Here is a 72,089-nt window from a genome sequence, read left to right on the forward strand (position 1 = left end):
CCAACCCTAAACCAGACCCCAATTTTAAACCGAACATATGTGTGTCCTGAACTCTAACCCTAACCCTAACCCTTACCATATGGGCCCATTCATTCTAATGAATCTCTTAGGCTATAATGGAGAATGGAAAAACATACAAAAAATTTTCCCATCAAGAGTATACCGTTGAGTGTAATGTTAAAAATACATCTTACCCAACCCTAAACCCATCCCCAATATTCACCCAAACATAAGTGTGTCCTGAACTCTAACCCTAACCCTAACCCTTACCATATGGGCCCATTCATTCTAATGAATCTCATAGGCTATAATGCAGAATGGAAAAACATCCAAAATTTTTCCCCATCAAGAGTGTACCATTCAGTGTGATATTAAAAATACATCTTACCCAACCCAAAACCAGACCCCAATTTTAAAACGAACATGTGTGTGTCCTGAACTCTAACCCTAACCCTAACCCTTACCATATGGGCCCATTCATTCTAATGAATCTCATAGGCTATAATGGAGAATGGAAAAACATCCAAAATTTTTCCCCATCAAGAGTGTCCCATTCAGTGTGATATTAAAACTACACCTTACCCAACCCTAAACCAGACCCCAATTTTAAAACGAACATATGTGTGTCCTGAACTCTAACCCTAACCCTAACCCTTACCATATGGGCCCATTCATTCTAATGAGTCTCATAGGCTATAATGGAGAATGGAAAAACATCCAAAATTTTTCCCCATCAAGAGTGTACCATTCAGTGTGATATTAAAAATACATCTTACCCAACCCCAATATTCACCCAAACATAAGTGTGTCCTGAACTCTAACCCTAACCCTAACCCTTACCATATGGGCCCATTCATTCTAATGAATCTCATAGGCTATAATGGAGAATGGAAAAACATCCAAAATTTTTCCCTATCAATAGTGTACCATTCAGTGTCATATTAAAAATACATCTTACACAACCCTAAACCAGACCCCAATTTTAAACCGAACATATGTGTGTCCTGAACTCTAACCCTAACCCTAACCCTTACCATATGGGCCCATTCATTCTAATGAATCTCATAGGCTATAATGGAGAATGGAAAAACATCCAAAATTTTTCCCCATCAAGAGTGTCCCATTCAGTGTGATATTAAAAATACACCTTACCCAACCGTAAACCAGACCCCAATTTTAAAACGAACATATGTGTGTCCTGAACTCTAACCCTAATCCTAACCCTTACCATATGGGCCCATTCATTCTAATGAGTCTCATAGGCTATAATGGAGAATGGAAAAACATCCAAAATTTTTCCCCATCAAGAGTGTACCATTCAGTGTGATATTAAAAATACATCTTACCCAACCCCAATATTCACCCAAACATAAGTGTGTCCTGAACTCTAACCCTTACCCTAACCCTTACCATATGGGCCCCTTTCATTCTAATGAATCTCATAGGCTATAATGCAGAATGGAAAAACATCCAAAATTTTTCTCCATCAATAGTGTACCATTCTGTGTGATATTAAAAATACATCTTACCGATCCCTAAACCAGACCCCAATTTTAAAACGAACATATGTGTGTCCTGAACTCTAACCCTAACCCTAACCCTTACCATATGGGCCCATTCATTCTAATGAATCTCATAGGCTATAATGGAGAATGGAAAAACATCCAAAATTTTTCCCTATCAATAGTGTACCATTCAGTGTCATATTAAAAATACATCTTACCCAACCCTAAACCAGACCCCAATTTTAAACCAAACATATGTGTGTCCTGAACTCTAACCCTAACCCTAACCCTTACCATATGGGCCCATTCATTCTAATGAATCTCATAGGCTATAATGGAGAATGGAAAAACATACAAAAAATTTTCCCATCAAGAGTATACCGTTGAGTGTAATGTTAAAAATACATCTTACCCAACCCTAAACCCATCCCCAATATTCACCCAAACATAAGTGTGTCCTGAACTCTAACCCTAACCCTAACCCTTACCATATGGGCCCATTCATTCTAATGAATCTCATAGGCTATAATGCAGAATGGAAAAACATCCAAAATTTTTCCCCATCAAGAGTGTACCTTTCAGTGTGATATTAAAAATACATCTTACCCAACCCAAAACCAGACCCCAATTTTAAAACGAACATGTGTGTGTCCTGAACTCTAACCCTAACCCTAACCCTTACCATATGGGCCCATTCATTCTAATGAATCCTATAGGCTATAATGGAGAATGGAAAAACATCCAAAATTTTTCCCGATCAAGAGTGTACCATTCAGTGTCATATTAAAAATACATCTTACCCAACCCTAAAACAGACCCCAATTTTAAAACGAACATATGTGTTTCCTGAACTCTAACCCTAACCCTAACCCTTACCATATGGGCCCATTCATTTTAATGAATCTCATAGGCTATAATGGAGAATGGAAAAACATCCAAAATTTTTCCCCATCAAGAATGTACCATTCAGTGTGATATTAAAAATACATCTTACCCAACCCAAAACCAGACCCCAATTTTAAAACGAACATGTGTGTGTCCTGAACTCTAACCCTAACCCTAACCCTTACCATATGGGCCCATTCATTCTAATGAATCTCATAGGCTATAATGGAGAATGGAAAAACATCCAAAATTTTTCCCCATCAAGAGTTTACCATTCAGTGTGATATTAAAAATACATCTTACCCAACCCTAAAACAGACCCCAATTTTAAAACGAACATATGTGTGTCCTGAACACTAAACCTAACCCTAACCCTTACCATATGGGCCCATTCATTCTAATGAATCTCATAGGCTATAATGCAGAATGGAAAAACATCCAAATATTTTCCCCATCAATAGTGTACCATTCAGTGTCATATTAAAAATACATCTTACCCAACCCTAAACAAGACCCCAATTTTAAAACGAACATATGTGTGTCCTGAACTCTAACCCTAACCCTAACCCTTACCATATGGGCCCATTCATTTTAATGAATCTCATAGGCTATAATGGAGAATGGAAAAACATCCAAAATTTTTCCCCATCAAGAGTGTACCATTCAGTGTGATATTAAAAATACATCTTACCCAACCCAAAACCAGACCCCAATTTTAAAACGAACATGTGTGTGTCCTGAACTCTAACCCTAACCCTAACCCTTACCATATGGGCCCATTCATTCTAATGAATCTCATAGGCTATAATGGAGAATGGAAAAACATCCAAAATTTTTCCCCATCAAGAGTGTACCATTCAGTGTCATATTAAAAATACATCTTACCCAACCCTAAACCAGACCCCAATTTTAAAACGAACATATGTGTGTCCTGAACTCTAACCCTAACCCTAACCCTTACCATATGGGCCCATTCATTTTAATGAATCTCATAGGCTATAATGGAGAATGGAAAAACATCCAAAAAATTTTCCCATCAAGAGTGTACCATTCAGTGTGATATTAAAAATACATCTTACCCAACCCAAAACCAGACCCCAATTTTAAAACGAACATGTGTGTGTCCTGAACTCTAACCCTAACCCTAACCCTTACCATATGGGCCCATTCATTCTAATGAATCTCATTGGCTATAATGGAGAATGGAAAAACATCCAAAATTTTTCCCCATCAAGAGTGTCCCATTCAGTGTGATATTAAAAATACACCTTACCCAACCCTAAACCAGACCCCAATTTTAAAACGAACATATGTGTGTCCTGAACTCTAACCCTAACCCTAACCCTTACCATATGGGCCCATTCATTCTAATGAGTCTCATAGGCTATAATGGAGAATGGAAAAACATCCAAAATTTTTCCCCATCAAGAGTGTACCATTCAGTGTGATATGAAAAATACATCTTACGCAACCCCAATATTCACCCAAACATAAGTGTGTCCTGAACTCTAACCCTAACCCTAAACCTTACCATATGGGCCCATTCATTCTAATGAATCTCATAGGCTATAATGGAGAATGGAAAAACATCCAAAATTTTTCTCCATTAATAGTGAACCATTCAGTGACATATTAAAAATACATCTTACCCAACCCTAAACCAGACCCCAATTTTAAACCGAACATATGTGTGTCCTGAACTCTAACCCTAACCCTAACCCTTACCATATGGGCCCATTCATTCTAATGAATCTCATAGGCTATAATGGAGAATGGAAAAACATACAAAAAATTTTCCCATCAAGAGTATACCGTTGAGTGTAATGTTAAAAATACATCTTACCCAACCCTAAACCCATCCCCAATATTCACCCAAACATAAGTGTGTCCTGAACTCTAACCCTAACCCTAACCCTTACCATATGGGCCCATTCATTCTAATGAATCTCATAGGCTATAATGGAGAATGGAAAAACATCCAAAATTTTTCTCCATCAATAGTGTACCATTCAGTGTCATATTAAAAATACATCTTACCCAACCCTGAACCAGACCCCAATTTTAAAACGAACATGTGTGTGTCCTGAACTCTAACCCTAACCCTAACCCTTACCATATGGGCCCATTCATTCTAATGAATCTCATAGGCTATAATGGAGAATGGAAAAACATCCAAAATTTTTCCCCATCAAGAGTGTACCATTCAGTGTGATATTAAAAATACATCTTACCCAACCCTAAACCAGACCCCAATTTTAAAACGAACATATGTGTGTCCTGAACTCTAACCCTAACCCTAACCCTTACCATATGGGCCCATTCATTCTAATGAATCTCATAGGCTATAATGCAGAATGGAAAAACATCCAAAATTTTTCCCCATCAATAGTGTACCATTCAGTGTCATATTAAAAATACATCTTACCCAACCCTAAACCAGACCCCAATTTTAAAACGAACATATGTGTGTCCTGAACTCTAACACTAACCCTAACCCTTACCATATGGGCCCATTCATTCTAATGAATCTCATAGGCTATAATGCAGAATGGAAAAACATCCAAAATTTTTCCCCATCAAGAGTGTACCATTCAGTGTGATATTAAAAATACATCTTACCCAACCCAAAACCAGACCCCAATTTTAAAACGAACATGTGTGTGTCCTGAACTCTAACCCTAACCCTAACCCTTACCATATGGGCCCATTCATTCTAATGAATCTCATAGGCTATAATGGAGAATGGAAAAACATCCAAAATTTTTCCCCATCAAGAGTGTCCCATTCAGTGTGATATTAAAAATACACCTTACCCAACCCTAAACCAGACCCCAATTTTAAAACAAACATATGTGTGTCCTGAACTCTAACCCTAACCCTAACCCTTACCATATGGGCCCATTCATTCTAATGAGTCTCATAGGCTATAATGGAGAATGGAAAAACATCCAAAATTTTTCCCCATCAAGAGTGTACCATTCAGTGTGATATTAAAAATACATCTTACCCAACCCAAAACCAGACCCCAATTTTAAAACGAACATGTGTGTGTCCTGAACTCTAACCCTAACCCTAACCCTTACCATATGGGCCCATTCATTCTAATGAATCTCATAGGCTATAATGGAGAATGGAAAAACATCCAAAATTTTTCCCCATCAAGAGTGTACCATTCAGTGTGATATTAAAAATACACCTTACCCAACCCTAAACCAGACCCCAATTTTAAAACGAACATATGTGTGTCCTGAACTCTAACCCTAACCCTAACCCTTACCATATGGGCCCATTCATTCTAATGAGTCTCATAGGCTATAATGGAGAATGGAAAAACGTCCAAAATTTTTCCCCATCAAGAGTGTACCATTCAGTGTGATATTAAAAATACATCTTACCCAACCCCAATATTGACCCAAACATAAGTGTGTCCTGAACTCTAACCCTCACCCTAAACCTTACCATATGGGCCCCTTTCATTCTAATGAATCTCATAGGCTATAATGGAGAATGGAAAAACATCCAAAATTTTTCTCCATCAATAGTGAACCATTCAGTGACATATTAAAAATACATCTTACCCAACCCTAAACCAGACCCCAATTTTAAACCGAACATATGTGTGTCCTGAACTCTAACCCTAACCCTAACCCTTACCATATGGGCCCATTCATTCTAATGAATCTCTTAGGCTATAATGGAGAATGGAAAAACATACAAAAAATTTTCCCATCAAGAGTATACCGTTGAGTGTAATGTTAAAAATACATCTTACCCAACCCTAAACCCATCCCCAATATTCACCCAAACATAAGTGTGTCCTGAACTCTAACCCTAACCCTAACCCTTACCATATGGGCCCATTCATTCTAATGAATCTCATAGGCTATAATGGAGAATGGAAAAACATCCAAAATTTTTCTCCATCAATAGTGTACCATTCAGTGTCATATTAAAAATACATCTTACCCAACCCTGAACCAGACCCCAATTTTAAAACGAACATATGTGTGTCCTGAACTCTAACCCTAACCCTAACCCTTACCATATGGGCCCATTCATTCTAATGAATCTCATAGGCTATAATGCAGAATGGAAAAACATCCAAAATTTTTCCCCATCAAGAGTGTACCATTCAGTGTGATATTAAAAATACATCTTACCCAACCCAAAACCAGACCCCAATTTTAAAACGAACATGTGTGTGTCCTGAACTCTAACCCTAACCCTAACCCTTACCATATGGGCCCATTCATTCTAATGAATCTCATAGGCTATAATGGAGAATGAAAAAACATCCAAAATTTTTCCCCATCAAGAGTGTCCCATTCAGTGTGATATTAAAAATACACCTTACCCAACCCTAAACCAGACCCCAATTTTAAAACGAACATATGTGTGTCCTGAACTCTAACCCTAACCCTAACCCTTACCATATGGGCCCATTCATTCTAATGAGTCTCATAGGCTATAATGGAGAATGGAAAAACATCCAAAATTTTTCCCCATCAAGAGTGTACCATTCAGTGTGATATTAAAAATACATCTTACCCAACCCCAATATTCACCCAAACATAAGTGTGTCCTGAACTCTAACCCTTACCCTAACCCTTACCATATGGGCCCCTTTCATTCTAATGAATCTCATAGGCTATAATGCAGAATGGAAAAACATCCAAAATTTTTCTCCATCAATAGTGTACCATTCTGTGTGATATTAAAAATACATCTTACCGATCCCTAAACCAGACCCCAATTTTAAAACGAACATATGTGTGTCCTGAACTCTAACCCTAACCCTAACCCTTACCATATGGGCCCATTCATTCTAATGAATCTCATAGGCTATAATGGAGAATGGAAAAACATCCAAAATTTTTCCCTATCAATAGTGTACCATTCAGTGTCATATTAAAAATACATCTTACCCAACCCTAAACCAGACCCCAATTTTAAACCGAACATATGTGTGTCCTGAACTCTAACCCTAACCCTAACCCTTACCATATGGGCCCATTCATTCTAATGAATCTCATAGGCTATAATGGAGAATGGAAAAACATACAAAAAATTTTCCCATCAAGAGTATACCGTTGAGTGTAATGTTAAAAATACATCTTACCCAACCCTAAACCCATCCCCAATATTCACCCAAACATAAGTGTGTCCTGAACTCTAACCCTAACCCTAACCCTTACCATATGGGCCCATTCATTCTAATGAATCTCATAGGCTATAATGCAGAATGGAAAAACATCCAAAATTTTTCCCCATCAATAGTGTACCATTCAGTGTCATATTAAAAATACATCTTACCCAACCCTAAACCAGACCCCAATTTTAAAACGAACATATGTGTGTCCTGAACTCTAACCCTAACCCTAACCCTTACCATATGGGCCCATTCATTTTAATGAATCTCATAGGCTATAATGGAGAATGGAAAAACATCCAAAATTTTTCCCCATCAAGAGTGTACCTTTCAGTGTGATATTAAAAATACATCTTACCCAACCCAAAACCAGACCCCAATTTTAAAACGAACATGTGTGTGTCCTGAACTCTAACCCTAACCCTAACCCTTACCATAGGGGGCCCATTCATTCTAATGAATCCTATAGGCTATAATGGAGAATGGAAAAACATCCAAAATTTTTCCCCATCAAGAGTGTACCATTCAGTGTCATATTAAAAATACATCTTACCCAACCCTAAAACAGACCCCAATTTTAAAACGAACATATGTGTTTCCTGAACTCTAACCCTAACCCTAACCCTTACCATATGGGCCCATTCATTTTAATGAATCTCATAGGCTATAATGGAGAATGGAAAAACATCCAAAATTTTTCCCCATCAAGAATGTACCATTCAGTGTGATATTAAAAATACATCTTACCCAACCCAAAACCAGACCCCAATTTTAAAACGAACATGTGTGTGTCCTGAACTCTAACCCTAACCCTAACCCTTACCATATGGGCCCATTCATTCTAATGAATCTCATAGGCTATAATGGAGAATGGAAAAACATCCAAAATTTTTCCCCATCAAGAGTTTACCATTCAGTGTGATATTAAAAATACATCTTACCCAACCCTAAAACAGACCCCAATTTTAAAACGAACATATGTGTGTCCTGAACACTAAACCTAACCCTAACCCTTACCATATGGGCCCATTCATTCTAATGAATCTCATAGGCTATAATGCAGAATGGAAAAACATCCAAATTTTTTCCCCATCAATAGTGTACCATTCAGTGTCATATTAAAAATACATCTTACCCAACCCTAAACCAGACCCCAATTTTAAAACGAACATATGTGTGTCCTGAACTCTAACCCTAACCCTAACCCTTACCATATGGGCCCATTCATTTTAATGAATCTCATAGGCTATAATGGAGAATGGAAAAACATCCAAAATTTTTCCCCATCAAGAGTGTACCATTCAGTGTGATATTAAAAATACATCTTACCCAACCCAAAACCAGACCCCAATTTTAAAACGAACATGTGTGTGTCCTGAACTCTAACCCTAACCCTAACCCTTACCATATGGGCCCATTCATTCTAATGAATCTCATAGGCTATAATGGAGAATGGAAAAACATCCAAAATTTTTCCCCATCAAGAGTGTACCATTCAGTGTCATATTAAAAATACATCTTACCCAACCCTAAACCAGACCCCAATTTTAAAACGAACATATGTGTGTCCTGAACTCTAACCCTAACCCTAACCCTTACCATATGGGCCCATTCATTTTAATGAATCTCATAGGCTATAATGGAGAATGGAAAAACATCCAAAATTTTTTCCCATCAAGAGTGTACCATTCAGTGTGATATTAAAAATACATCTTACCCAACCCAAAACCAGACCCCAATTTTAAAACCAACATGTGTGTGTCCTGAACTCTAACCCTAACCCTAACCCTTACCATATGGGCCCATTCATTCTAATGAATCTCATTGGCTATAATGGAGAATGGAAAAACATCCAAAATTTTTCCCCATCAAGAGGGTCCCATTCAGTGTGATATTAAAAATACACCTTACCCAACCCTAAACCAGACCCCAATTTTAAAACGAACATATGTGTGTCCTGAACTCTAACCCTAACCCTAACCCTTACCATATGGGCCCATTCATTCTAATGAGTCTCATAGGCTATAATGGAGAATGGAAAAACATCCAAAATTTTTCCCCATCAAGAGTGTACCATTCAGTGTGATATTAAAAATACATCTTACCCAACCCCAATATTCACCCAAACATAAGTGTGTCCTGAACTCTAACCCTAACCCTAAACCTTACCATATGGGCCCATTCATTCTAATGAATCTCATAGGCTATAATGGAGAATGGAAAAACATCCAAAATTTTTCTCCATCAATACTGAACCATTCAGTGACATATTAAAAATACATCTTACCCAACCCTAAACCAGACCCCAATTTTAAACCGAACATATGTGTGTCCTGAACTCTAACCCTAACCCTAACCCTTACCATATGGGCCCATTCATTCTAATGAATCTCATAGGCTATAATGGAGAATGGAAAAACATACAAAAAATTTTCCCATCAAGAGTATACCGTTGAGTGTAATGTTAAAAATACATCTTACCCAACCCTAAACCCATCCCCAATATTCACCCAAACATAAGTGTCTCCTGAACTATAACCCTAACCCTAACCCTTACCATATGGGCCCATTCATTCTAATGAATCTCATAGGCTATAATGGAGAATGGAAAAACATCCAAAATTTTTCTCCATCAATAGTGTACCATTCAGTGTCATATTAAAAATACATCTTACCCAACCCTGAACCAGACCCCAAGTTTAAAACGAACATATGTGTGTCCTGAACTCTAACCCTAACCCTAACCCTTACCATATGGGCCCATTCATTCTAATGAATCTCATAGGCTATAATGCAGAATGGAAAAACATCCAAAATTTTTCCCCATCAATAGTGTACCATTCAGTGTCATATTAAAAATACATCTTACCCAACCCTAAACCAGACCCCAATTTTAAAACGAACATATGTGTGTCCTGAACTCTAACCCTAACCCTAACCCTTACCATATGGGCCCATTCATTTTAATGAATCTCATAGGCTATAATGGAGAATGGAAAAACATCCAAAATTTTTCCCCATCAAGAGTGTACCATTCAGTGTGATATTAAAAATACATCTTACCCAACCCAAAACCAGACCCCAATTTTAAAACGAACATGTGTGTGTCCTGAACTCTAACCCTAACCCTAACCCTTACCATATGGGCCCATTCATTCTAATGAATCTCATAGGCTATAATGGAGAATGGAAAAACATCCAAAATTTTTCCCCATCAAGAGTGTACCATTCAGTGTGATATTAAAAATACATCTTACCCAACCCTAAAACAGACCCCAATTTTAAAACGAACATATGTGTGTCCTGAACTCTAACCCTAACCCTTTCCATATGGGCCCATTCATTTTAATGAATCTCATAGGCTATAATGGAGAATGGAAAAACATCCAAAATTTTTCCCCATCAAGAATGTACCATTCAGTGTGATATTAAAAATACATCTTACCCAACCCAAAACCAGACCCCAATTTTAAAACGAACATGTGTGTGTCCTGAACTCTAACCCTAACCCTAACCCTTACCATATGGGCCCATTCATTCTAATGAATCTCATAGGCTATAATGGAGAATGGAAAAACATCCAAAATTTTTCCCCATCAAGAGTGTACCATTCAGTGTGATATTAAAAATACATCTTACCCAACCCTAAACCAGACCCCAATTTTAAAACGAACATATGTGTGTCCTGAACTCTAACCCAAACCCTAACCCTTACCATATGGGCCCATTCATTCTAATGAATCTCATAGGCTATAATGCAGAATGGAAAAACATCCAAAATTTTTCCCCATCAATAGTGTACCATTCAGTGTCATATTAAAAATACATCTTACCCAACCCTAAACCAGACCCCAATTTTAAAACGAACATATGTGTGTCCTGAACTCTAACCCTAACCCTAACCCTTACCATATGGGCCCATTCATTTTAATGAATCTCATAGGCTATAATGGAGAATGGAAAAACATCCAAAATTTTTCCCCATCAAGAGTGTACCATTCAGTGTGATATTAAAAATACATCTTACCCAACCCAAAACCAGACCCCAATTTTAAAACGAACATGTGTGTGTCCTGAACTCTAACCCTAACCCTAACCCTAACCCTTACCATATGGGCCCATTCATTCTAATGAATCTCATAGGCTATAATGGAGAAAGGAAAAACATCCAAAATTTTTCCCCATCAAGAGTGTACCATTCAGTGTCATATTAAAAATACATCTTACCCAACCCTAAACCAGACCCCAATTTTAAAACGAACATATGTGTGTCCTGAACTCTAACCCTAACCCTAACCCTTACCATATGGGCCCATTCATTTTAATGAATCTCATAGGCTATAATGGAGAATGGAAAAACATCCAAAATTTTTCCCCATCAAGAGTGTACCATTCAGTGTGATATTAAAAATACATCTTACCCAACCCAAAACCAGACCCCAATTTTAAAACGAACATGTGTGTGTCCTGAACTCTAACCCTAACCCTAACCCTTACCATATGGGCCCATTCATTCTAATGAATCTCATAGGCTATAATGGAGAATGGAAAAACATCCAAAAATTTTCCCCATCAAGAGTGTACCATTCAGTGTGATATTAAAAATACACCTTACCCAACCCTAAACCAGACCCCAATTTTAAAACGAACATATGTGTGTCCTGAACTCTAACCCTAACCCTAACCCTTACCATATGGGCCCATTCATTCTAATGAGTCTCATAGGCTATAATGGAGAATGGAAAAACGTCCAAAATTTTTCCCCATCAAGAGTGTACCATTCAGTGTGATATTAAAAATACATCTTACCCAACCCCAATATTCACCCAAACATAAGTGTGTCCTGAACTCTAACCCTAACCCTAAACCTTACCATATGGGCCCATTCATTCTAATGAATCTCATAGGCTATAATGGAGAATGGAAAAACATCCAAAATTTTTCTCCATCAATAGTGAACCATTCAGTGACATATTAAAAATACATCTTACCCAACCCTAAACCAGACCCCAATTTTAAACCGAACATATGTGTGTCCTGAACTCTAACCCTAACCCTAACCCTTACCATATGGGCCCATTCATTCTAATGAATCTCATAGGCTATAATGGAGAATGGAAAAACATACAAAAAATTTTCCCATCAAGAGTATACCGTTGAGTGTAATGTTAAAAATACATCTTACCCAACCCTAAACCCATCCCCAATATTCACCCAAACATAAGTGTGTCCTGAACTCTAACCCTAACCCTAACCCTTACCATATGGGCCCATTCATTCTAATGAATCTCATAGGCTATAATGGAGAATGGAAAAACATCCAAAATTTTTCTCCATCAATAGTGTACCATTCAGTGTCATATTAAAAATACATCTTACCCAACCCTGAACCAGACCCCAATTTTAAAACGAACATATGTGTGTCCTGAACTCTAACCCGAACCCGAACCCTTACCATATGGGCCCATTCATTCTAATGAATCTCATAGGCTATAATGCAGAATGGAAAAACATCCAAAATTTTTCCCCATCAAGAGTGTACCATTCAGTGTGATATTAAAAATACATCTTACCCAACCCAAAACCAGACCCCAATTTTAAAACGAACATGTGTGTGTCCTGAACTCTAACCCTAACCCTAACCCTTACCATATGGGCCCATTCATTCTAATGAATCTCATAGGCTATAATGGAGAATGGAAAAACATCCAAAATTTTTCTCCATCAATAGTGAACCATTCAGTGACATATTAAAAATACATCTTACCCAACCCTAAACCAGACCCCAATTTTAAACCGAACATATGTGTGTCCTGAACTCTAACCCTAACCCTAACCCTTACCATATGGGCCCATTCATTCTAATGAATCTCATAGGCTATAATGGAGAATGGAAAAACATACAAAAAATTTTCCCATCAAGAGTATACCGTTGAGTGTAATGTTAAAAATACATCTTACCCAACCCTAAACCCATCCCCAATATTCACCCAAACATAAGTGTGTCCTGAACTCTAACCCTAACCCTAACCCTTACCATATGGGCCCATTCATTCTAATGAATCTCATAGGCTATAATGGAGAATGGAAAAACATCCAAAATTTTTCTCCATCAATAGTGTACCATTCAGTGTCATATTAAAAATACATCTTACCCAACCCTGAACCAGACCCCAATTTTAAAACGAACATATGTGTGTCCTGAACTCTAACCCGAACCCGAACCCTTACCATATGGGCCCATTCATTCTAATGAATCTCATAGGCTATAATGCAGAATGGAAAAACATCCAAAATTTTTCCCCATCAAGAGTGTACCATTCAGTGTGATATTAAAAATACATCTTACCCAACCCCAATATTCACCCAAACATAAGTGTGTCCTGAACTCTAACCCTAACCCTAACCCTTACCATATGGGCCCCTTTCATTCTAATGAATCTCATAGGCTATAATGGAGAATGGAAAAACATCCAAAATTTTTCTCCATCAATAGTGTACCATTCTGTGTGATATTAAAAATAAATCTTACCGATCCCTAAACCAGACCCCAATTTTAAAACGAACATATGTGTGTCCTGAACTCTAACCCTAACCCTAACCCTTACCATATGGGCCCATTCATTCTAATGAATCTCATAGGCTATAATGGAGAATGAAAAAACATACAAAAAATTTTCCCATCAAGAGTATACCGTTGAGTGTAATGTTAAAAATACATCTTACCCAACCCTAAACCCATCCCCAATATTCACCCAAACATAAGTGTGTCCTGAACTCTAACCCTAACCCTAACCCTTACCATATGGGCCCATTCATTCTAATGAATCTCATAGGCTATAATGGAGAATGGAAAAACATCCAAAATTTTTCTCCATCAATAGTGTACCATTCAGTGTCATATTAAAAATACATCTTACCCAACCCTAAACCAGACCCCAATTTTAAAACGAACATATGTGTGTCCAGAACTCTAACCCTAACCCTAACCCTTACCATATGGGCCCATTCATTTTAATGAATCTCATAGGCTATAATGGAGAATGGAAAAACATCCAAAATTTTTCCCCATCAAGAGTGTACCATTCAGTGTGATATTAAAAATATATCTTACCCCACCCAAAACCAGACCCCAATTTTAAAACGAACATGTGTGTGTCCTGAACTCTAACCCTAACCCTAACCCTTACCATATGGGCCCATTCATTCTAATGAATCTCATAGGCTATAATGGAGAATGGAAAAACATCCAAAATTTTTCCCCATCAAGAGTGTACCATTCAGTGTCATATTAAAAATACATCTTACCCAACCCTAAACCAGACCCCAATTTTAAAACGAACATATGTGTGTCCTGAACTCTAACCCTAACCCTAACCCTTACCATATGGGCCCATTCATTTTAATGAATCTCATAGGCTATAATGGAGAATGGAAAAACATCCAAAATTTTTCCCCATCAAGAGTGTACCATTCTGTGTGATATTAAAAATACATCTTACCGATCCCTAAACCAGACCCCAATTTTAAAACGAACATATGTGTGTCCTGAACTCTAACCCTAACCCTAACCCTTACCATATGGGCCCATTCATTCTAATGAATCTCATAGGCTATAATGGAGAATGGAAAAACATCCAAAATTTTTCTCCATCAATAGTGAACCATTCAGTGACATATTAAAAATACATCTTACCCAACCCTAAACCAGACCCCAATTTTAAACCGAACATATGTGTGTCCTGAACTCTAACCCTAACCCTAACCCTTACCATATGGGCCCATTCATTCTAATGAATCTCATAGGCTATAATGGAGAATGGAAAAACATCCAAAATTTTTCTCCATCAATAGTGTACCATTCAGTGTCATATTAAAAATACATCTTACCCAACCCTAAACAAGACCCCAATTTTAAAACGAACATATGTGTGTCCAGAACTCTAACCCTAACCCTAACCCTTACCATATGGGCCCATTCATTCTAATGAATCTCATAGGCTATAATGGAGAATGGAAAAACATACAAAAAATTTTCCCATCAAGAGTATACCGTTGAGTGTAATGTTAAAAATACATCTTACCCAACCCTAAACCCATCCCCAATATTCACCCAAACATAAGTGTGTCCTGAACTCTAACCCTAACCCTAACCCTTACCATATGGGCCCATTCATTCTAATGAATCTCATAGGCTATAATGGAGAATGGAAAAACATCCAAAATTTTTCTCCATCAATAGTGTACCATTCAGTGTCATATTAAAAATACATCTTACCCAACCCTGAACCAGACCCCAATTTTAAAACGAACATATGTGTGTCCTGAACTCTAACCCGAACCCGAACCCTTACCATATGGGCCCATTCATTCTAATGAATCTCATAGGCTATAATGCAGAATGGAAAAACATCCAAAATTTTTCCCCATCAAGAGTGTACCATTCAGTGTGATATTAAAAATACATCTTACCCAACCCAAAACCAGACCCCAATTTTAAAACGAACATGTGTGTGTCCTGAACTCTAACCCTAACCCTAACCCTTACCATATGGGCCCATTCATTCTAATGAATCTCATAGGCTATAATGGAGAATGGAAAAACATCCAAAATTTTTCTCCATCAATAGTGAACCATTCAGTGACATATTAAAAATACATCTTACCCAACCCTAACCAGACCCCAATTTTAAACCGAACATATGTGTGTCCTGAACTCTAACCCTAACCCTAACCCTTACCATATGGGCCCATTCATTCTAATGAATCTCATAGGCTATAATGGAGAATGGAAAAACATACAAAAAATTTTCCCATCAAGAGTATACCGTTGAGTGTAATGTTAAAAATACATCTTACCAACCCTAAACCCATCCCCAATATTCACCCAAACATAAGTGTGTCCTGAACTCTAACCCTAACCCTAACCCTTACCATATGGGCCCATTCATTCTAATGAATCTCATAGGCTATAATGGAGAATGGAAAAACATCCAAAATTTTTCTCCATCAATAGTGTACCATTCAGTGTCATATTAAAAATACATCTTACCCAACCCTGAACCAGACCCCAATTTTAAAACGAACATATGTGTGTCCTGAACTCTAACCCGAACCCGAACCCTTACCATATGGGCCCATTCATTCTAATGAATCTCATAGGCTATAATGCAGAATGGAAAAACATCCAAAATTTTTCCCCATCAAGAGTGTACCATTCAGTGTGATATTAAAAATACATCTTACCCAACCCCAATATTCACCCAAACATAAGTGTGTCCTGAACTCTAACCCTAACCCTAACCCTTACCATATGGGCCCCTTTCATTCTAATGAATCTCATAGGCTATAATGGAGAATGGAAAAACATCCAAAATTTTTCTCCATCAATAGTGTACCATTCTGTGTGATATTAAAAATACATCTTACCGATCCCTAAACCAGACCCCAATTTTAAAACGAACATATGTGTGTCCTGAACTCTAACCCTAACCCTAACCCTTACCATATGGGCCCATTCATTCTAATGAATCTCATAGGCTATAATGGAGAATGAAAAAACATACAAAAAATTTTCCCATCAAGAGTATACCGTTGAGTGTAATGTTAAAAATACATCTTACCCAACCCTAAACCCATCCCCAATATTCACCCAAACATAAGTGTGTCCTGAACTCTAACCCTAACCCTAACCCTTACCATATGGGCCCATTCATTCTAATGAATCTCATAGGCTATAATGGAGAATGGAAAAACATCCAAAATTTTTCTCCATCAATAGTGTACCATTCAGTGTCATATTAAAAATACATCTTACCCAACCCTAAACCAGACCCCAATTTTAAAACGAACATATGTGTGTCCAGAACTCTAACCCTAACCCTAACCCTTACCATATGGGCCCATTCATTTTAATGAATCTCATAGGCTATAATGGAGAATGGAAAAACATCCAAAATTTTTCCCCATCAAGAGTGTACCATTCAGTGTGATATTAAAAATACATCTTACCCCACCCAAAACCAGACCCCAATTTTAAAACGAACATGTGTGTGTCCTGAACTCTAACCCTAACCCTAACCCTTACCATATGGGCCCATTCATTCTAATGAATCTCATAGGCTATAATGGAGAATGGAAAAACATCCAAAATTTTTCCCCATCAAGAGTGTACCATTCAGTGTCATATTAAAAATACATCTTACCCAACCCTAAACCAGACCCCAATTTTAAAACGAACATATGTGTGTCCTGAACTCTAACCCTAACCCTAACCCTTACCATATGGGCCCATTCATTTTAATGAATCTCATAAGCTATAATGGAGAATGGAAAAACATCCAAAATTTTTCCCCATCAAGAGTGTACCATTCTGTGTGATATTAAAAATACATCTTACCGATCCCTAAACCAGACCCCAATTTTAAAACGAACATATGTGTGTCCTGAACTCTAACCCTAACCCTAACCCTTACCATATGGGCCCATTCATTCTAATGAATCTCATAGGCTATAATGGAGAATGGAAAAACATCCAAAATTTTTCTCCATCAATAGTGAACCATTCAGTGACATATTAAAAATACATCTTACCCAACCCTAAACCAGACCCCAATTTTAAACCGAACATATGTGTGTCCTGAACTCTAACCCTAACCCTAACCCTTACCATATGGGCCCATTCATTCTAATGAATCTCATAGGCTATAATGGAGAATGGAAAAACATCCAAAATTTTTCTCCATCAATAGTGTACCATTCAGTGTCATATTAAAAATACATCTTACCCAACCCTAAACAAGACCCCAATTTTAAAACGAACATATGTGTGTCCAGAACTCTAACCCTAACCCTAACCCTTACCATATGGGCCCATTCATTTTAATGAATCTCATAGGCTATAATGGAGAATGGAAAAACATCCAAAATTTTTCCCCATCAAGAGTGTACCATTCAGTGTGATATTAAAAATACATCTTACCCCACCCAAAACCAGACCCCAATTTTAAAACGAACATGTGTGTGTCCTGAACTCTAACCCTAACCCTTACCATATGGGCCCATTCATTCTAATGAATCTCATAGGCTATAATGGAGAATGGAAAAACATCCAAAATTTTTCCCCATCAAGAGTGTACCATTCAGTGTCATATTAAAAATACATCTTACCCAATCCTAAACCAGACCCCAATATTAAAACGAACATATGTGTGTCCTGAACTCTAACCCTAACCCTAACCCTTACCATATGGGCCCATTCATTTTAATGAATCTCATAGGCTATAATGGAGAATGGAAAAACATCCAAAATTTTTCCCCATCAAGAGTGTACCATTCAGTGTGATATTAAAAATACATCTTACCCAACCCAAAACCAGACCCCAATTTTAAAACGAACATGTGTGTGTCCTGAACTCTAACCCTAACCCTAACCCTTACCATATGGGCCCATTCATTCTAATGAATCTCATAGGCTATAATGGAGAATGGAAAAACATCCAAAATTTTTCCCCATCAAGAGTGTACCATTCAGTGTGATATTAAAAATACACCTTACCCAACCCTAAACCAGACCCCAATTTTAAAACGAACATATGTGTGTCCTGAACTCTAACCCTAACCCTAACCCTTACCATATGGGCCCATTCATTCTAATGAGTCTCATAGGCTATAATGGAGAATGGAAAAACATCCAAAATTTTTCCCCATCAAGAGTGTACCATTCAGTGTGATATTAAAAATACATCTTACCCAACCCAAAACCAGACCCCAATTTTAAAACGAACATGTGTGTTTCCTGAACTCTAACCCTAACCCTAACCCTTACCATATGGGCCCATTCATTCTAATGAATCTCATAGGCTATAATGGAGAATGGAAAAACATCCAAAATTTTTCCCCATCAAGAGTGTACCATTCAGTGTGATATTAAAAATACACCTTACCCAACCCTAAACCAGACCCCAATTTTAAAACGAACATATGTGTGTCCTGAACTCTAACCCTAACCCTAACCCTTACCATATGGGCCCCATTCATTCTAATGAGTCTCATAGGCTATAATGGAGAATGGAAAAACATCCAAAATTTTTCCCCATCAAGAGTGTACCATTCAGTGTGATATTAAAAATACATCTTACCAACCGCAATATTCACCCAAACATAAGTGTGTCCTGAACTCTAACCCTAACCCTAAACCTTACCATATGGGCCCATTCATTCTAATGAATCTCATAGGCTATAATGGAGAATGGAAAAACATCCAAAATTTTTCTCCATCAATAGTGAACCATTCAGTGACATATTAAAAATACATCTTACCCAACCCTAAACCAGACCCCAATTTTAAACCGAACATATGTGTGTTCTGAACTCTAACCCTAACCCTAACCCTTACCATATGGGCCCATTCATTCTAATGAATCTCATAGGCTATAATGGAGAATGGAAAAACATACAAAAAATTTTCCCATCAAGAGTATACCGTTGAGTGTAATGTTAAAAATACATCTTACCCAACCCTAAACCCATCCCCAATATTCACCCAAACATAAGTGTGTCCTGAACTCTAACCCTAACCCTAACCCTTACCATATGGGCCCATTCATTCTAATGAATCTAATAAGCTATAATGGAGAATGGAAAAACATCCAAAATTTTTCCCCATAAAGAGTGTACCATTCAGTGTGATATTAAAAATACATCTTACCCAACCCCAATATTCACCCAAACATAAGTGTGTCCTGAACTCTAACCCTAACCCTAACCCTTACCATATGGGCCCCTTTCATTCTAATGAATCTCATAGGCTATAATGGAGAATGGAAAAACATCCAAAATTTTTCTCCATCAATAGTGTACCATTCTGTGTGATATTAAAAATACATCTTACCGATCCCTAAACCAGACCCCAATTTTAAAACGAACATATGTGTGTCCTGAACTCTAACCCTAACCCTAACCCTTACGATATGGGCCCATTCATTCTAATGAATCTCATAGGCTATAATGGAGAATGGAAAAACATCCAAAATTTTTCCCTATCAATAGTGTACCATTCAGTGTCATATTAAAAATACATCTTACCCAACCCTAAACCAGACCCCAATTTTAAACCGAACATATGTGTGTCCTGAACTCTAACCCTAACCCTTACCATATGGGCCCATTCATTCTAATGAATCTCATAGGCTATAATGGAGAATGGAAAAACATAAAAAATTTTCCCATCAAGAGTATACCGTTGAGTGTAATGTTAAAAATACATCTTACCCAACCCTAAACCCATCCCCAATATTCACCCAAACATAAGTGTGTCCTGAACTCTAACCCTAACCCTAACCCTTACCATATGGGCCCATTCATTCTAATGAATCTCATAGGCTATAATGGAGAATGGAAAAACATCCAAAAATTTTCCCCATCAAGAGTGTACCATTCAGTGTCATATTAAAAATACATCTTACCCAACCTTAAAACAGACCCCAATTTTAAAACGAACATATGTGTGTCCTGAACTCTAACCCTAACCCTAACCCTTACCATATCGGCCCATTCATTTTAATGAATCTCATAGGCTATAATGGAGAATGGAAAAACATCCAAAATTTTTCCCCATCAAGAATGTACCATTCAGTGTGATATTAAAAATACATCTTACCCAACCCAAAACCAGACCCCAATTTAAAACGAACATGTGTGTGTCCTGAACTCTAACCCTAACCCTAACCCTTACCATATGGGCCCATTCATTCTAATGAATCTCATAGGCTATAATGGAGAATGGAAAAACATCCAAAATTTTTCCCCATCAAGAGTGTACCATTCAGTGTGATATTAAAAATACATCTTACCCAACCCCAATATTCACCCAAACATAAGTGTGTCCTGAACTCTAACCCTAACCCTAACCCTTACCATATGGGCCCATTCATTCTAATGAATCTCATAGGCTATAATGTAGAATGGAAAAACATCCAAAATTTTTCCCCATCAAGAGTGTACCATTCAGTGTGATATTAAAAATACATCTTACCCAACCCTAAACCAGACCCCAATTTTAAAACGAACATATGTGTGTCCTGAACTCTAACCCTAACCCTAACCCTTACCATATGGGCCCATTCATTCTAATGAGTCTCATAGGCTATAATGGAGAATGGAAAAACATCCAAAATTTTTCCCCATCAAGAGTGTACCATTCAGTGTGATATTAAAAATACATCTTACCCAACCGCAATATTCGCCCAAACATAAGTGTGTCCTGAACTCTAACCCTAACCCTAGACCTTACCATATGGGCCCATTCATTCTAATGAATCTCATAGGCTTTAATGGAGAATGGAAAAACATCCAAAATTTTTCTCCATCAATAGTGAACCATTCAGTGACATATTAAAAATACATCTTACCCAACCCTAAACCAGACCCCAATTTTAAACCGAACATATGTGTGTCCTGAACTCTAACCCTAACCCTAACCCTTACCATATGGGCCCATTCATTCTAATGAATCTCATAGGCTATAATGGAGAATGAAAAAACATACAAAAAATTTTCCCATCAAGAGTATACCGTTGAGTGTAATGTTAAAAATACATCTTACCCAACCCTAAACCCATCCCCAATATTCACCCAAACATAAGTGTGTCCTGAACTCTAACCCTAACCCTAACCCTTACCATATGGGCCCATTCATTCTAATGAATCTCATAGGCTATAATGGAGAATGGAAAAACATCCAAAATTTTTCTCCATCAATAGTGTACCATTCAGTGTCATATTAAAAATACATCTTACCCAACCCTAAACCAGACCCCAATTTTAAAACGAACATATGTGTGTCCAGAACTCTAACCCTAACCCTAACCCTTACCATATGGGCCCATTCATTTTAATGAATCTCATAGGCTATAATGGAGAATGGAAAAACATCCAAAATTTTTCCCCATCAAGAGTGTACCATTCAGTGTGATATTAAAAATACATCTTACCCCACCCAAAACCAGACCCCAATTTTAAAACGAACATGTGTGTGTCCTGAACTCTAACCCTAACCCTAACCCTTACCATATGGGCCCATTCATTCTAATGAATCACATAGGCTATAATGGAGAATGGAAAAACATCCAAAATTTTTCCCCATCAAGAGTGTACCATTCAGTGTCATATTAAAAATACATCTTACCCAACCCTAAACCAGACCCCAATTTTAAAACGAACATATGTGTGTCCTGAACTCTAACCCTAACCCTAACCCTTACCATATGGGCCCATTCATTTTAATGAATCTCATAGGCTATAATGGAGAATGGAAAAACATCCAAAATTTTTCCCCATCAAGAGTGTACCATTCAGTGTGATATTAAAAAATACATCTTACCCAACCCAAAACCAGACCCCAATTTTAAAACGAACATGTGTGTGTCCTGAACTCTAACCCTAACCCTAACCCTTACCATATGGGCCCATTCATTCTAATGAATCTCATAGGCTATAATGGAGAATGGAAAAACATCCAAAATTTTTCCCCATCAAGAGTGTACCATTCAGTGTGATATTAAAAATACACCTTACCCAACCCTAAACCAGACCCCAATTTTAAAACGAACATATGTGTGTCCTGAACTCTAACCCTAACCCTAACCCTTACCATATGGGCCCATTCATTCTAATGAGTCTCATAGGCTATAATGGAGAATGGAAAAACATCCAAAATTTTTCCCCATCAAGAGTGTACCATTCAGTGTGATATTAAAAATACATCTTACCAACCGCAATATTCACCCAAACATAAGTGTGTCCTGAACTCTAACCCTAACCCTAAACCTTACCATATGGGCCCATTCATTCTAATGAATCTCATAGGCTATAATGGAGAATGGAAAAACATCCAAAATTTTTCTCCATCAATAGTGAACCATTCAGTGACATATTAAAAATACATCTTACCCAACCCTAAACCAGACCCCAATTTTAAACCGAACATATGTGTGTTCTGAACTCTAACCCTAACCCTAACCCTTACCATATGGGCCCATTCATTCTAATGAATCTCATAGGCTATAATGGAGAATGGAAAAACATACAAAAAATTTTCCCATCAAGAGTATACCGTTGAGTGTAATGTTAAAAATACATCTTACCCAACCCTAAACCCATCCCCAATATTCACCCAAACATAAGTGTGTCCTGAACTCTAACCCTAACCCTAACCCTTACCATATGGGCCCATTCATTCTAATGAATCTCATAGGCTATAATGGAGAATGGAAAAACATCCAAAATTTTTCTCCATCGATAGTGAACCATTCAGTGACATATTAAAAATACATCTTACCCAACCCTAAACCAGACCCCAATTTTAAACCGAACATATGTGTGTCCTGAACTCTAACCCTAACCCTAACCCTTACCATATGGTCCCATTCATTCTAATGAATCTCATAGGCTATAATGGAGAATGGAAAAACATCCAAAATTTTTCCCCATCAAGAGTGTACCATTCAGTGTGATATTAAAAATACATCTTACCCAACCCCAATATTCACCCAAACATAAGTGTGTCCTGAACTCTAACCCTAACCCTAGACCTTACCATATGGGCCCATTCATTCTAATGAATCTCATAGGCTATAATGGAGAATGGAAAAACATCCAAAATTTTTCTCCATCAATAGTGAACCGTTCAGTGACATATTAAAAATACATCTTACCCAACCCTAAACCAGACCCCAAATTTTAAACCGAACATATGTGTGTCCTGAACTCTAACCCTAACCCTAACCCTTACCATATGGTCCCATTCATTCTAATGAATCTCATAGGCTATAATGGAGAATGGAAAAACATCCAAAATTTTTCTCCATCAATAGTGTACCATTCAGTGTCATATTAAAAATACATATTACCCAACCCTAAACCAGACCCCAATTTTAAACCGAACATATGTGTGTCCTGAACTCTAACCCTAACCCTAACCCTTACCATATGGGCCCATTCATTCTAATGAATCTCATAGGCTATAATGGAGAATGGAAAAACATACAAAAATTTTTCCCATCAAGAGTATACCGTTGAGTGTAATGTTAAAAATACATCTTACCCAACCCTAAACCCATCCCCAATATTCACCCAAACATAAGTGTGTCATGAACTCTAACCCTAACCCTAACCCTTACCATATGGGCCCATTCATTCTAATGAATCTCATAGGCTATAATGGAGAATGGAAAAACATCCAAAATTTTTCTCCATCAATAGTGTACCATTCAGTGACATATTAAAAATACATCTTACCCAACCCTAAACCAGACCCCAATTTTAAAACGAACATATGTGTGTCCTGAACTCTAACCCTAACCCTAACCCTTACCATATGGGCCCATTCATTCTAATGAATCTCATAGGCTATAATGGAGAATGGAAAAACATCCAAAATTTTTCCCCATCAAGAGTGTACCATTCAGTGTCATATTAAAAATACATCTTACCCAACCCCATATTCACCCAAACATAAGTGTGTCCTGAACTCTAACCCAAACCCTTACCCTTACCATATTGGCCCCTTTCATTCTAATGAATCTCATAGGCTATAATGGAGAATGGAAAAACATCCAAAATTTTTCCCCATCAAGAGTGTACCATTCAGTGTGATATTAAAAATACATCTTACCCATCCTTAAACCAGACCCCAATTTTAAAACAAACATATGTGTGTCCTGAACTCTAACCCTAACCCTTACCATATGGTCCCATTCATTCTAATGAATCTCATAGGCTATAATGGAGAATGGAAAAACATCCAAAATTTTTCCCCATCAAGAGTGTACCATTCAGTGTCATATTAAAAATACATCTTACCCAACCCAAAACCAGACCCCAATTTTAAAACGAACATGTGTGTGTCCTGAACTCTAACCCTAACCCTAACCCTTACCATATGGGCCCATTCATTCTAATGAATCTCATAGGATATAATGGAGAATGGAAAAACATCCAAATTTTTTTCTCCATCAATAGTGTACCATTCAGTGACATATTAAAAATACATCTTACCCAACGCTAAACCAGACCCCAATTTTAAAACGAACATATGTGTGTCCTGAACTCTAACCCTAACCCTAACCCTTACCATATGGGCCCATTCATTTTAATGAATCTCATAGGCTATAATGGAGAATGGAAAAAACATCCAAAATTTTTCCCCCATCAAGAGTGTACCATTCAGTGTGATATTAAAAATACATCTTACCCAACCCAAAACCAGACCCCAATTTTAAAACGAACATGTGTGTGTCCTGAACTCTAACCCTAACCCTAACCCTTACCATATGGGCCCATTCATTCTAATGAATCTCATAGGATATAATGGAGAATGGAAAAACATCCAAATTTTTTCTCCATCAATAGTGTACCATTCAGTGACATATTAAAAATACATCTTACCCAACCCTAAACCAGACCCCAATTTTAAAACGAACATATGTGTGTCCTGAACTCTAACCCTAACCCTAACCCTTACCATATGGGCCCATTCATTCTAATGAATCTCATAGGCTATAATGGAGAATGGAAAAACATCCAAATTTTTTCTCCATCAATAGTGTACCATTCTGTGTGATATTAAAAATACATCTTACCGATCCCTAAACCAGACCCCAATTTTAAAACGAACATATGTGTGTCCTGAACTCTAACCCTAACCCTAACCCTTACCATATGGGCCCATTCATTCTAATGAATCTCATAGGCTATAATGGAGAATGGAAAAACATCCAAAATTTTGCCCCATGAAGAGTGTACCATTCAGTGTGATATTAAAAATACATCTTACCCAACCCCAATATTCACCCAAACATAAGTGTGTCCTGAACTCTAACCCAAACCCTAACCCTTACCATATTGGCCCCTTTCATTCTAATGAATCTCATAGGCTATAATGGAGAATGGAAAAACATCCAAAATTTTTCCCCATCAAGAGTGTACCATTCAGTGTCATATTAAAAATACATCTTACCCAACCCTAAACCAGACCCCAATTTTAAAACGAACATGTGTGTGTCCTGAACTCTAACCCTAACCCTTACCATATGGTCCCTTTCATTCTAATGAATCTCATAGGCTATAATGGAGAATGGAAAAAGATCCAAAATTTTTCCCCATCAAGAGTGTACCATTCAGTGTCATATTAAAAATACATCTTACCCAACCCTAAACCAGACCCCAATTTTAAAACGAACATATGTGTGTCCTGAACTCTAACCCTAACCCTAACCCTTACCATATGGGCCCATTCATTTTAATGAATCTCATAGGCTATAATGGAGAATGGAAAAACATCCAAAATTTTTCCCCATCAAGAGTGTACCATTCAGTGTGATATTAAAAAATACATCTTACCCAACCCAAAACCAGACCCCAATTTTAAAAACGAACATGTGTGTGTCCTGAACTCTAACCCTAACCCTAACCCTTACCATATGGGCCCATTCATTCTAATGAATCTCATAGGCTATAATGGAGAATGGAAAAACATCCAAAATTTTTCCCCATCAAGAGTGTACCATTCAGTGTGATATTAAAAATACATCTTACCCAACCCCAATATTCACCCAAACATAAGTGTGTCCTGAACTCTAACCCTAACCCTAACCCTTACCATATGGGCCCATTCATTCTAATGAATCTCATAGGCTATAATGTAGAATGGAAAAACATCCAAAATTTTTCCCCATCAAGAGTGTACCATTCAGTGTGATATTAAAAATACATCTTACCCAACCCTAAACCAGACCCCAATTTTAAAACGAACATATGTGTGTCCTGAACTCTAACCCTAACCCTAACCCTTACCATATGGGCCCATTCATTCTAATGAGTCTCATAGGCTATAATGGAGAATGGAAAAACATCCAAAATTTTTCCCCATCAAGAGTGTACCATTCAGTGTGATATTAAAAATACATCTTACCCAACCCCAATATTCGCCCAAAACATAAGTGTGTCCTGAACTCTAACCCTAACCCTAGACCTTACCATATGGGCCCATTCATTCTAATGAATCTCATAGGCTTTAATGGAGAATGGAAAAACATCCAAAATTTTTCTCCATCAATAGTGAACCATTCAGTGACATATTAAAATACATCTTACCCAACCCTAAACCAGACCCCAATTTTAAACCGAACATATGTGTGTCCTGAACTCTAACCCTAACCCTAACCCTTACCATATGGTCCCATTCATTCTAATGAATCTCATAGGCTATAATGGAGAATGGAAAAACATCCAAAATTTTTCTCCATCAATAGTGTACCATTCAGTGTCATATTAAAAATACATATTACCCAACCCTAAACCAGACCCCAATTTTAAAACGAACATATGTGTGTCCTGAACTCTAACCCTAACCCTAACCCTTACCATATGGGCCCATTCATTCTAATGAATCTCATAAGCTATAATGGAGAATGGAAAAACATCCAAAATTTTTCCCCATCAAGAGTGTACCATTCAGTGTGATATTAAAAATACATCTTACCCAACCCCAATATTCACCCAAACATAAGTGTGTCCTGAACTCTAACCCTAACCCTAACCCCTACCATATGGGCCCCTTTCATTCTAATGAATCTCATAGGCTATAATGGAGAATGGAAAAACATCCAAAATTTTTCCCCATCAAGAGTGTACCATTCAGTGTCATATTAAAAATACATCTTACCCAACCCCAATATTCACCCAAACATAAGTGTGTCCTGAACTCTAACCCAAACCCTTACCCTTACCATATTGGCCCCTTTCATTCTAATGAATCTCATAGGCTATAATGGAGAATGGAAAAACATCCAAAATTTTTTCCCCATCAAGAGTGTACCATTCAGTGTGATATTAAAAATACATCTTACCCATCCTTAAACCAGACCCCAATTTTAAAACAAACATATGTGTGTCCTGAACTCTAACCCTAACCCTTACCATATGGTCCCATTCATTCTAATGAATCTCATAGGCTATAATGGAGAATGGAAAAACATCCAAAATTTTTCCCCATCAAGAGTGTACCATTCAGTGTCATATTAAAAATACATCTTACCCAACCCTAAACCAGACCCCAATTTTAAAACGAACATATGTGTGTCCTGAACTCTAACCCTAACCCTAACCCTTACCATATGGGCCCATTCATTTTAATGAATCTCATAGGCTATAATGGAGAATGGAAAAACATCCAAAGTTTTTCCCCATCAAGAGTGTACCATTCAGTGTGATATTAAAAATACATCTTACCCAACCCAAAACCAGACCCCAATTTTAAAACGAACATGTGTGTGTCCTGAACTCTAACCCTAACCCTAACCCTTACCATATGGGCCCATTCATTCTAATGAATCTCATAGGATATAATGGAGAATGGAAAAACATCCAAATTTTTTCTCCATCAATAGTGTACCATTCAGTGACATATTAAAAATACATCTTACCCAACCCTAAACCAGACCCCAATTTTAAAACGAACATATGTGTGTCCTGAACTCTAACCCTAACCCTAACCCTTACCATATGGGCCCATTCATTTTAATGAATCTCATAGGCTATAATGGAGAATGGAAAAACATCCAAAATTTTTCCCCATCAAGAGTGTACCATTCAGTGTGATATTAAAAATACATCTTACCCAACCCAAAACCAGACCCCAATTTTAAAACGAACATGTGTGTGTCCTGAACTCTAACCCTAACCCTAACCCTTACCATATGGGCCCATTCATTCTAATGAATCTCATAGGATATAATGGAGAATGGAAAAACATCCAAATTTTTTCTCCATCAATAGTGTACCATTCAGTGACATATTAAAAATACATCTTACCCAACCCTAAACCAGACCCCAATTTTAAAACGAACATATGTGTGTCCTGAACTCTAACCCTAACCCTAACCCTTACCATATGGGCCCCATTCATTCTAATGAATCTCATAGGCTATAATGGAGAATGGAAAAACATCCAAATTTTTTCTCCATCAATAGTGTACCATTCTGTGTGATATTAAAAATACATCTTACCGATCCCTAAACCAGACCCCCAATTTTAAAACGAACATATGTGTGTCCTGAACTCTAACCCTAACCCTAACCCTTACCATATGGGCCCATTCATTCTAATGAATCTCATAGGCTATAATGGAGAATGGAAAAACATCCAAAATTTTGCCCCATGAAGAGTGTACCATTCAGTGTGATATTAAAAATACATCTTACCCAACCCCAATATTCACCCAAACATAAGTGTGTCCTGAACTCTAACCCAAACCCTAACCCTTACCATATTGGCCCCTTTCATTCTAATGAATCTCATAGGCTATAAAGGAGAATGGAAAAACATCCAAAATTTTTCCCCATCAAGAGTGTACCATTCAGTGTCATATTAAAAATACAGCTTACCCAACCCTAAACCAGACCCCAATTTTAAAACGAACATGTGTGTGTCCTGAACTCTAACCCTAACCCTTACCATATGGTCCCTTTCATTCTAATGAATCTCATAGGCTATAATGGAGAATGGAAAAAGATCCAAAATTTTTCCCCATCAAGAGTGTACCATTCAGTGTCATATTAAAAATACATCTTACCCAACCCTAAACCAGACCCCAATTTTAAAACGAACATATGTGTGTCCTGAACTCTAACCCTAACCCTAACCCTTACCATATGGGCCCATTCATTTTAATGAATCTCATAGGCTATAATGGAGAATGGAAAAAACATCCAAAATTTTTCCCCATCAAGAGTGTACCATTCAGTGTGATATTAAAAATACATCTTACCCAACCCAAAACCAGACCCCAATTTTAAAACGAACATGTGTGTGTCCTGAACTCTAACCCTAACCCTAACCCTTACCATATGGGCCCATTCATTCTAATGAATCTCATAGGATATAATGGAGAATGGAAAAACATCCAAATTTTTTCTCCATCAATAGTGTACCATTCAGTGACATATTAAAAATACATCTTACCCAACCCTAAACCAGACCCCAATTTTAAAACGAACATATGTGTGTCCTGAACTCTAACCCTAACCCTAACCCTTACCATATGGGCCCATTCATTCTAATGAATCTCATAGGCTATAATGGAGAATGGAAAAACATCCAAATTTTTTCTCCATCAATAGTGTACCATTCTGTGTGATATATTAAAAATACATCTTACCGATCCCTAAACCAGACCCCAATTTTAAACCGAACATATGTGTGTCCTGAACTCTAACCCTAACCCTAACCCTTACCATATGGGCCCATTCATTCTAATGAATCTCATAGGCTATAATGGAGAATGGAAAAACATCCAAAATTTTGCCCCATGAAGAGTGTACCATTCAGTGTGATATTAAAAATACATCTTACCCAACCCCAATATTCACCCAAACATAAGTGTGTCCTGAACTCTAACCAAACCCTAACCCTTACCATATTGGCCCCTTTCATTCTAATGAATCTCATAGGCTATAAAGGAGAATGGAAAAACATCCAAAATTTTTCCCCATCAAGAGTGTACCATTCAGTGTCATATTAAAAATACATCTTACCCAACCCTAAACCAGACCCCAATTTTAAAACGAACATGTGTGTGTCCTGAACTCTAACCCTAACCCTTACCATATGGTCCCTTTCATTCTAATGAATCTCATAGGCTATAATGGAGAATGGAAAAAGATCCAAAATTTTTCCCCATCAAGAGTGTACCATTCAGTGTCATATTAAAAATACATCTTACCCCAACCCTAAACCAGACCCCAATTTTAAAACGAACATATGTGTGTCCTGAACTCTAACCCTAACCCTAACCCTTACCATATGGGCCCATTCATTTTAATGAATCTCATAGGCTAAAATGGAGAATGGAAAAACATCCAAAATTTTTCCCCATCAAGAGTGTACCATTCAGTGTGATATTAAAAATACATCTTACCCAACCCAAAACCAGACCCCAATTTTAAAACGAACATGTGTGTGTCCTGAACTCTAACCCTAACCCTAACCCTTACCATATGGGCCCATTCATTCTAATGAATCTCATAGGATATAATGGAGAATGGAAAAACATCCAAAATTTTTCCCCATCAAGAGTGTACCATTCAGTGTGATATTAAAAATACATCTTACCCAACCCCAATATTCACCCAAACATAAGTGTGTCCTGAACTCTAACCCTAACCCTAACCCTTACCATATGGGCCCATTCATTCTAATGAATCTCATAGGCTATAATGCAGAATGGAAAAACATCCAAAATTTTTCCCCATCAAGAGTGTACCATTCAGTGTGATATTAAAAATACATCTTACCCAACCCTAAACCAGACCCCAATTTTAAAACGAACATATGTGTGTCCTGAACTCTAACCCTAACCCTAACCCTTACCATATGGGCCCATTCATTCTAATGAGTCTCATAGGCTATAATGGAGAATGGAAAAACATCCAAAATTTTTCCCCATCAAGAGTGTACCATTCAGTGTGATATTAAAAATACATCTTACCCAACCCCAATATTCGCCCAAACATAAGTGTGTCCTGAACTCTAACCCTAACCCTAGACCTTACCATATGGGCCCATTCATTCTAATGAATCTCATAGGCTTTAATGGAGAATGGAAAAACATCCAAAATTTTTCTCCATCAATAGTGAACCATTCAGTGACATATTAAAAATACATCTTACCCAACCCTAAACCAGACCCCAATTTTAAACCGAACATATGTGTGTCCTGAACTCTAACCCTAACCCTAACCCTTACCATATGGTCCCATTCATTCTAATGAATCTCATAGGCTATAATGGAGAATGGAAAAACATCCAAAATTTTTCTCCATCAATAGTGTACCATTCAGTGTCATATTAAAAATACATATTACCCAACCCTAAACCAGACCCCAATTTTAAAACGAACATATGTGTGTCCTGAACTCTAACCCTAACCCTAACCCTTACCATATGGGCCCATTCATTCTAATGAATCTCATAAGCTATAATGGAGAATGGAAAAACATCCAAAATTTTTCCCCATCAAGAGTGTACCATTCAGTGTGATATTAAAAATACATCTTACCCAACCCCAATATTCACCCAAACATAAGTGTGTCCTGAACTCTAACCCTAACCCTAACCCTTACCATATGGGCCCCTTTCATTCTAATGAATCTCATAGGCTATAATGGAGAATGGAAAAATATCCAAAATTTTTCCCCATCAAGAGTGTACCATTCAGTGTCATATTAAAAATACATCTTACCCAACCCCAATATTCACCCAAACATAAGTGTGTCCTGAACTCTAACCCAAACCCTTACCCTTACCATATTGGCCCCTTTCATTCTAATGAATCTCATAGGCTATAATGGAGAATGGAAAAACATCCAAAATTTTTCCCCATCAAGAGTGTACCATTCAGTGTGATATTAAAAATACATCTTACCCATCCTTAAACCAGACCCCAATTTTAAAACAAACATATGTGTGTCCTGAACTCTAACCCTAACCCTTACCATATGGTCCCATTCATTCTAATGAATCTCATAGGCTATAATGGAGAATGGAAAAACATCCAAAATTTTTCCCCATCAAGAGTGTACCATTCAGTGTCATATTAAAAATACATCTTACCCAACCCTAAACCAGACCCCAATTTTAAAACGAACATATGTGTGTCCTGAACTCTAACCCTAACCCTAACCCTTACCATATGGGCCCATTCATTTTAATGAATCTCATAGGCTATAATGGAGAATGGAAAAACATCCAAAATTTTTCCCCATCAAGAGTGTACCATTCAGTGTGATATTAAAAATACATCTTACCCAACCCAAAACCAGACCCCAATTTTAAAACGAACATGTGTGTGTCCTGAACTCTAACCCTAACCCTAACCCTTACCATATGGGCCCATTCATTCTAATGAATCTCATAGGCTATAATGGAGAATGGAAAAACATCCAAAATTTTTCCCCATCAAGAGTGTACCATTCAGTGTGATATTAAAAATACATCTTACCCAACCCCAATATTCACCCAAACATAAGTGTGTCCTGAACTCTAACCCTAACCCTAACCCTTACCATATGGGCCCATTCATTCTAATGAATCTCATAGGCTATAATGTAGAATGGAAAAACATCCAAAATTTTTCCCCATCAAGAGTGTACCATTCAGTGTGATATTAAAAATACATCTTACCCAACCCTAAACCAGACCCCAATTTTAAAACGAACATATGTGTGTCCTGAACTCTAACCCTAACCCTAACCCTTACCATATGGGCCCATTCATTCTAATGAGTCTCATAGGCTATAATGGAGAATGGAAAAACATCCAAAATTTTTCCCCATCAAGAGTGTACCATTCAGTGTGATATTAAAAATACATCTTACCCAACCCCAATATTCGCCCAAACATAAGTGTGTCCTGAACTCTAACCCTAACCCTAGACCTTACCATATGGGCCCATTCATTCTAATGAATCTCATAGGCTTTAATGGAGAATGGAAAAACATCCAAAATTTTTCTCCATCAATAGTGAACCATTCAGTGACATATTAAAAATACATCTTACCCAACCCTAAACCAGACCCCAATTTTAAACCGAACATATGTGTGTCTCCTGAACTCTAACCCTAACCCTAACCCTTACCATATGGTCCCATTCATTCTAATGAATCTCATAGGCTATAATGGAGAATGGAAAAACATCCAAAATTTTTCTCCATCAATAGTGTACCATTCAGTGTCATATTAAAAATACATATTACCCAACCCTAAACCAGACCCCAATTTTAAAACGAACATATGTGTGTCCTGAACTCTAACCCTAACCCTAACCCTTACCATATGGGCCCATTCATTCTAATGAATCTCATAAGCTATAATGGAGAATGGAAAAACATCCAAAATTTTTCCCCATCAAGAGTGTACCATTCAGTGTGATATTAAAAATACATCTTACCCAACCCCAATATTCACCCAAACATAAGTGTGTCCTGAACTCTAACCCTAACCCTAACCCTTACCATATGGGCCCCTTTCATTCTAATGAATCTCATAGGCTATAATGGAGAATGGAAAAACATCCAAAATTTTTCCCCATCAAGAGTGTACCATTCAGTGTCATATTAAAAATACATCTTACCCAACCCCAATATTCACCCAAACATAAGTGTGTCCTGAACTCTAACCCAAACCCTTACCCTTACCATATTGGCCCCTTTCATTCTAATGAATCTCATAGGCTATAATGGAGAATGGAAAAACATCCAAAATTTTTCCCCATCAAGAGTGTACCATTCAGTGTGATATTAAAAATACATCTTACCCATCCTTAAACCAGACCCCAATTTTAAAACAAACATATGTGTGTCCTGAACTCTAACCCTAACCCTTACCATATGGTCCCATTCATTCTAATGAATCTCATAGGCTATAATGGAGAATGGAAAAACATCCAAAATTTTTCCCCATCAAGAGTGTACCATTCAGTGTCATATTAAAAATACATCTTACCCAACCCTAAACCAGACCCCAATTTTAAAACGAACATATGTGTGTCCTGAACTCTAACCCTAACCCTAACCCTTACCATATGGGCCCATTCATTTTAATGAATCTCATAGGCTATAATGGAGAATGGAAAAACATCCAAAGTTTTTCCCCATCAAGAGTGTACCATTCAGTGTGATATTAAAAATACATCTTACCCAACCCAAAACCAGACCCCAATTTTAAAACGAACATGTGTGTGTCCTGAACTCTAACCCTAACCCTAACCCTTACCATATGGGCCCATTCATTCTAATGAATCTCATAGGATATAATGGAGAATGGAAAAACATCCAAATTTTTTCTCCATCAATAGTGTACCATTCAGTGACATATTAAAAATACATCTTACCCAACCCTAAACCAGACCCCAATTTTAAAACGAACATATGTGTGTCCTGAACTCTAACCCTAACCCTAACCCTTACCATATGGGCCCATTCATTTTAATGAATCTCATAGGCTATAATGGAGAATGGAAAAACATCCAAAATTTTTCCCCATCAAGAGTGTACCATTCAGTGTGATATTAAAAATACATCTTACCCAACCCAAAACCAGACCCCAATTTTAAAACGAACATGTGTGTGTCCTGAACTCTAACCCTAACCCTAACCCTTACCATATGGGCCCATTCATTCTAATGAATCTCATAGGATATAATGGAGAATGGAAAAACATCCAAATTTTTTCTCCATCAATAGTGTACCATTCAGTGACATATTAAAAATACATCTTACCCAACCCTAAACCAGACCCCAATTTTAAAACGAACATATGTGTGTCCTGAACTCTAACCCTAACCCTAACCCTTACCATATGGGCCCATTCATTCTAATGAATCTCATAGGCTATAATGGAGAATGGAAAAACATCCAAATTTTTTCTCCATCAATAGTGTACCATTCTGTGTGATATTAAAAATACATCTTACCGATCCCTAAACCAGACCCCAATTTTAAAACGAACATATGTGTGTCCTGAACTCTAACCCTAACCCTAACCCTTACCATATGGGCCCATTCATTCTAATGAATCTCATAGGCTATAATGGAGAATGGAAAAACATCCAAAATTTTGCCCCATGAAGAGTGTACCATTCAGTGTGATATTAAAAATACATCTTACCCAACCCCAATATTCACCCAAACATAAGTGTGTCCTGAACTCTAACCCAAACCCTAACCCTTACCATATTGGCCCCTTTCATTCTAATGAATCTCATAGGCTATAAAGGAGAATGGAAAAACATCCAAAATTTTTCCCCATCAAGAGTGTACCATTCAGTGTCATATTAAAAATACATCTTACCCAACCCTAAACCAGACCCCAATTTTAAAACGAACATGTGTGTGTCCTGAACTCTAACCCTAACCCTTACCATATGGTCCCTTTCATTCTAATGAATCTCATAGGCTATAATGGAGAATGGAAAAAGATCCAAAATTTTTCCCCATCAAGAGTGTACCATTCAGTGTCATATTAAAAATACATCTTACCCAACCCTAAACCAGACCCCAATTTTAAAACGAACATATGTGTGTCCTGAACTCTAACCCTAACCCTAACCCTTACCATATGGGCCCATTCATTTTAATGAATCTCATAGGCTATAATGGAGAATGGAAAAACATCCAAAATTTTTCCCCATCAAGAGTGTACCATTCAGTGTGATATTAAAAATACATCTTACCCAACCCAAAACCAGACCCCAATTTTAAAACGAACATGTGTGTGTCCTGAACTCTAACCCTAACCCTAACCCTTACCATATGGGCCCATTCATTCTAATGAATCTCATAGGATATAATGGAGAATGGAAAAACATCCAAATTTTTTCTCCATCAATAGTGTACCATTCAGTGACATATTAAAAATACATCTTACCCAACCCTAAACCAGACCCCAATTTTAAAACGAACATATGTGTGTCCTGAACTCTAACCCTAACCCTAACCCTTACCATATGGGCCCATTCATTCTAATGAATCTCATAGGCTATAATGGAGAATGGAAAAACATCCAAATTTTTTCTCCATCAATAGTGTACCATTCTGTGTGATATTAAAAATACATCTTACCGATCCCTAAACCAGACCCCAATTTTAAACCGAACATATGTGTGTCCTGAACTCTAACCCTAACCCTAACCCTTACCATATGGGCCCATTCATTCTAATGAATCTCATAGGCTATAATGGAGAATGGAAAAACATCCAAAATTTTGCCCCATGAAGAGTGTACCATTCAGTGTGATATTAAAAATACATCTTACCCAACCCCAATATTCACCCAAACATAAGTGTGTCCTGAACTCTAACCCAAACCCTAACCCTTACCATATTGGCCCCTTTCATTCTAATGAATCTCATAGGCTATAAAGGAGAATGGAAAAACATCCAAAATTTTTCCCCATCAAGAGTGTACCATTCAGTGTCATATTAAAAATACATCTTACCCAACCCTAAACCAGACCCCAATTTTAAAACGAACATGTGTGTGTCCTGAACTCTAACCCTAACCCTTACCATATGGTCCCTTTCATTCTAATGAATCTCATAGGCTATAATGGAGAATGGAAAAAGATCCAAAATTTTTCCCCATCAAGAGTGTACCATTCAGTGTCATATTAAAAATACATCTTACCCAACCCTAAACCAGACCCCAATTTTAAAACGAACATATGTGTGTCCTGAACTCTAACCCTAACCCTAACCCTTACCATATGGGCCCATTCATTTTAATGAATCTCATAGGCTAAAATGGAGAATGGAAAAACATCCAAAATTTTTCCCCATCAAGAGTGTACCATTCAGTGTGATATTAAAAATACATCTTACCCAACCCAAAACCAGACCCCAATTTTAAAACGAACATGTGTGTGTCCTGAACTCTAACCCTAACCCTAACCCTTACCATATGGGCCCATTCATTCTAATGAATCTCATAGGATATAATGGAGAATGGAAAAACATCCAAAATTTTTCCCCATCAAGAGTGTACCATTCAGTGTGATATTAAAAATACATCTTACCCAACCCCAATATTCACCCAAACATAAGTGTGTCCTGAACTCTAACCCTAACCCTAACCCTTACCATATGGGCCCATTCATTCTAATGAATCTCATAGGCTATAATGCAGAATGGAAAAACATCCAAAATTTTTCCCCATCAAGAGTGTACCATTCAGTGTGATATTAAAAATACATCTTACCCAACCCTAAACCAGACCCCAATTTTAAAACGAACATATGTGTGTCCTGAACTCTAACCCTAACCCTAACCCTTACCATATGGGCCCATTCATTCTAATGAGTCTCATAGGCTATAATGGAGAATGGAAAAACATCCAAAATTTTTCCCCATCAAGAGTGTACCATTCAGTGTGATATTAAAAATACATCTTACCCAACCCCAATATTCGCCCAAACATAAGTGTGTCCTGAACTCTAACCCTAACCCTAGACCTTACCATATGGGCCCATTCATTCTAATGAATCTCATAGGCTTTAATGGAGAATGGAAAAACATCCAAAATTTTTCTCCATCAATAGTGAACCATTCAGTGACATATTAAAAATACATCTTACCCAACCCTAAACCAGACCCCAATTTTAAACCGAACATATGTGTGTCCTGAACTCTAACCCTAACCCTAACCCTTACCATATGGTCCCATTCATTCTAATGAATCTCATAGGCTATAATGGAGAATGGAAAAACATCCAAAATTTTTCTCCATCAATAGTGTACCATTCAGTGTCATATTAAAAATACATATTACCCAACCCTAAACCAGACCCCAATTTTAAAACGAACATATGTGTGTCCTGAACTCTAACCCTAACCCTAACCCTTACCATATGGGCCCATTCATTCTAATGAATCTCATAAGCTATAATGGAGAATGGAAAAACATCCAAAATTTTTCCCCATCAAGAGTGTACCATTCAGTGTGATATTAAAAATACATCTTACCCAACCCCAATATTCACCCAAACATAAGTGTGTCCTGAACTCTAACCCTAACCCTAACCCTTACCATATGGGCCCCTTTCATTCTAATGAATCTCATAGGCTATAATGGAGAATGGAAAAACATCCAAAATTTTTCCCCATCAAGAGTGTACCATTCAGTGTCATATTAAAAATACATCTTACCCAACCCCAATATTCACCCAAACATAAGTGTGTCCTGAACTCTAACCCAAACCCTTACCCTTACCATATTGGCCCCTTTCATTCTAATGAATCTCATAGGCTATAATGGAGAATGGAAAAACATCCAAAATTTTTCCCCATCAAGAGTGTACCATTCAGTGTGATATTAAAAATACATCTTACCCATCCTTAAACCAGACCCCAATTTTAAAACAAACATATGTGTGTCCTGAACTCTAACCCTAACCCTTACCATATGGTCCCATTCATTCTAATGAATCTCATAGGCTATAATGGAGAATGGAAAAACATCCAAAATTTTTCCCCATCAAGAGTGTACCATTCAGTGTCATATTAAAAATACATCTTACCCAACCCTAAACCAGACCCCAATTTTAAAACGAACATATGTGTGTCCTGAACTCTAACCCTAACCCTAACCCTTACCATATGGGCCCATTCATTTTAATGAATCTCATAGGCTATAATGGAGAATGGAAAAACATCCAAAGTTTTTCCCCATCAAGAGTGTACCATTCAGTGTGATATTAAAAATACATCTTACCCAACCCAAAACCAGACCCCAATTTTAAAACGAACATGTGTGTGTCCTGAACTCTAACCCTAACCCTAACCCTTACCATATGGGCCCATTCCATTCTAATGAATCTCATAGGCTATAATGGAGAATGGAAAAACATCCAAATTTTTTCTCCATCAATAGTGTACCATTCTGTGTGATATTAAAAATACATCTTACCGATCCCTAAACCAGACCCCAATTTTAAAACGAACATATGTGTGTCCTGAACTCTAACCCTAACCCTAACCCTTACCATATGGGCCCATTCATTCTAATGAATCTCATAGGATATAATGGAGAATGGAAAAACATCCAAATTTTTTCTCCATCAATAGTGTACCATTCAGTGACATATTAAAAATACATCTTACCCAACCCTAAACCAGACCCCAATTTTAAAACGAACATATGTGTGTCCTGAACTCTAACCCTAACCCTAACCCTTACCATATGGGCCCATTCATTCTAATGAATCTCATAGGCTATAATGGAGAATGGAAAAACATCCAAAATTTTTCCCCATCAAGAGTGTACCATTCAGTGTCATATTAAAAATACATCTTACCCAACCCCAATATTCACCCAAACATAAGTGTGTCCTGAACTCTAACCCAAACCCTAACCCTTACCATATTGGCCCCTTTCATTCTAATGAATCTCATAGGCTATAATGGAGAATGGAAAAACATCCAAAATTTTTCCCCATCAAGAGTGTACCATTCAGTGTCATATTAAAAATACATCTTACCCAACCCTAAACCAGACCCCAATTTTAAAACGAACATGTGTGTGTCCTGAACTCTAACCCTAACCCTTACCATATGGTCCCATTCATTCTAATGAATCTCATAGGCTATAATGGAGAATGGAAAAAGATCCAAAATTTTTCCCCATCAAGAGTGTACCATTCAGTGTCATATTAAAAATACATCTTACCCAACCCTAAACCAGACCCCAATTTTAAACGAACATATGTGTGTCCTGAACTCTAACCCTAACCCTAACCCTTACCATATGGGCCCATTCATTTTAATAAATCTCATAGGCTATAATGGAGAATGGAAAAACATCCAAAATTTTTCCCCATCAAGAGTGTACCATTCAGTGTGATATTAAAAATACATCTTACCCAACCCAAACCCAGACCCCAATGTTAAAACGAACATGTGTGTGTCCTGAACTCTAACCCTAACCCTAACCCTTACCATATGGGCCCATTCATTCTAATGAATCTCATAGGATATAATGGAGAATGGAAAAACATCCAAATTTTTTCTCCATCAATAGTGTACCATTCAGTGACATATTAAAAATACATCTTACCCCAACCCTAAACCAGACCCCAATTTTAAAACGAACATATGTGTGTCCTGAACTCTAACCCTAACCCTAACCCTTACCATATGGGCCCATTCATTCTAATGAATCTCATAGGCTATAATGGAGAATGGAAAAACATCCAAATTTTTTCTCCATCAATAGTGTACCATTCTGTGTGATATTAAAAATACATCTTACCGATCCCTAACCAGACCCCAATTTTAAAACGAACATATGTGTGTCCTGAACTCTAACCCTAACCCTAACCCTTACCATATGGGCCCATTCATTCTAATGAATCTCATAGGCTATAATGGAGAATGGAAAAATATCCAAAATTTTTCCCCATCAAGAGTGTACCATTCAGTGTCATATTAAAAATACATCTTACCCAACCCCAATATTCACCCAAACATAAGTGTGTCCTGAACTCTAACCCAAACCCTAACCCTTACCATATTGGCCCCTTTCATTCTAATGAATCTCATAGGCTATAATGGAGAATGGAAAAACATCCAAAATTTTTCCCCATCAAGAGTGTACCATTCAGTGTCATATTAAAAATACATCTTACCCAACCCTAAACCAGACCCCAATTTTAAACGAACATGTGTGTGTCCTGAACTCTAACCCTAACCCTTACCATATGGTCCCATTCATTCTAATGAATCTCATAGGCTATAATGGAGAATGGAAAAAGATCCAAAATTTTTCCCCATCAAGAGTGTACCATTCAGTGTCATATTAAAAATACATCTTACCCAACCCTAAACCAGACCCCAATTTTAAAACGAACATATGTGTGTCCTGAACTCTAACCCTAACCCTAACCCTTACCATATGGGCCCATTCATTTTAATGAATCTCATAGGCTATAATGGAGAATGGAAAAACATCCAAAATTTTTCCCCATCAAGAGTGTACCATTCAGTGTGATATTAAAAATACATCTTACCCAACCCAAAACCAGACCCAATTTTAAAACGAACATGTGTGTGTCCTGAACTCTAACCCTAACCCTAACCGTTACCATATGGGCCCATTCATTCTAATGAATCTCATAGGCTATAATGGAGAATGGAAAAACATCCAAAATTTTTCTCCATCAATAGTGTACCATTCTGTGTGATATTAAAAATATATCTTACCCAACCCTAAACCAGACCCCATTTTAAAACGAACATATGTGTGTCCTGAACCCTTACCATATGGACCCTAACCCTTACCATATGGGCCCATTCATTCTAATGAATCTCATAGGCTATAATGGAGAATGGAAAAACATCCAAAATTTTTCCCCATCAAGAGTGTACCATTCATTGTGATATTAAAAATACATCTTACCCAACCCAAAACCAGACCCCAATTTTAAAACGAACATGTGTGTGTCCTGAACTCTAACCCTAACCTTAACCCTTACCATATGGGCCCATTCATTCTAATGAATCTCATAGGCTATAATGGAGAATGGAAAAACATCCAAAATTTTTCTCCATCAATAGTGTACCATTCTGTGTGATATTAAAAATATATCTTACCCAACCCTAAACCAGACCCCAATTTTAAAACGAACATATGTGTGTCCTGAACTTTAACCCTAACCCTTTCCATATGGGCCCATTCATTCTAATGAATCTCATAGGCTATAATGGAGAATGGAAAAACATCCAAAATTTTTCCCCATCAATAGTGTACCATTCAGTGTCATATTAAAAATACATCTTACCCAACCTAAACCAGACCCCAATTTTAAAACGAACATATGTGTGTCCTGAACTCTAACCCTAACCCTAACCCTTACCTTATGGGCCCATTCATTCTAATGAATCTCATAAGCTATAATGGAGAATGGAAAAACATCCAAAATTTTTCCCCATCAAGAGTGTACCATTCAGTGGGATATTAAAAATACATCTTACCCAACCCCAATATTCACCCAAACATAAGTGTGTCCTGAATTCTAACCCTAACCCTAACGCTTACCATATTGGCCCCTTTCATTCTAATGAATCTCATAGGCTATAATGGAGAATGGAAAAACATCCAAATTTTTTCTCCATCAATAGTGTACCATTCTGTGTGATATTAAAAATACATCTTACCGATCCCTAAACCAGACCCCAATTTTAAAACGAACATATGTGTGTCCTGAACTCTAACCCTAACCCTAACCCTTACCATATGGGCCCATTCATTCTAATGAATCTCATAGGCTATAATGGAGAATGGAAAAACATCCAAAATTTTTCCCATCAAGAGTGTACCATTCAGTGTCATATTAAAAATACATTTTACCCAACCCCAATATTCACCCAAACATAAGTGTGTCCTGAACTCTAACCCAAACCCTAACCCTTACCATATTGGCCCCTTTCATTCTAATGAATCTCATAGGCTATAATGGAGAATGGAAAAACATCCAAAATTTTTCCCCATCAAGAGTGTACCATTCAGTGTGATATTAAAAATACATCTTACCCATCCTTAAACCAGACCCCAATTTTAAAACAAACATATGTGTGTCCTGAACTCTAACCCTAACCCTTACCATATGGTCCCATTCATTCTAATGAATCTCATAGGCTTATAATGGAGAATGGAAAAACATCCAAAATTTTTCCCCATCAAGAGTGTACCATTCAGTGTGATATTAAAAATACATCTTACCGATCCCTAAACCAGACCCAATTTTAAAACGAACATGTGTGTGTCCTGAACTCTAACCCTAACCCTAACCCTTACCATATGGGCCCATTCATTCTAATGAATCTCATAGGCTATAATGGAGAATGGAAAAACATCCAAAATTTTTCCCCATCAAGAGTGTACCATTCAGTGTCATATTAAAAACACATCTTACCCAACCCCAATATTCACCCAAACATAAGTGTGTCCTGAACTCTAACCCAAACCCTAACCCTTACCATATTGGCCCCTTTCATTCTAATGAATCTCATAGGCTATAATGGATAATGGAAAAACATCCAAAATTTTTCCCCATCAAGAGAGTACCATTCAATGTGATATTAAAAATACATCTTACCCATCCCTAAACCAGACCCCAATTTTAAAACAAACATATGTGTGTCCTGAACTCTAACCCTAACCCGTACCATATGGGCCCATTCATTCTAATGAATCTCATAGGCTATAATGGAGAATGGAAAAACATCCAAAATTTTTCCCCATCAAGAGTGTACCATTCAGTGTCATATTAAAAATACATCTTACCCAACCCTAAACCAGACCCCAATTTTAAAACGAACATGTGTGTGTCCTGAACTCTAACCCTAACCCTAACCCTTACCATATGGACCCATTCATTCTAATGAATCTCATAGGCTATAATGGAGAATGGAAAAACATCCAAAATTTTTTCCCATCAAGAGTGTACCATTCAGTGTGATATTAAAAATACATCTTACCCAACCCCAATATTCACCCAAACATAAGTGTGTCCTGAACTCTAACCCTAACCCTAACGCTTACCATATGGGCCCATTCATTCTAATGAATCTCATAGGCTATAATGGAGAACGGAAAAACATCCAAAATTTTTCCCCATCAATAGTGTACCATTCAGTGTCATATTAAAAATACATCTTACCCAACCCTAAACCAGACCCCAATTTTAAAACGAACATATGTGTGTCCTGAACTCTAACCCTAACCCTAACCCTTACCATATGGGCCCATTCATTCTAATGAATCTCATAAGCTATAATGGAGAATGGAAAAACATCCAAAATTTTTCCCCATCAAGAGTGTACCATTCAGTGTGATATTAAAAATACATCTTACCCAACCCCAATATTCACCCAAACATAAGTGTGTCCTGAACTCTAACCCTAACCCTAACCCTTACCATATGGGCCCCTTTCATTCTAATGAATCTCATAGGCTATAATGGAGAATGGAAAAACATCCAAAATTTTTCTCCATCAATAGTGTACCATTCTGTGTGATATTAAAAATACATCTTACCGATCCCTAAACCAGACCCCAATTTTAAAACGAACATATGTGTGTCCTGAACTCTAACCCTAACCCTAACCCATACCATATGGGCCCATTCATTCTAATGAATCTCATAAGCTATAACGGAGAATGGAAAAACATCCAAAATTTTTCCCTATCAATAGTGTACCATTCATTGTCATATTAAAAATACATCTTACCCAACCCTAAACCAGACCCCAGTTTTAAAACGAACATGTGTGTGTCCTGAACTCTAACCCTAACCCTAAACCCTTACCATATGGGCCCATTCATTCTAATGAATCTCATAGGCTATAATGGAGAATGGAAAAACATCCAAAATTTTTCCCTATCAAGAGTGTACCATTCAGTGTCATATTAAAAATACATCTTACCCAACCCTAAAACAGACCCCAATTTTAAAACGAACATATGTGTTTCCTGAACTCTAACCCTAACCCTAACCCTTACCATATGGGCCCATTCATTTTAATGAATCTCATAGGCTATAATGGAGAATGGAAAAACATCCAAAATTTTTCCCCATCAAGAATGTACCATTCAGTGTGATATTAAAAATACATCTTACCCAACCCAAAACCAGACCCCAATTTTAAAACGAACATGTGTGTGTCCTGAACTCTAACCCTAACCCTAACCCTTACCATATGGGCCCATTCATTCTAATGAATCTCATAGGCTATAATGGAGAATGGAAAAACATCCAAAATTTTTCCCCATCAAGAGTTTACCATTCAGTGTGATATTAAAAATACATCTTACCCAACCCTAAAACAGACGCCAATTTTAAAACGAACATATGTGTGTCCTGAACTCTAAACCTAACCCTAACCCTTACCATATGGGCCCATTCATTCTAATGAATCTCATAGGCTATAATGGAGAATGGAAAAACATCCAACATTTTTCCCCATCAAGAGTGTACCATTCAGTGTCATATTAAAAATACATCTTACCCAACCCCAATATTCACCCAAACATAAGTGTGTCCTGAACTCTAACCCAAACCCTAACCCTTACCATATTGGCGCCTTTCATTCTAATGAATCTCATAGGCTATAATGGAGAATGGAAAAACATCCAAAATTTTTCCCCATCAAGAGTGTACCATTCAGTGTCATATTAAAAATACATCTTACCCAACCCTAAACCAGACCCCAATTTTAAAACGAACATGTGTGTGTCCTGAACTCTAACCCTAACCCTTACCATATGGTCCCATTCATTCTAATGAATCTCATAGGCTATAATGGAGAATGTAAAAAGATCCAAAATTTTTCCCCATCAAGAGTGTACCATTCAGTGTCATATTAAAAATACATCTTACCCAACCCTAAACCAGACCCCAATTTTAAAACGAACATATGTGTGTCCTGAACTCTAACCCTAACCCTAACCCTTACCATATGGGCCCATTCATTTTAATGAATCTCATAGGCTATAATGGAGAATGGAAAAACATCCAAAATTTTTCCCCATCAAGAGTGTACCATTCAGTGTGATATTAAAAATACATCTTACCCAACCCAAAACCAGACCCCAATTTTAAAACGAACATCTGTGTGTCCTGAACTCTAACCCTAACCCTAACCCTTACCATATGGGCCCATTCATTCTAATGAATCTCATAGGCTATAATGGAGAATGGAAAAACATCCAAAATTTTTCCCCATCAAGAGTGTACCATTCAGTGTGATATTAAAAATACATCTTACCCAACCCAAAACCAGACCCCAATTTTAAAACGAACATGTGTGTGTCCTGAACTCTAACCCTAACCCTAACCCTTACCATATGGGCCCATTCATTCTAATGAATCTCATAGGCTATAATGGAGAATGGAAAAACATCCAAAATTTTTCTCCATCAATAGTGTACCATTCTGTGTGATATTAAAAATATATCTTACCCAACCCTAAACCAGACCCCAATTTTAAAACGAACATATGTGTGTCCTGAACTTTAACCCTAACCCTTACCATATGGGCCCATTCATTCTAATGAATCTCATAGGCTATAATGGAGAATGGAAAAACATCCAAAATTTTTCCCCATCAATAGTGTACCATTCAGTGTCATATTAAAAATACATCTTACCCAACCCTAAACCAGACCCCAATTTTAAAACGAACATATGTGTGTCCTGAACTCTAACCCTAACCCTAACCCTTACCATATGGGCCCATTCATTCTAATGAATCTCATAAGCTATAACGGAGAATGGAAAAACAATCAAAATTTTTCCCTATCAATAGTGTACCATTCATTGTCATATTAAAAATACATCTTACCCAACCCTAAACCAGACCCCAATTTTAAAACGAACATGTGTGTGTCCTGAACTCTAACCCTAACCCTAAACCCTTACCATATGGGCCCATTCATTCTAATGAATCTCATAGGCTATAATGGAGAATGGAAAAACATCCAAAATTTTTCCCTATCAAGAGTGTACCATTCAGTGTCATATTAAAAATACATCTTACCCAACCCTAAAACAGACCCCAATTTTAAAACGAACATATGTGTTTCCTGAACTCTAACCCTAACCCTAACCCTTACCATATGGGCCCATTCATTTTAATGAATCTCATAGGCTATAATGGAGAATGGAAAAACATCCAAAATTTTTCCCCATCAAGAATGTACCATTCAGTGTGATATTAAAAATACATCTTACCCAACCCAAAACCAGACCCCAATTTTAAAACGAACATGTGTGTGTCCTGAACTCTAACCCTAACCCTAACCCTTACCATATGGGCCCATTCATTCTAATGAATCTCATAGGCTATAATGGAGAATGGAAAAACATCCAAAATTTTTCCCCATCAAGAGTTTACCATTCAGTGTGATATTAAAAATACATCTTACCCAACCCTAAAACAGACGCCAATTTTAAAACGAACATATGTGTGTCCTGAACTCTAAACCTAACCCTAACCCTTACCATATGGGCCCATTCATTCTAATGAATCTCATAGGCTATAATGGAGAATGGAAAAACATCCAAAATTTTTCCCCATCAAGAGTGTACCATTCAGTGTCATATTAAAAATACATCTTACCCAACCCCAATATTCACCCAAACATAAGTGTGTCCTGAACTCTAACCCAAACCCTAACCCTTACCATATTGGCCCCTTTCATTCTAATGAATCTCATAGGCTATAATGGAGAATGGAAAAACATCCAAAATTTTTCCCCATCAAGAGTGTACCATTCAGTGTCATATTAAAAATACATCTTACCCAACCCTAAACCAGACCCCAATTTTAAAACGAACATGTGTGTGTCCTGAACTCTAACCCTAACCCTTACCATATGGTCCCATTCATTCTAATGAATCTCATAGGCTATAATGGAGAATGTAAAAAGATCCAAAATTTTTCCCCATCAAGAGTGTACCATTCAGTGTCATATTAAAAATACATCTTACCCAACCCTAAACCAGACCCCAATTTTAAAACGAACATATGTGTGTCCTGAACTCTAACCCTAACCCTAACCCTTACCATATGGGCCCATTCATTTTAATGAATCTCATAGGCTATAATGGAGAATGGAAAAACATCCAAAATTTTTCCCCATCAAGAGTGTACCATTCAGTGTGATATTAAAAATACATCTTACCCAACCCAAAACCAGACCCCAATTTTAAAACGAACATCTGTGTGTCCTGAACTCTAACCCTAACCCTAACCCTTACCATATGGGCCCATTCATTCTAATGAATCTCATAGGCTATAATGGAGAATGGAAAAACATCCAAAATTTTTCCCCATCAAGAGTGTACCATTCAGTGTGATATTAAAAATACATCTTACCCAACCCAAAACCAGACCCCAATTTTAAAACGAACATGTGTGTGTCCTGAACTCTAACCCTAACCCTAACCCTTACCATATGGGCCCATTCATTCTAATGAATCTCATAGGCTATAATGGAGAATGGAAAAACATCCAAAATTTTTCTCCATCAATAGTGTACCATTCTGTGTGATATTAAAAATATATCTTACCCAACCCTAAACCAGACCCCAATTTTAAAACGAACATATGTGTGTCCTGAACTTTAACCCTAACCCTTACCATATGGGCCCATTCATTCTAATGAATCTCATAGGCTATAATGGAGAATGGAAAAACATCCAAAATTTTTCCCCATCAATAGTGTACCATTCAGTGTCATATTAAAAATACATCTTACCCAACCCTAAACCAGACCCCAATTTTAAAACGAACATATGTGTGTCCTGAACTCTAACCCTAACCCTAACCCTTACCATATGGGCCCATTCATTCTAATGAATCTCATAAGCTATAATGGAGAATGGAAAAACATCCAAAATTTTTCCCCATCAAGAGTGTACCATTCAGTGTGATATTAAAAATACATCTTACCCAACCCCAATATTCACCCAAACATAAGTGTGTCCTGAATTCTAACCCTAACCCTAACCCTTACCATATTGGCCCCTTTCATTCTAATGAATCTCATAGGCTATAATGGAGAATGGAAAAACATCCAAATTTTTTCTCCATCAATAGTGTACCATTCTGTGTGATATTAAAAATACATCTTACCGATCCCTAAACCAGACCCCAATTTTAAAACGAACATATGTGTGTCCTGAACTCTAACCCTAACCCTAACCCTTACCATATGGGCCCATTCATTCTAATGAATCTCATAGGCTATAATGGAGAATGGAAAAACATCCAAAATTTTTCCCCATCAAGAGTGTACCATTCAGTGTCATATTAAAAATACATTTTACCCAACCCCAATATTCACCCAAACATAAGTGCGTCCTGAACTCTAACCCAAACCCTAACCCTTACCATATTGGCACCTTTCATTCTAATGAATCTCATAGGCTATAATGGAGAATGGAAAAACATCCAAAATTTTTCCCCATCAAGAGTGTACCATTCAGTGTTATATTAAAAATACATCTTACCCATCCTTAAACCAGACCCCAATTTTAAAACAAACATATGTGTGTCCTGAACTCTAACCCTAACCCTTACCATATGGTCCCATTCATTCTAATGAATCTCATAGGCTATAATGGAGAATGGAAAAACATCCAAAATTTTTCCCCATCAAGAGTGTACCATTCAGTGTCATATTAAAAATACATCTTACCCAACCCTAAACCAGACCCCAATTTTAAAACGAACATATGTGTGTCCTGAACTCTAACCCTAACCCTAACCCTTACCATATGGGCCCATTCATTTTAATGAATCTCATAGGCTATAATGGAGAATGGAAAAACATCCAAAATTTATCCCCATCAAGAGTGTACCATTCAGTGTGATATTAAAAATACATCTTACCCAACCCAAAACCAGACCCCAATTTTAAAACGAACATGTGTGTGTCCTGAACTCTAACCCTAACCCTAACCCTTACCATATGGGCCCATTCATTCTAATGAATCTCATAGGCTATAATGGAGAATGGAAAAACATCCAAAATTTTTCCCCATCAAGAGTGTACCATTCAGTGTGATATTAAAAATACATCTTACCCAACCCCAATATTCACCCAAACATAAGTGTGTCCTGAACTCTAACCCTAACCCTTACCATATTGGCCCCTTTCATTCTAATGAATCTCATAGGCTATAATGGAGAATGGAAAAACATCCAAAATTTTTCTCCATCAATAGTGTACCATTCTGTGTGATATTAAAAATACATCTTACCGATCCCTAAACCAGACCCCAATTTTAAAACGAACATATGTGTGTCCTGAACTCTAACCCTAACCCTAACCCTTACCATATGGGCCCATTCATTCTAATGAATCTCATAGGCTATAACGGAGAATGGAAAAACATACAAAATTTTTCCCCATCAAGAGTGTACCATTCAGTGTGATATTAAAAATACATCTTACCCAACCCAAAACCAGACCCCAATTTTAAAACGAACATGTGTGTGTCCTGAACTCTAACCCTAACCCTAACCCTTACCATATGGACCCATTCATTCTAATGAATCTCATAGGCTATAATGGAGAATGGAAAAACATCCAAAATTTTTTCCCATCAAGAGTGTACCATTCAGTGTGATATTAAAAATACATCTTACCCAACCCCAATATTCACCCAAACATAAGTGTGTCCTGAACTCTAACCCTAACCCTAACGCTTACCATATGGGCCCATTCATTCTAATGAATCTCATAGGCTATAATGGAGAACGGAAAAACATCCAAAATTTTTCCCCATCAATAGTGTACCATTCAGTGTCATATTAAAAATACATCTTACCCAACCCTAAACCAGACCCCAATTTTAAAACGAACATATGTGTGTCCTGAACTCTAACCCTAACCCTAACCCTTACCATATGGGCCCATTCATTCTAATGAATCTCATAAGCTATAATGGAGAATGGAAAAACATCCAAAATTTTTCCCCATCAAGAGTGTACCATTCAGTGTGATATTAAAAATACATCTTACCCAACCCCAATATTCACCCAAACATAAGTGTGTCCTGAACTCTAACCCTAACCCTAACCCTTACCATATGGGCCCCTTTCATTCTAATGAATCTCATAGGCTATAATGGAGAATGGAAAAACATCCAAAATTTTTCTCCATCAATAGTGTACCATTCTGTGTGATATTAAAAATACATCTTACCGATCCCTAAACCAGACCCCAATTTTAAAACGAACATATGTGTGTCCTGAACTCTAACCCTAACCCTAACCCTTACCATATGGGCCCATTCATTCTAATGAATCTCATAAGCTATAACGGAGAATGGAAAAACATCCAAAATTTTTCCCTATCAATAGTGTACCATTCATTGTCATATTAAAAATACATCTTACCCAACCCTAAACCAGACCCCAATTTTAAAACGAACATGTGTGTGTCCTGAACTCTAACCCTAACCCTAAACCCTTACCATATGGGCCCATTCATTCTAATGAATCTCATAGGCTATAATGGAGAATGGAAAAACATCCAAAATTTTTCCCTATCAAGAGTGTACCATTCAGTGTCATATTAAAAATACATCTTACCCAACCCTAAAACAGACCCCAATTTTAAAACGAACATATGTGTTTCCTGAACTCTAACCCTAACCCTTACCATATGGGCCCATTCATTTTAATGAATCTCATAGGCTATAATGGAGAATGGAAAAACATCCAAAATTTTTCCCCATCAAGAATGTACCATTCAGTGTGATATTAAAAATACATCTTACCCAACCCAAAACCAGACCCCAATTTTAAAACGAACATGTGTGTGTCCTGAACTCTAACCCTAACCCTAACCCTTACCATATGGGCCCATTCATTCTAATGAATCTCATAGGCTATAATGGAGAATGGAAAAACATCCAAAATTTTTCCCCATCAAGAGTTTACCATTCAGTGTGATATTAAAAATACATCTTACCCAACCCTAAAACAGACGCCAATTTTAAAACGAACATATGTGTGTCCTGAACTCTAAACCTAACCCTAACCCTTACCATATGGGCCCATTCATTCTAATGAATCTCATAGGCTATAATGGAGAATGGAAAAACATCCAAAATTTTTCCCCATCAAGAGTGTACCATTCAGTGTCATATTAAAAATACATCTTACCCAACCCCAATATTCACCCAAACATAAGTGTGTCCTGAACTCTAACCCAAACCCTAACCCTTACCATATTGGCCCCTTTCATTCTAATGAATCTCATAGGCTATAATGGAGAATGGAAAAACATCCAAAATTTTTCCCCATCAAGAGTGTACCATTCAGTGTCATATTAAAAATACATCTTACCCAACCCTAAACCAGACCCCAATTTTAAAACGAACATGTGTGTGTCCTGAACTCTAACCCTAACCCTTACCATATGGTCCCATTCATTCTAATGAATCTCATAGGCTATAATGGAGAATGGAAAAAGATCCAAAATTTTTCCCCATCAAGAGTGTACCATTCAGTGTCATATTAAAAATACATCTTACCCAACCCTAAACCAGACCCCAATTTTAAAACGAACATATGTGTGTCCTGAACTCTAACCCTAACCCTAACCCTTACCATATGGGCCCATTCATTTTAATGAATCTCATAGGCTATAATGGAGAATGGAAAAACATCCAAAATTTTTCCCCATCAAGAGTGTACCATTCAGTGTGATATTAAAAATACATCTTACCCAACCCAAAACCAGACCCCAATTTTAAAACGAACATGTGTGTGTCCTGAACTCTAACCCTAACCCTAACCCTTACCATATGGGCCCATTCATTCTAATGAATCTCATAGGCTATAATGGAGAATGGAAAAACATCCAAAATTTTTCCCCATCAAGAGTGTACCATTCAGTGTGATATTAAAAATACATCTTACCCAACCCCAATATTCACCCAAACATAAGTGTGTCCTGAACTCTAACCCTAACCCTTACCATATTGGCCCCTTTCATTCTAATGAATCTCATAGGCTATAATGGAGAATGGAAAAACATCCAAAATTTTTCTCCATCAATAGTGTACCATTCTGTGTGATATTAAAAATACATCTTACCGATCCCTAAACCAGACCCCAATTTTAAAACGAACATATGTGTGTCCTGAACTCTAACCCTAACCCTAACCCTTACCATATGGGCCCATTCATTCTAATGAATCTCATAGGCTATAACGGAGAATGGAAAAACATACAAAATTTTTCCCCATCAAGAGTGTACCATTCAGTGTGATATTAAAAATACATCTTACCCAACCCAAAACCAGACCCCAATTTTAAAACGAACATGTGTGTGTCCTGAACTCTAACCCTAACCCTAACCCTTACCATATGGACCCATTCATTCTAATGAATCTCATAGGCTATAATGGAGAATGGAAAAACATCCAAAATTTTTTCCCATCAAGAGTGTACCATTCAGTGTGATATTAAAAATACATCTTACCCAACCCCAATATTCACCCAAACATAAGTGTGTCCTGAACTCTAACCCTAACCCTAACGCTTACCATATGGGCCCATTCATTCTAATGAATCTCATAGGCTATAATGGAGAACGGAAAAACATCCAAAATTTTTCCCCATCAATAGTGTACCATTCAGTGTCATATTAAAAATACATCTTACCCAACCCTAAACCAGACCCCAATTTTAAAACGAACATATGTGTGTCCTGAACTCTAACCCTAACCCTAACCCTTACCATATGGGCCCATTCATTCTAATGAATCTCATAAGCTATAATGGAGAATGGAAAAACATCCAAAATTTTTCCCCATCAAGAGTGTACCATTCAGTGTGATATTAAAAATACATCTTACCCAACCCCAATATTCACCCAAACATAAGTGTGTCCTGAACTCTAACCCTAACCCTAACCCTTACCATATGGGCCCCTTTCATTCTAATGAATCTCATAGGCTATAATGGAGAATGGAAAAACATCCAAAATTTTTCTCCATCAATAGTGTACCATTCTGTGTGATATTAAAAATACATCTTACCGATCCCTAAACCAGACCCCAATTTTAAAACGAACATATGTGTGTCCTGAACTCTAACCCTAACCCTAACCCTTACCATATGGGCCCATTCATTCTAATGAATCTCATAAGCTATAACGGAGAATGGAAAAACATCCAAAATTTTTCCCTATCAATAGTGTACCATTCATTGTCATATTAAAAATACATCTTACCCAACCCTAAACCAGACCCCAATTTTAAAACGAACATGTGTGTGTCCTGAACTCTAACCCTAACCCTAAACCCTTACCATATGGGCCCATTCATTCTAATGAATCTCATAGGCTATAATGGAGAATGGAAAACCTCCAAAATTTTTCCCTATCAAGAGTGTACCATTCAGTGTCATATTAAAAATACATCTTACCCAACCCTAAAACAGACCCCAATTTTAAAACGAACATATGTGTTTCCTGAACTCTAACCCTAACCCTAACCCTTACCATATGGGCCCATTCATTTTAATGAATCTCATAGGCTATAATGGAGAATGGAAAAACATCCAAAATTTTTCCCCATCAAGAATGTACCATTCAGTGTGATATTAAAAATACATCTTACCCAACCCAAAACCAGACCCCAATTTTAAAACGAACATGTGTGTGTCCTGAACTCTAACCCTAACCCTAACCCTTACCATATGGGCCCATTCATTCTAATGAATCTCATAGGCTATAATGGAGAATGGAAAAACATCCAAAATTTTTCCCCATCAAGAGTTTACCATTCAGTGTGATATTAAAAATACATCTTACCCAACCCTAAAACAGACGCCAATTTTAAAACGAACATATGTGTGTCCTGAACTCTAAACCTAACCCTAACCCTTACCATATGGGCCCATTCATTCTAATGAATCTCATAGGCTATAATGGAGAATGGAAAAACATCCAAAATTTTTCCCCATCAAGAGTGTACCATTCAGTGTCATATTAAAAATACATCTTACCCAACCCCAATATTCACCCAAACATAAGTGTGTCCTGAACTCTAACCCAAACCCTAACCCTTACCATATTGGCCCCTTTCATTCTAATGAATCTCATAGGCTATAATGGAGAATGGAAAAACATCCAAAATTTTTCCCCATCAAGAGTGTACCATTCAGTGTCATATTAAAAATACATCTTACCCAACCCTAAACCAGACCCCAATTTTAAAACGAACATGTGTGTGTCCTGAACTCTAACCCTAACCCTTACCATATGGTCCCATTCATTCTAATGAATCTCATAGGCTATAATGGAGAATGGAAAAAGATCCAAAATTTTTCCCCATCAAGAGTGTACCATTCAGTGTCATATTAAAAATACATCTTACCCAACCCTAAACCAGACCCCAATTTTAAAACGAACATATGTGTGTCCTGAACTCTAACCCTAACCCTAACCCTTACCATATGGGCCCATTCATTTTAATGAATCTCATAGGCTATAATGGAGAATGGAAAAACATCCAAAATTTTTCCCCATCAAGAGTGTACCATTCAGTGTGATATTAAAAATACATCTTACCCAACCCAAAACCAGACCCCAATTTTAAAACGAACATCTGTGTGTCCTGAACTCTAACCCTAACCCTAACCCTTACCATATGGGCCCATTCATTCTAATGAATCTCATAGGCTATAATGGAGAATGGAAAAACATCCAAAATTTTTCCCCATCAAGAGTGTACCATTCAGTGTGATATTAAAAATACATCTTACCCAACCCAAAACCAGACCCCAATTTTAAAACGAACATGTGTGTGTCCTGAACTCTAACCCTAACCCTAACCCTTACCATATGGGCCCATTCATTCTAATGAATCTCATAGGCTATAATGGAGAATGGAAAAACATCCAAAATTTTTCTCCATCAATAGTGTACCATTCTGTGTGATATTAAAAATATATCTTACCCAACCCTAAACCAGACCCCAATTTTAAAACGAACATATGTGTGTCCTGAACTTTAACCCTAACCCTTACCATATGGGCCCATTCATTCTAATGAATCTCATAGGCTATAATGGAGAATGGAAAAACATCCAAAATTTTTCCCCATCAATAGTGTACCATTCAGTGTCATATTAAAAATACATCTTACCCAACCCTAAACCAGACCCCAATTTTAAAACGAACATATGTGTGTCCTGAACTCTAACCCTAACCCTAACCCTTACCATATGGGCCCATTCATTCTAATGAATCTCATAAGCTATAATGGAGAATGGAAAAACATCCAAAATTTTTCCCCATCAAGAGTGTACCATTCAGTGTGATATTAAAAATACATCTTACCCAACCCCAATATTCACCCAAACATAAGTGTGTCCTGAATTCTAACCCTAACCCTAACCCTTACCATATTGGCCCCTTTCATTCTAATGAATCTCATAGGCTATAATGGAGAATGGAAAAACATCCAAATTTTTTCTCCATCAATAGTGTACCATTCTGTGTGATATTAAAAATACATCTTACCGATCCCTAAACCAGACCCCAATTTTAAAACGAACATATGTGTGTCCTGAACTCTAACCCTAACCCTAACCCTTACCATATGGGCCCATTCATTCTAATGAATCTCATAGGCTATAATGGAGAATGGAAAAACATCCAAAATTTTTCCCCATCAAGAGTGTACCATTCAGTGTCATATTAAAAATACATTTTACCCAACCCCAATATTCACCCAAACATAAGTGCGTCCTGAACTCTAACCCAAACCCTAACCCTTACCATATTGGCCCCTTTCATTCTAATGAATCTCATAGGCTATAATGGAGAATGGAAAAACATCCAAAATTTTTCCCCATCAAGAGTGTACCATTCAGTGTTATATTAAAAATACATCTTACCCATCCTTAAACCAGACCCCAATTTTAAAACAAACATATGTGTGTCCTGAACTCTAACCCTAACCCTTACCATATGGTCCCATTCATTCTAATGAATCTCATAGGCTATAATGGAGAATGGAAAAACATCCAAAATTTTTCCCCATCAAGAGTGTACCATTCAGTGTCATATTAAAAATACATCTTACCCAACCCTAAACCAGACCCCAATTTTAAAACGAACATATGTGTGTCCTGAACTCTAACCCTAACCCTAACCCTTACCATATGGGCCCATTCATTTTAATGAATCTCATAGGCTATAATGGAGAATGGAAAAACATCCAAAATTTATCCCCATCAAGAGTGTACCATTCAGTGTGATATTAAAAATACATCTTACCCAACCCAAAACCAGACCCCAATTTTAAAACGAACATGTGTGTGTCCTGAACTCTAACCCTAACCCTAACCCTTACCATATGGGCCCATTCATTCTAATGAATCTCATAGGCTATAATGGAGAATGGAAAAACATCCAAAATTTTTCCCCATCAAGAGTGTACCATTCAGTGTGATATTAAAAATACATCTTACCCAACCCCAATATTCACCCAAACATAAGTGTGTCCTGAACTCTAACCCTAACCCTTACCATATTGGCCCCTTTCATTCTAATGAATCTCATAGGCTATAATGGAGAATGGAAAAACATCCAAAATTTTTCTCCATCAATAGTGTACCATTCTGTGTGATATTAAAAATACATCTTACCGATCCCTAAACCAGACCCCAATTTTAAAACGAACATATGTGTGTCCTGAACTCTAACCCTAACCCTAACCCTTACCATATGGGCCCATTCATTCTAATGAATCTCATAGGCTATAATGGAGAATGGAAAAACATCAAAAAATTTTCCCTAACAATAGTGTACCTTTCAGTGTCATATTAAAAATACATCTTACCCAACCCTAAATCAGACCCCAATTTTAAACCGAACATATGTGTGTCCTGAACTCTAACCCTAACCCTAACCCTTACCATATGGGCCCATTCGTTCTAATGAATCTCATAGGCTATAATGGAGAATGGAAAAACATACAAAAAATTTTCCCATCAAGAGTATACCGTTGAGTGTAATGTTAAAAATACATCTTACCCAACCCTAAACCCATCCCCAATATTCACCCAAACATAAGTGTGTCCTGAACTCTAACCCTAACCCTTACCATATGGGCCCATTCATTCTAATGAATCTCATAGGCTATAATGGAGAATGGAAAAACATCCAAAATTTTTCTCCATCAATACTGTACCATTCAGTGTCATATTAAAAATACATCTTACCCAACCCTGAACCAGACCCCAATTTTAAAACGAACATATGTGTGTCCTGAACTCTAACCCTAACCCTAACCCTTACCATATTGGCCCCTTTCATTCCAATGAATCTCATAGGCTATAATGGAGAATGGAAAAACATCCAAATTTTTTCTCCATCAATAGTGTACCATTCTGTGTGATATTAAAAATACATCTTACCGGTCCCTAAACCAGACCCCAATTTTAAAACGAACATATGTGTGTCCTGAACTCTAACCCTAACCCTAACCCTTACCATATGGGCCCATTCATTCTAATGAATCTCATAGGCAATAATGGAGAATGGAAAAACATCCAAAATTTTTCCCCATCAAGAGTGTACCATTCAGTGTCATATTAAAAACACATCTTACCCAACCCCAATATTCACGCAAACATAAGTGTGTCCTGAACTCTAACCCAAACCCTAACCCTTACCATATTGGCCCCTTTCATTCTAATGAATCTCATAGGCTATAATGGATAATGGAAAAACATCCAAAATTTTTCCCCATCAAGAGAGTACCATTCAATGTGATATTAAAAATACATCTTACCCATCCTTAAACCAGACCCCAATTTTAAAACAAACATATGTGTGTCCTGAACTCTAACCCTAACCCTTACCATATGGGCCCATTCATTCTAATGAATCTCATAGGCTATAATGGAGAATGGAAAAACATCCAAAATTTTTCCCCATCAAGAGTGTACCATTCAGTGTCATATTAAAAATACATCTTACCCAACCCTAAACCAGACCCCAATTTTAAAACGAACATATGTGTGTCCTGAACTCTAACCCTAACCCTAACCCTTACCATATGGGCCCATTCATTTTAATGAATCTCATAGGCTATAATGGAGAATGGATAAACATCCAAAATTTTTCCCCATCAAGAGTGCACATTTCAGTGTGATATTAAAAATACATCTTACCCAACCCAAAACCAGACCCCAATTTTAAAACGAACATGTGTGTGTCCTGAACTCTAACCCTAACCCTAACCCTTACCATATGGGCCCATTCATTCTAATGAATCTCATAGGCTATAATGGAGAATGGAAAAACATCCAAAATTTTTCCCCATCAAGAGTGTACCATTCAGTGTGATATTAAAAATACATCTTACCCAACCCAAAACCAGACCCCAATTTTAAAACGAACAAGTGTGTGTCCTGAACTCTAACCCTAACCCTAACCCTTACCATATGGCCCCATTCATTCTAATGAATCTCATAGGCTATAATGGAGAATGGAAAAACATCCAAAAAATTTTCCCATCAAGAGTGTACCATTCAGTGTGATATTAAAAATACATCTTACCCAACCCCAATATTCACCCAAACATAAGTGTGTCCTGAACTCTAACCCTAACCCTAACCCTTACCAAATGGGCCCCTTTCATTCTAATGAATCTCATAGGCTATAATGGAGAATGGAAAAACATCCAAAATTTTTCTCCATCAATAGTGTACCATTCTGTGTGATATTAAAAATACATCTTACCGATCCCTAAACCAGACCCCAATTTTAAAACAAACATATGTGTGTCCTGAACTCTAACCCTAACCCTAACCCTTACCATATGGGCCCATTCATTCTAATGAATCTCATAAGCTATAACGGAGAATGGAAAAACATCCAAAATTTTTCCCTATCAATAGTGTACCATTCATTGTCATATTAAAAATACATCTTACCCAACCCTAAACCAGACCCCAATTTTAAAACGAACATGTGTGTTTCCTGAACTCTAACCCTAACCCTAAACCCTTACCATATGGGCCCATTCATTCTAATGAATCTCATAGGCTATAATGGAGAATGGAAAAACATCCAAAATTTTTCCCTATCAAGAGTGTACCATTCAGTGTCATATTAAAAATACATCTTACCCAACCCTAAAACAGACCCCAATTTTAAAACGAACATATGTGTTTCCTGAACTCTAACCCTAACCCTAACCCTTACCATATGGGCCCATTCATTTTAATGAATCTCATAGGCTATAATGGAGAATGGAAAAACATCCAAAATTTTTCCCCATCAAGAATGTACCATTCAGTGTGATATTAAAAATACATCTTACCCAACCCAAAACCAGACCCCAATTTTAAAACGAACATGTGTGTGTCCTGAACTCTAACCCTAACCCTAACCCTTACCATATGGGCCCATTCATTCTAATGAATCTCATAGGCTATAATGGAGAATGGAAAAACATCCAAAATTTTTCCCCATCAAGAGTTTACCATTCAGTGTGATATTAAAAATACATCTTACCCAACCCTAAAACAGACGCCAATTTTAAAACGAACATATGTGTGTCCTGAACTCTAAACCTAACCCTAACCCTTACCATATGGGCCCATTCATTCTAATGAATCTCATAGGCTATAATGGAGAATGGAAAAACATCCAAAATTTTTCCCCATCAAGAGTGTACCATTCAGTGTCATATTAAAAATACATCTTACCCAACCCCAATATTCACCCAAACATAAGTGTGTCCTGAACTCTAACCCAAACCCTAACCCTTACCATATTGGCCCCTTTCATTCTAATGAATCTCATAGGCTATAATGGAGAATGGAAAAACATCCAAAATTTTTCCCCATCAAGAGTGTACCATTCAGTGTCATATTAAAAATACATCTTACCCAACCCTAAACCAGACCCCAATTTTAAAACGAACATGTGTGTGTCCTGAACTCTAACCCTAACCCTTACCATATGGTCCCATTCATTCTAATGAATCTCATAGGCTATAATGGAGAATGGAAAAAGATCCAAAATTTTTCCCCATCAAGAGTGTACCATTCAGTGTCATATTAAAAATACATCTTACCCAACCCAAAACCAGACCCCAATTTTAAAACGAACATGTGTGTGTCCTGAACTCTAACCCTAACCCTAACCCTTACCATATGGGCCCATTCATTCTAATGAATCTCATAGGCTATAATGGAGAATGGAAAAACATCCAAAATTTTTCCCCATCAAGAGTGTACCATTCAGTGTGATATTAAAAATACATCTTACCCAACCCAAAACCAGACCCCAATTTTAAAACGAACATGTGTGTGTCCTGAACTCTAACCCTAACCCTAACCCTTACCATATGGGCCCATTCATTCTAATGAATCTCATAGGCTATAATGGAGAATGGAAAAACATCCAAAATTTTTCTCCATCAATAGTGTACCATTCTGTGTGATATTAAAAATATATCTTACCCAACCCTAAACCAGACCCCAATTTTAAAACGAACATATGTGTGTCCTGAACTTTAACCCTAACCCTTACCATATGGGCCCATTCATTCTAATGAATCTCATAGGCTATAATGGAGAATGGAAAAACATCCAAAATTTTTCCCCATCAATAGTGTACCATTCAGTGTCATATTAAAAATACATCTTACCCAACCCTAAACCAGACCCCAATTTTAAAACGAACATATGTGTGTCCTGAACTCTAACCCTAACCCTAACCCTTACCATATGGGCCCATTCATTCTAATGAATCTCATAAGCTATAATGGAGAATGGAAAAACATCCAAAATTTTTCCCCATCAAGAGTGTACCATTCAGTGTGATATTAAAAATACATCTTACCCAACCCAAAACCAGACCCCAATTTTAAAACGAACATGTGTGTGTCCTGAACTCTAACCCTAACCCTAACCCTTACCATATGGGCCCATTCATTCTAATGAATCTCATAGGCTATAATGGAGAATGGAAAAACATCCAAAATTTTTCTCCATCAATAGTGTACCATTCTGTGTGATATTAAAAATATATCTTACCCAACCCTAAACCAGACCCCAATTTTAAAACGAACATATGTGTGTCCTGAACTTTAACCCTAACCCTTACCATATGGGCCCATTCATTCTAATGAATCTCATAGGCTATAATGGAGAATGGAAAAACATCCAAAATTTTTCCCCATCAATAGTGTACCATTCAGTGTCATATTAAAAATACATCTTACCCAACCCTAAACCAGACCCCAATTTTAAAACGAACATATGTGTGTCCTGAACTCTAACCCTAACCCTAACCCTTACCATATGGGCCCATTCATTCTAATGAATCTCATAAGCTATAATGGAGAATGGAAAAACATCCAAAATTTTTCCCCATCAAGAGTGTACCATTCAGTGTGATATTAAAAATACATCTTACCCAACCCCAATATTCACCCAAACATAAGTGTGTCCTGAATTCTAACCCTAACCCTTACCCTTACCATATTGGCCCCTTTCATTCTAATGAATCTCATAGGCTATAATGGAGAATGGAAAAACATCCAAATTTTTTCTCCATCAATAGTGTACCATTCTGTGTGATATTAAAAATACATCTTACCGATCCCTAAACCAGACCCCAATTTTAAAACGAACATATGTGTGTCCTGAACTCTAACCCTAACCCTAACCCTTACCATATGGGCCCATTCATTCTAATGAATCTCATAGGCTATAATGGAGAATGGAAAAACATCCAAAATTTTTCCCCATCAAGAGTGTACCATTCAGTGTCATATTAAAAATACATTTTACCCAACCCCAATATTCACCCAAACATAAGTGTGTCCTGAACTCTAACCCAAACCCTAACCCTTACCATATTGGCCCATTTCATTCTAATGAATCTCATAGGCTATAATGGAGAATGGAAAAACATCCAAAATTTTTCCCCATCAAGAGTGTACCATTCAGTGTGATATTAAAAATACATCTTACCCATCCTTAAACCAGACCCCAATTTTAAAACAAACATATGTGTGTCCTGAACTCTAACCCTAACCCTTACCATATGGTCCCATTCATTCTAATGAATCTCATAGGCTATAATGGAGAATGGAAAAACATCCAAAATTTTTCCCTATCAAGAGTGTACCATTCAGTGTCATATTAAAAATACATCTTACCCAACCCTAAACCAGACCCCAATTTTAAAACGAACATATGTGTTTCCTGAACTCTAACCCTAACCCTAACCCTTACCATATGGGCCCATTCATTTTAATGAATCTCATAGGCTATAATGGAGAATGGAAAAACATCCAAAATTTTTCCCCATCAAGAATGTACCATTCAGTGTGATATTAAAAATACATCTTACCCAACCCAAAACCAGACCCCAATTTTAAAACGAACATGTGTGTGTCCTGAACTCTAACCCTAACCCTAACCCTTACCATATGGGCCCATTCATTCTAATGAATCTCATAGGCTATAATGGAGAATGGAAAAACATCCAAAATTTTTCCCCATCAAGAGTTTACCATTCAGTGTGATATTAAAAATACATCTTACCCAACCCTAAAACAGACGCCAATTTTAAAACGAACATATGTGTGTCCTGAACTCTAAACCTAACCCTAACCCTTACCATATGGGCCCATTCATTCTAATGAATCTCATAGGCTATAATGGAGAATGGAAAAACATCCAAAATTTTTCCCCATCAAGAGTGTACCATTCAGTGTCATATTAAAAATACATCTTACCCAACCCCAATATTCACCCAAACATAAGTGTGTCCTGAACTCTAACCCAAACCCTAACCCTTACCATATTGGCCCCTTTCATTCTAATGAATCTCATAGGCTATAATGGATAATGGAAAAACATCCAAAATTTTTCCCCATCAAGAGAGTACCATTCAATGTGATATTAAAAATACATCTTACCCATCCTTAAACCAGACCCCAATTTTAAAACAAACATATGTGTGTCCTGAACTCTAACCCTAACCCTTACCATATGGGCCCATTCATTCTAATGAATCTCATAGGCTATAATGGAGAATGGAAAAACATCCAAAATTTTTCCCCATCAAGAGTGTACCATTCAGTGTCATATTAAAAATACATCTTACCCAACCCTAAACCAGACCCCAATTTTAAAACGAACATATGTGTGTCCTGAACTCTAACCCTAACCCTAACCCTTACCATATGGGCCCATTCATTTTAATGAATCTCATAGGCTATAATGGAGAATGGATAAACATCCAAAATTTTTCCCCATCAAGAGTGCACATTTCAGTGTGATATTAAAAATACATCTTACCCAACCCAAAACCAGACCCCAATTTTAAAACGAACATGTGTGTGTCCTGAACTCTAACCCTAACCCTAACCCTTACCATATGGGCCCATTCATTCTAATGAATCTCATAGGCTATAATGGAGAATGGAAAAACATCCAAAATTTTTCCCCATCAAGAGTGTACCATTCAGTGTGATATTAAAAATACATCTTACCCAACCCAAAACCAGACCCCAATTTTAAAACGAACAAGTGTGTGTCCTGAACTCTAACCCTAACCCTAACCCTTACCATATGGCCCCATTCATTCTAATGAATCTCATAGGCTATAATGGAGAATGGAAAAACATCCAAAAAATTTTCCCATCAAGAGTGTACCATTCAGTGTGATATTAAAAATACATCTTACCCAACCCCAATATTCACCCAAACATAAGTGTGTCCTGAACTCTAACCCTAACCCTAACCCTTACCAAATGGGCCCCTTTCATTCTAATGAATCTCATAGGCTATAATGGAGAATGGAAAAACATCCAAAATTTTTCTCCATCAATAGTGTACCATTCTGTGTGATATTAAAAATACATCTTACCGATCCCTAAACCAGACCCCAATTTTAAAACAAACATATGTGTGTCCTGAACTCTAACCCTAACCCTAACCCTTACCATATGGGCCCATTCATTCTAATGAATCTCATAAGCTATAACGGAGAATGGAAAAACATCCAAAATTTTTCCCTATCAATAGTGTACCATTCATTGTCATATTAAAAATACATCTTACCCAACCCTAAACCAGACCCCAATTTTAAAACGAACATGTGTGTTTCCTGAACTCTAACCCTAACCCTAAACCCTTACCATATGGGCCCATTCATTCTAATGAATCTCATAGGCTATAATGGAGAATGGAAAAACATCCAAAATTTTTCCCTATCAAGAGTGTACCATTCAGTGTCATATTAAAAATACATCTTACCCAACCCTAAAACAGACCCCAATTTTAAAACGAACATATGTGTTTCCTGAACTCTAACCCTAACCCTAACCCTTACCATATGGGCCCATTCATTTTAATGAATCTCATAGGCTATAATGGAGAATGGAAAAACATCCAAAATTTTTCCCCATCAAGAATGTACCATTCAGTGTGATATTAAAAATACATCTTACCCAACCCAAAACCAGACCCCAATTTTAAAACGAACATGTGTGTGTCCTGAACTCTAACCCTAACCCTAACCCTTACCATATGGGCCCATTCATTCTAATGAATCTCATAGGCTATAATGGAGAATGGAAAAACATCCAAAATTTTTCCCCATCAAGAGTTTACCATTCAGTGTGATATTAAAAATACATCTTACCCAACCCTAAAACAGACGCCAATTTTAAAACGAACATATGTGTGTCCTGAACTCTAAACCTAACCCTAACCCTTACCATATGGGCCCATTCATTCTAATGAATCTCATAGGCTATAATGGAGAATGGAAAAACATCCAAAATTTTTCCCCATCAAGAGTGTACCATTCAGTGTCATATTAAAAATACATCTTACCCAACCCCAATATTCACCCAAACATAAGTGTGTCCTGAACTCTAACCCAAACCCTAACCCTTACCATATTGGCCCCTTTCATTCTAATGAATCTCATAGGCTATAATGGAGAATGGAAAAACATCCAAAATTTTTCCCCATCAAGAGTGTACCATTCAGTGTCATATTAAAAATACATCTTACCCAACCCTAAACCAGACCCCAATTTTAAAACGAACATGTGTGTGTCCTGAACTCTAACCCTAACCCTTACCATATGGTCCCATTCATTCTAATGAATCTCATAGGCTATAATGGAGAATGGAAAAAGATCCAAAATTTTTCCCCATCAAGAGTGTACCATTCAGTGTCATATTAAAAATACATCTTACCCAACCCAAAACCAGACCCCAATTTTAAAACGAACATGTGTGTGTCCTGAACTCTAACCCTAACCCTAACCCTTACCATATGGGCCCATTCATTCTAATGAATCTCATAGGCTATAATGGAGAATGGAAAAACATCCAAAATTTTTCCCCATCAAGAGTGTACCATTCAGTGTGATATTAAAAATACATCTTACCCAACCCAAAACCAGACCCCAATTTTAAAACGAACATGTGTGTGTCCTGAACTCTAACCCTAACCCTAACCCTTACCATATGGGCCCATTCATTCTAATGAATCTCATAGGCTATAATGGAGAATGGAAAAACATCCAAAATTTTTCTCCATCAATAGTGTACCATTCTGTGTGATATTAAAAATATATCTTACCCAACCCTAAACCAGACCCCAATTTTAAAACGAACATATGTGTGTCCTGAACTTTAACCCTAACCCTTACCATATGGGCCCATTCATTCTAATGAATCTCATAGGCTATAATGGAGAATGGAAAAACATCCAAAATTTTTCCCCATCAATAGTGTACCATTCAGTGTCATATTAAAAATACATCTTACCCAACCCTAAACCAGACCCCAATTTTAAAACGAACATATGTGTGTCCTGAACTCTAACCCTAACCCTAACCCTTACCATATGGGCCCATTCATTCTAATGAATCTCATAAGCTATAATGGAGAATGGAAAAACATCCAAAATTTTTCCCCATCAAGAGTGTACCATTCAGTGTGATATTAAAAATACATCTTACCCAACCCAAAACCAGACCCCAATTTTAAAACGAACATGTGTGTGTCCTGAACTCTAACCCTAACCCTAACCCTTACCATATGGGCCCATTCATTCTAATGAATCTCATAGGCTATAATGGAGAATGGAAAAACATCCAAAATTTTTCTCCATCAATAGTGTACCATTCTGTGTGATATTAAAAATATATCTTACCCAACCCTAAACCAGACCCCAATTTTAAAACGAACATATGTGTGTCCTGAACTTTAACCCTAACCCTTACCATACGGGCCCATTCATTCTAATGAATCTCATAGGCTATAATGGAGAATGGAAAAACATCCAAAATTTTTCCCCATCAATAGTGTACCATTCAGTGTCATATTAAAAATACATCTTACCCAACCCTAAACCAGACCCCAATTTTAAAACGAACATATGTGTGTCCTGAACTCTAACCCTAACCCTAACCCTTACCATATGGGCCCATTCATTCTAATGAATCTCATAAGCTATAATGGAGAATGGAAAAACATCCAAAATTTTTCCCCATCAAGAGTGTACCATTCAGTGTGATATTAAAAATACATCTTACCCAACCCCAATATTCACCCAAACATAAGTGTGTCCTGAATTCTAACCCTAACCCTTACCCTTACCATATTGGCCCCTTTCATTCTAATGAATCTCATAGGCTATAATGGAGAATGGAAAAACATCCAAATTTTTTCTCCATCAATAGTGTACCATTCTGTGTGATATTAAAAATACATCTTACCGATCCCTAAACCAGACCCCAATTTTAAAACGAACATATGTGTGTCCTGAACTCTAACCCTAACCCTAACCCTTACCATATGGGCCCATTCATTCTAATGAATCTCATAGGCTATAATGGAGAATGGAAAAACATCCAAAATTTTTCCCCATCAAGAGTGTACCATTCAGTGTCATATTAAAAATACATTTTACCCAACCCCAATATTCACCCAAACATAAGTGTGTCCTGAACTCTAACCCAAACCCTAACCCTTACCATATTGGCCCCTTTCATTCTAATGAATCTCATAGGCTATAATGGAGAATGGAAAAACATCCAAAATTTTTCCCCATCAAGAGTGTACCATTCAGTGTGATATTAAAAATACATCTTACCCATCCTTAAACCAGACCCCAATTTTAAAACAAACATATGTGTGTCCTGAACTCTAACCCTAACCCTTACCATATGGTCCCATTCATTCTAATGAATCTCATAGGCTATAATGGAGAATGGAAAAACATCCAAAATTTTTCCCTATCAAGAGTGTACCATTCAGTGTCATATTAAAAATACATCTTACCCAACCCTAAACCAGACCCCAATTTTAAAACGAACATATGTGTTTCCTGAACTCTAACCCTAACCCTAACCCTTACCATATGGGCCCATTCATTTTAATGAATCTCATAGGCTATAATGGAGAATGGAAAAACATCCAAAATTTTTCCCCATCAAGAATGTACCATTCAGTGTGATATTAAAAATACATCTTACCCAACCCAAAACCAGACCCCAATTTTAAAACGAACATGTGTGTGTCCTGAACTCTAACCCTAACCCTAACCCTTACCATATGGGCCCATTCATTCTAATGAATCTCATAGGCTATAATGGAGAATGGAAAAACATCCAAAATTTTTCCCCATCAAGAGTTTACCATTCAGTGTGATATTAAAAATACATCTTACCCAACCCTAAAACAGACGCCAATTTTAAAACGAACATATGTGTGTCCTGAACTCTAAACCTAACCCTAACCCTTACCATATGGGCCCATTCATTCTAATGAATCTCATAGGCTATAATGGAGAATGGAAAAACATCCAAAATTTTTCCCCATCAAGAGTGTACCATTCAGTGTCATATTAAAAATACATCTTACCCAACCCCAATATTCACCCAAACATAAGTGTGTCCTGAACTCTAACCCAAACCCTAACCCTTACCATATTGGCCCCTTTCATTCTAATGAATCTCATAGGCTATAATGGAGAATGGAAAAACATCCAAAATTTTTCCCCATCAAGAGTGTACCATTCAGTGTCATATTAAAAATACATCTTACCCAACCCTAAACCAGACCCCAATTTTAAAACGAACATGTGTGTGTCCTGAACTCTAACCCTAACCCTTACCATATGGTCCCATTCATTCTAATGAATCTCATAGGCTATAATGGAGAATGGAAAAAGATCCAAAATTTTTCCCCATCAAGAGTGTACCATTCAGTGTCATATTAAAAATACATCTTACCCAACCCAAAACCAGACCCCAATTTTAAAACGAACATGTGTGTGTCCTGAACTCTAACCCTAACCCTAACCCTTACCATATGGGCCCATTCATTCTAATGAATCTCATAGGCTATAATGGAGAATGGAAAAACATCCAAAATTTTTCCCCATCAAGAGTGTACCATTCAGTGTGATATTAAAAATACATCTTACCCAACCCAAAACCAGACCCCAATTTTAAAACGAACATGTGTGTGTCCTGAACTCTAACCCTAACCCTAACCCTTACCATATGGGCCCATTCATTCTAATGAATCTCATAGGCTATAATGGAGAATGGAAAAACATCCAAAATTTTTCTCCATCAATAGTGTACCATTCTGTGTGATATTAAAAATATATCTTACCCAACCCTAAACCAGACCCCAATTTTAAAACGAACATATGTGTGTCCTGAACTTTAACCCTAACCCTTACCATATGGGCCCATTCATTCTAATGAATCTCATAGGCTATAATGGAGAATGGAAAAACATCCAAAATTTTTCCCCATCAAGAGAGTACCATTCAATGTGATATTAAAAATACATCTTACCCATCCTTAAACCAGACCCCAATTTTAAAACAAACATATGTGTGTCCTGAACTCTAACCCTAACCCTTACCATATGGGCCCATTCATTCTAATGAATCTCATAGGCTATAATGGAGAATGGAAAAACATCCAAAATTTTTCCCCATCAAGAGTGTACCATTCAGTGTCATATTAAAAATACATCTTACCCAACCCTAAACCAGACCCCAATTTTAAAACGAACATATGTGTGTCCTGAACTCTAACCCTAACCCTAACCCTTACCATATGGGCCCATTCATTTTAATGAATCTCATAGGCTATAATGGAGAATGGATAAACATCCAAAATTTTTCCCCATCAAGAGTGCACATTTCAGTGTGATATTAAAAATACATCTTACCCAACCCAAAACCAGACCCCAATTTTAAAACGAACATGTGTGTGTCCTGAACTCTAACCCTAACCCTAACCCTTACCATATGGGCCCATTCATTCTAATGAATCTCATAGGCTATAATGGAGAATGGAAAAACATCCAAAATTTTTCCCCATCAAGAGTGTACCATTCAGTGTGATATTAAAAATACATCTTACCCAACCCAAAACCAGACCCCAATTTTAAAACGAACAAGTGTGTGTCCTGAACTCTAACCCTAACCCTAACCCTTACCATATGGCCCCATTCATTCTAATGAATCTCATAGGCTATAATGGAGAATGGAAAAACATCCAAAAAATTTTCCCATCAAGAGTGTACCATTCAGTGTGATATTAAAAATACATCTTACCCAACCCCAATATTCACCCAAACATAAGTGTGTCCTGAACTCTAACCCTAACCCTAACCCTTACCAAATGGGCCCCTTTCATTCTAATGAATCTCATAGGCTATAATGGAGAATGGAAAAACATCCAAAATTTTTCTCCATCAATAGTGTACCATTCTGTGTGATATTAAAAATACATCTTACCGATCCCTAAACCAGACCCCAATTTTAAAACAAACATATGTGTGTCCTGAACTCTAACCCTAACCCTAACCCTTACCATATGGGCCCATTCATTCTAATGAATCTCATAAGCTATAACGGAGAATGGAAAAACATCCAAAATTTTTCCCTATCAATAGTGTACCATTCATTGTCATATTAAAAATACATCTTACCCAACCCTAAACCAGACCCCAATTTTAAAACGAACATGTGTGTTTCCTGAACTCTAACCCTAACCCTAAACCCTTACCATATGGGCCCATTCATTCTAATGAATCTCATAGGCTATAATGGAGAATGGAAAAACATCCAAAATTTTTCCCTATCAAGAGTGTACCATTCAGTGTCATATTAAAAATACATCTTACCCAACCCTAAAACAGACCCCAATTTTAAAACGAACATATGTGTTTCCTGAACTCTAACCCTAACCCTAACCCTTACCATATGGGCCCATTCATTTTAATGAATCTCATAGGCTATAATGGAGAATGGAAAAACATCCAAAATTTTTCCCCATCAAGAATGTACCATTCAGTGTGATATTAAAAATACATCTTACCC

The sequence above is a fragment of the Heteronotia binoei genome, chromosome 21 (genome assembly GCF_032191835.1).
Source record: "Heteronotia binoei isolate CCM8104 ecotype False Entrance Well chromosome 21, APGP_CSIRO_Hbin_v1, whole genome shotgun sequence".
Lineage (NCBI taxonomy): Eukaryota > Metazoa > Chordata > Lepidosauria > Squamata > Gekkonidae > Heteronotia > Heteronotia binoei.